We start from the raw sequence: 64,395 nt of genomic DNA, 5'->3' as shown, positions 1-64,395 counted from the left end.
GAAGAGAAGAAACCACAGGTCTAGAGAAGAGAGAAACCTACGTGTTTAAGTATCATCATTCAAGTGGCATAATGTGTAGGCAAAACAAAAGCACCGTCTGCTTTTATAAGTCTTTTAAGAAACAATGCTCTACAGAAGACTACTTTCCATTTTTTCGTTAATATTAGAAAGTTTCCAATTTTATTGAGGAAAACTACAAGGGGACTGTTCTCCCAGCCCATGTACATGTTAGAACTGCTACTTGTTTTGTCTTTTTCTGTACGTTTGCCGTTCTTACATTCTCTTAAAATTTGGTGGTACACTACTTTCTTGTATTCTTTGCAAATAAAACCAAATCATCAAGCATCTAGACTCATCTAATCGATTTTTTTTGCTGGCAGTAATTAGCGGATCATATTGTTGAGGTGAATGTGCACCAAGATATGCTTGATGGGATGTTCACTTTCTATGATTCTACAAAAGCCAAGCTTAACATATATCAGGTACTGATCTTATCTTATGGATACCACCATATCATGATGGTCTCCTTGTTATTTTTCTGTTTGAAGCTTTGACATTTTTATTTTCATTATGATTGTTAGCAAATTCATTAAGATGGGGCAGGTGTAAAATTAAATTTTCTTTTTTTAAAAATGTTCTTATAGCGACCCGTGACCGTAGGTAAAGACCTAATATTTTTTTTTCAAAAAAATACCATATAGCGACGGTCTCCGACCGTCGCTAACAGTTTTTATTTTTATTTATAATATACCTTATAGCGACGGCCAATAGAGGCTGTCGCTATAAGTCCCATATATAACGACGTTTTCTGAATAGTTGGCCGTCGGTAATACATATAGCGTCGGAGGTTTATGCGACGACCACCAACAACCTGGGTGGCTGTCGCTATATGTATTTGCGACAGGATTTTCCCTTATAGCGACGGTCGGCGACCGTCGCTATAACCCTATTTTGCTGTAGTGTCAATGAAACTTAAAGAGGGTTATGGTGTTGGATTTCTGATGTGGTAATCCAATTGAGCAAAATGACCCTTAGTAAGGCTCAAAATCTTACTATGTTACCAAGGAAATTAAGGGTTTCACATAACTTTATCAGCTGGTATAATTGCAAGGAATTCATTCTAAAGGAAATTTGAATTCCTTGAGAGAATGGGGAAGTTTTTTGAAGCGGGCAGCCCGCCTTCAAAGTTTTGAAGGAACCCTTTTCATTGGATTACACGTGATATTTCTATGGAGGTATTCCAAATTTTGAAAAAAATATACGAGTGTGATATAAATTCAAAACTTCACTTGTTTTGTAACAAGGAGGTTCCTTCAAAATTTGAAGCAGCCTGCCCACTTCAAAGTGGGGACTAGAGAGAGAGAGAGAGAGCATCATTTGCAAAATCATTTTTCCGAAGGATGGGGTTGGAAAGTTTCTATACACCCCTCCACATAAAGTAGTATATTTAATTGCTGTCACGTGCAGGGTACTTGTGGCTGGCCAACGAAAAAAGAAAAAAAAAAAAAAAAAAGGAGAAAAAACCATCACCCCACCCATTATTGTCATCAACATAATGTATGGGAGACAAACACAACTGAATGTGCCTTTTTAACTCGTGAACTAGTCTGTCCTAATTGATTTTTATGACTTTAATCAGGCATATAAATAATATGGTTGAAAAAATTGATCAAGACTTAATAATAATGATGATTGGTACAATTTAAAACTTGAATACATAAAATAACTTAGTCAAATGGATACAATCAATACTCAAAAAGGAATTTTCCAATGTTAAACCACATTTAATTTAGGGACAGTGTCAAATCGTAGGGCTGAGATGAGAGGAAAATACAACAGATCCCTAAATATAGGAGTCTTAGCGATCGGCTGTAAGTTTGATGCCGTGCGATGATTGAGACAAGAAGTTTCCTCAAGATTCAATAACTATAATGGGTGGCGTTCGATAGACAACGTTGGGGAGCCAACGTTGTCCTATATGACTTAAAATTTTTGGATTGAAATGATTTTTTGTGAAGGAAGATCTCTATGATGAGGAGATCATCCACCCAAAAAATCAGCCCAATTAATCTGAGACTTCTAAATCCATCGAAAGTGGTTTACAAATTTTCAATAAAAATTTTCATGGCTTACAATTTCTAAACTATTTTTGACAGGGTTAGAAGTATCAAATTGGGCTGATTTTTTGTGAGGATGGTCTTCTTAACATAGAGATCATCCTTACAAAAAATCAGCCCAATCCAAAACTTTTAAGCCATATATAACAAACGTGTTGGCTCCTTAATATTCACTGCCAAACTTGACTCAACTATAATATAACAAAAACCTTATGATCTTTTAACATTTTCTTCGTTCTTAAATCATTAAGTATGGGTTGGTTCAATGGCCCAGCCAAAGTGCACAACGTGAAAAAGGGGTGAATTCGATGTCAAGCTCTGTCACATTTGGCTAAATCCAAATGAATTTGATGGACCTTGACATCAAATTTTGTTGAATATTTATTTGGTCTTTCTTAATTTAGATTTTGAGGTTTTTGTGTATATAAGGTTTAGTCCAACATTGCTCACAAGTGAGATAGTAATATATCTTATAAGTAGTAGTCAACATAGTTAGTTATATTTGTGTCACACTTTTAAGGTTTTGATCATGTGCTTTGAGGTAGTGCGAAGCATCACCCGCGTATGTACACGTGCATGTGCGACGTGCGAATGGTCGATTGGACGTTTAGGACGCATTGGGCGCTTTGAGGCGCACTTTGCACTTTGAAAGTATGCATCGTAGGAGTTGGGGAGACTTAAAATTTTCGGGATACGAAACCATCCAACAATTGTAGTTGATCCGTCACGTATGATGGATCGGGTGCGATCTGCACTACATGATCACATTAGTATCCGATTGGGAATCGATCAAATACGATGGATGAAAATAATACTTAAACGAGAACGATCAAGTGTAATGGATCAAGTTAGTACCTGTTCAGAATTGATTAGGTGTGTTGATTCATGATTGGTATCCAATAGGGACGATAGGATTCGTTAGATCTAATGGCAATTGATCGGACGCAAACATAGCTACTAAATCATATAGATTCAACTAAAAGGTGTTGATTAAAAGATATGAGGTACATACCTTCGATATGGTGCAATTTGGATCGTTAGATTTGAGATCAGACACAATCCAATGACTATTAAACCAAGAGACATTAAATCATGACTCTTGGTCAACAAATATAAAGATGATTATAAAAAATCAATCAAAAATTAGATTTCTTTACTGAAAATTTCTATGTTGTCTTCTTTTTAAGCTTAAACACTAGGCATCATCAGTTTTTTTATTTTTCCGAGTGTTATAGACTAAAATCAAACCATACATAATCCAATTTAGTAACTTAAGTATAGACTTTTGTGTATCCTGAAGACACTTGTTCTTTGACCCCTTGTGTACTGTAGTTTAACCAATAATGGAGAATATTTGTCTAAAAGAGATCGAATCAGATTTGAGCCTATAAGTTATTATTCTCCCTTTATTGAATTACTCCCGATTTAAAAGTCAAAATTTCCAACAAATTTATCCTATTTTTATGTAGCTTAATTGATGATATATTAAGTAGGTATTGGACATGCTCACTTTTTTTAACAAGAACATGAAACATGGGAGAAAAAAATATAAGATCATCAATTCCTTTGTCAAAAATTCCCAAATCTAATTATTAGAGAAGTCACCTACGAGGCTGACTTACATGGAGCTAAACATTAATAGAATGTGGCACATGACATTTTTTGTGTGTACAGGCAATTATGAGAAATGCTAATGACCTTAAGCCTTCTTATCCTTTTTAAAACCTTTAATTTAAATTTAAAAAAGCTTTAGAATATTCAACGAGCCATCCTAATTTTATAAATCGGTTGAAGCCTAAGTCAGCTCGGTATTGCTCATGAACGAGACAAGAAGCCAAAATGGGAACCAAGCTATTTGTTTTTCTTCTTCTTTGTCCTTGTTTACAGATCTGAAATAGGCCTAAAATCAGGTCACGATGATTCATCCAAGTCATCTATGTATCACTAGTGAGCGAGATGAGATACAAAACCACACTACGTGAAAAAGAGTTAAATTCGACACCAAAGTCCATCGAATTTGCTTGGATTTAGTCAAATTCAATGGACCTTGACCTTGAATTTACCGCCTTTTTCACGTAGTGCCAATACTTAAAACTATACAAAATTATTGATAAAAAATTATCCCACAAGTACCATACATAAAAATCAAATACATACATTAATGGTCCTAGATTGACATACAAAGTCACTTATTTTCATTCCTTGCTCAAGAATTCTAATAATCCATCTAACACTTATGCTTGAATGTTAGCTATTTGAGATCAAATCTGATGCGCTTAACATCCCTTGCCGGTAATATACAAGAGACGTTCAAGGGAGGAGTAGTATAGAATCCACCTAATATGCCAGTGGCAATCTTTTTATATGCAGCTTCTGTTAGGTGAATACCATCCCAGTTGACATACAATGATGGGTCTTCACAGGTTTTTGAACCTTTCTCTCCACACTGGATCAAGGAGTCGTAATTATACGGCGGACCTCCAGATCCACAACAAGCTGTAAGTATCTCTTTCGAAAACCCTGAAACAATGCAAAAACAGTGATAATGCACATGTAAGTTTGATCGGGCAATCTAGAGTGGTGTTCACCTATTTGATTGGTGATTACTTCAAACGACAATGCTGTCATTACCATGGTTTTGCATCTATTCTCATTAACAAAAGATATTAAAATGTATTTACCAGGCATACTGGTATGTCAGACGATATAATTTGAAGGTTTTTAAAATTAATTATGGTCATAATCTTGGGTAACCAACGAAAAATGTGTGATGTATATATGTATAATACTAATAGTAATAATTTCTAGACCAATTACCATTAGTAGAATTACAGATCAAAAATCAGTTCCATTGATGACTTTTCAACAATTGTTTGATCATTTATCAGCGTTAACTAGTAGTACCATGGGCTGAGAAAATCAGAATTTCAAATTCTAGATGATTTTTTTTTCAAATATAATGACTAAAAATTAGCATTAGTTATGTTTATTAGATGTGTAGTTGAATGTTTAACTAGATTTTACCGTTTGTTTCTGGAAGTTCCTTTGTTGGTTAAGTGACATCTCAGCTCTCTATAATTAATGGTACAATTAATTAAATTCTACCATTTCCAGTTTAGATTAGGTTCATAAATAATAATAGAAATTGTCTAAACTTTAAAATTGAAATCTAAAGTTGAAAATAAGTGTTTCTTTTTAAATCCATAGAATTTTATACTCTATAATCATGGCATCCCATCATGTTTTATGGTCCATATGGATAGGTGGTCTTTCGGTTCATACATATATATATAACCTCACACATATGGAAAATTGTCATTGTATAATACCATTTCTATTATTTTTATTTTATTATATATAAAATCTCAAAAAGTTATTTGTAGAAAATTCAATGGATTACCACAAGAAAACCCTTAAAATTTTATCCTAATTAAACATAAAATAGTACTTTTTAAGACCCTTAATGAAAAATCAATGACTTAGAGGGTTGCTAACAGAATTATATGGCAAAATTTCTTAATAAAAAAGAAAAGGAAAGAATAATGTAAATGTGATAAGTCGGAAAGTGCACCAAATTGACTTGGATAGTCATACAACTGCATCGCAGCATTGTAGTAATTGACATAGATGATTGTAGTATGAGGATACAGCTTTCGCAATCTATGCAGCTTTTTCTGAAGAAGATCATTGTGGTACTCAGCAAACTCATTTAACCAGTTCAAACAACCAGTGTGCGGGTCATATAATTCCTTGTTTGGACTTCGAAACATGGTGAGAGACACTGGAGCGCAACCATTTGGAAGAACTCCAGGGACCATGAAGATTTGCGCTCCTTGTTTGATTAATACCTTTACCCAAGAAGAAGAACAAGTCATCAAGAACATAGCCAATACACATATCTTAATAGCACATATCTTGTGAAAAATGACTCAGAAAGGAAAACACATGATTCAAACTGTACAACCAAAATATGTGTATCTTAATGGCACATATCTTGGAGATACTTATCTTGAAGATAAATCTCAATCATTAGATTTTGTATTTAGATAGAGAATTGAATGGTTGTAATTTAATGCATATCTCAATAATACATATCGATCCCGATGACATTTATCTCAAGGATAATTTTCAACCGTTTGAATTTGTAGTGTTTATATATAAGAGTTGCTATTGCCACACCAATTGCTATGTAAATCACCAAAGAATTGCACACAGTCGAGATCTATTTTACGTTAAGTTAAAAATTATCACACTTTTTATAGCGCCATCTTTTAGTTTTGATATATTTAGTGCTACTTCCCTCATAACTTAAATCCCAAAAGAACAGAGAGTTCTGTTCTCTCTCTCTTTCTCTCTACACTCTACAGACACAGACAACTCTCTTTCTCACGTTCCAACTCTCTCTCTGCAAATCGAGAAAAAAATGCCCTAATCTCTTCCTAAACCCTTCTTCACTCCCTCCCTCTCCTCTCCTCCCAACCCAACCCCATCAACAATCTCCAAATCAAGAAAAAACCCATTTTTCTCCTCTGTTACCTTCGTCTCTTGCTCTTCTATCCTTCTTTTTAATTCTCGACTCTCTAAGCTCCTTAATCGACGCTCTTCACACCAAGGACCAAGTTGGACTTGCTTTCCAATTAGATATAATCTCAATTATTTTTCTCTTTCTTCTCTACTCCGTCGTGGGTTTCTTGATTAATTTCTCCAATTCGATTTCATTACCTTTTTCGATCCTCGATTTAATTGCCCTTTTCGCTTTTGGGCAAGAATTTATCATCTTTTACCTTCAAAGAAAAGACCCAACTGGACTTGAGAATCGATACTTCGATCTCTTACTCTTTCCTATTACAATTTGCATTTTTTCGATGATTCTCAAATTGGGTTGCCCCCAATCCAAATTCCCAAGTTTGGATCGTGGGGTTGGTTTGATTTTGCTTGGAACATGGTTGATTCAAATGGATTTCTCATTTTACACCAAGAGAGAGTTGCAGCAAGAGAGAGCGAGAGAGTTGCAACGAGAGAGAGAGGGAATTGCAACGAAAGAGAGAGAGAGATAGAGAGATTTGTTTGTAGAGAGATCAAAAGTTTTTTTTCGCAGGGATTCTTTCTCTATTTGTAAAGAAGATGAGTGAAACACGTTTTTATTTTTTTGAGTTCATCTCGTCCATCCGAACGTATCTTATCTAACGGCTCCAAGACATTTGCTAAAACGTCTGATATTTAGACTGACGTTGAACGACTCCCATATATATATATATATATATATATATATATAAGAACCAATGCAATTATCCATTATTACTTCATTCATGATACTATTTTTTTTTAAGGTAAATCCTAATTTTATGTTACGAATTTGAGTAATTATTTGTGAGAATGGGTGCACATGAAAACTCAAATTAGATGAGTTTTAAAATATAGAAATTAGATTATTAAATAAGCTAGTTGTGTAATTTATATTGCTTTCATAAAAGATGTAAGTATGGTTAGGCTTGTCAATGGATATTCGAAAATCCGAATTGGTATGGGATATTATCCAAAAATTTTAGATATTGGATATCAAATTCGAATTCAAATATATTTTAGGATTCAAATATATTTCGGATATGAATTGGGATGTTAGTACATGCAAATCTGTAAAAATCCAATTCAATTTAATATATTATATATTATTAATAATTCATTATTAATTTTTTATAAATATATTATTTTTTCTTCTATAATTTCTTTATCTTTATTCAATGTTTCACAAGGGAAGGAGAGGAGAAATGGAGTTTGGCTGTTAGCTAGGGTTTGTGAGGACGACCAACTCAACAAAACGATGATTTTGATCCTCTTCTCCAACAAGTTTTTCTGACGAGTACAGGTTCTCTCTCTCTCTCTCTCTCTCTCTCTCTCTCTCTCTCTCTCTCTCTCTCTCTCTCTCTCTCTCATACACACACACACGCATGCACACAAACACACACACACAACAACAACTTCAACCCGAGCAAAGAAACCCTCTCATCTTCAACCTCAGCTTTGCCCTTTGCAAGAAAACCCAAAAAACCCTATCATTTTCAATCTCACCTTGACCCTTTGCAAGAAATTGATTAATTATCTTTAAGGTTGATGATGATTGATTTTGAATGTAGAAATCAAGGGTTGAAGATGTGTGATACTGAGGAAAAAAAATTAGCATTTTTACGGACAGAATTGTGGAAGACAAAGACCTCATAATCAAATCAAATCAAATTTTATCCGATATCCGACAAGTCAATTGGATTCGAATTCGGATGTGTGCTCCCAACATTTTCCATATTTCAAATTCGAATTCGGATCTTGAAAAAATATTTCGGATTCGAATTCGAATATACCTATATTCGATTCAATAAACATCCATTTACAACCCTAATTATGGTTGTCAATTCATTGCGCTTTGGACTAGTCCAATCCGTCGTGGATCGAGTTTGGGTAGTGTTGCTTGAAGTCCGGAACCATTATCTAATCGGGGCCTGGTTAGGCCCATTTCAAGGTTAGGAATGGGCTCTAGCGTGGGAGCAAAAAGGGCGGTCAATGGATTGGGTACGGATCGGATTAGGGTCAATTTGGTACCAAGACGATAAGGATCAAATCAAATCTAGAACTATTCTGATAAGCATTTGATCATGCACTTATTCGATCGGGTTTTTATCTAATCTCAATATTAAGATCCAAATCCGATCCAATAACAACTGGATTAGGTCAAATCCAATTTGATGGGTAAAATCTCAATAACCTTCAAATATTTTAACAAATAATTTGTATAATATCTAACATTTTATCGGATTGGTTCCTTATCGGTTTGCGACATGGTCAATCCAGACTCGAAATTATCGAATTGAAAATAGATCAAATTTTGAGTCTGATTCAATCCATTGATAACCCTAGGAGCAAGGTTCTGGTAACCCGACTGGACACCTCATCTTATAATTTTTATTGTCATAAACATTATACACGCACATACTTGACCATTAGATGGGTTGGACTTGGTTTAGGATGAAACTAGAATGAGTGTTGATTTTCTAATTCAATCTGACAGAATAACTAAAAATCTCACTAATGTGATATTTTTTCCCTTGGGATACACAACTCCCCATCCTCATTGACATGTGCAGTTGGGTATTTCGAGGGAAAAAATCTATGATTCTTGCACATGCCATCTCCGTGAGTTATTTTGTTAGAATTGAGTTTGAAAATCATCACACAATTAGAATAGGATCGGGTCCAACCCATTATCAGCCCTAGATATGAATATTGAGAGAATTACTGAAATAGTAAATACTTTCCCTCTTTTAATTTTCGTAAAATAGTTGAAAAAAAAATTTTATTCTAAAAAATAGTAAATTACTGATTTCAAAATTAAAATGAACAGTGTACCATTTTGATAATTTTGCAATTTTCGGTGCATGTTTTGGTAAATCACCTTGTGATATTTATGTGTTTGTCATTTAAGCTTCATCCAAATGGGCACGATATTTATGGAATGAGATTAAGATAATTGTCCAAATGTGAGAGTACCTGGATTCCCTTGGATATGGCGTTGATGACTAAAGGAACAAAGCTTCGAATCTCTTCATAACTTCTTCCATTAAGAAATGGGTGGTAGTAATCGTCTCCCCCAAACTCTCCCATTAAAAATAGAGATTTACTCAGGAATTCACTGCAGTCTACTAATTACAGAAATTAAGAATAATAATAATAAAAGAGAGCTAAGAAGAAAGAAAATACTTCTGCGACTTTAAATATGTTTTTTTTTTTTTTTTTAAACATGAAATTGGCCAATTACTAATAAATATGCCTAACACAATTAGATTTCATTAAGGGACCTTTCACACATTGGAATGAACTGATGATTTAGCGTACCATAACTAAAAGGGTTCCAAGGATTACTTGTGATTGATTTGACAAGTCAATCAAAATTTTCTTTTCCCGATTCAATGAAGAATGATCATTCAAGCTCAATATATCTACACTAGTACTCTTGGAATGGGTAGACGATCTGGAAATGAGTTTCATAAAATGTGTTTCTCATGTTCTTTAGGAAATGAATCTTGATCATGTGACTTGCAAGGTGGCATACTCAAATGATTTCATGACATGGACAAGTTTGGAAACTGTAGATCTGTACGTATCTGGATACACAATTCCCTTGAGATACATTTTTTAAATGAAAAAGTACAATCATTTATCCCAAAACATTCAGATCACTACAACATTTTTGATCTACAGCGGCGGACTTTTCCGCCGCTACAAGGTAATTTTTCCGCCGGTAAAAGCTATTGCGGCGATGAGCAGCGGAACCAAAGATCCGTCGTTGTTTCCTCCGTCGCTAACTATAGCAGCGGATAATGTATTCCGCTGTTGCAGGTAGTACCTTTAGCGGCGGATATTAATATCCGCTGCAATAGGTCGAATTTTTAACAAATAAAATATAATACATATAGCGGCGGATATTAAAATCCGCTGCAATAGGTCAGTTTTTTTAAAAAAAATATAACACATATAGCGGCGGATATTAAGATCCGCTGCAATAGGTCAATTTTTATTAAAAAAAAATATAACACATATAGCGGCCGATATTAAAATCCGCTGCTATACGATTTTCTTTTTAAAAAAAATTATTATATATCCTTCAAAAACAATATATAAAGACGGAATTTGTATCCACTGCTGTAATTTTTTTTCATATATATATATATATATGGGTCCCGTTCAGCAACAAACATTTTGGCAAAACATTTTTCAAAACATGGGTTAGAGGTTTTGGAATGGGCTGATTTTTTGTGATGATGATCTCTACGGTGAGGAGATCATCCTTACCAAAAATCTGCCCATTCCAAAACTTCTAGCCCCATGTTTACAAGTTGAAAAATCGTGAATCGTCCATTTTTGTAAACCATTTTTGATGGGGTTAGAAGTTTTGGAATGAGCTGATTTTGGTGAGGATGATCTCCTCATCGTAGAGATCATCCTCACCAAAAATCAGCCCATTCCAAAACCTCTAACCCATGTTTTGAAAAATGTTTTGCCAAAATGTTTATTGCTGAACGGAACCCATATATATATATATATATATATATATATATATATATATATATACGTTTAACCTGTGTCCTCCAACTTGTACAGATTGAAGACTTTAAAATAAATAATATAAGAGAGCTGTTATTGCCACACTAAGAAGTTTTCATCATAAATTCCATGTGTCAGAAGAATAATGCACGTAAAAAATAGCTATTGGAAGCAAGTGTATTACTATAAGATTTCAAATGAAATCAGTACCCAAAAAGCCACTGTAGTTGCAACGACTTGTATTCTTCCTCATAAAAATAAAAAGCTGATCTATACTTACTATACAAATGAGAAACAAGACTGCCTTTTGCTCACGTACATGTATATAAGCATATGCTGGCCTCTTTCTACACAATATCCCACCAAATTCGCAAGGTTTCTATGATGTAATCTCCCAAGTAACATAACCTGGGAACAAAAGAGAAAATCAACTGTTAAAGCCATTAAAGTTATCGTTGGAAAGGATGAATTTAATTTGACAGACTTGATTATGAGAAATGGATATTTTCACAAAAGAAAGCAGGCCTTAAGAGAGTAATTGGAGCTTCTAAGCATTACCAAAGAGAATAATAGGTGCACAAATTTCAACAATAAAAGGTACAAAAATTGTAACATCAGACTCTTAGAAATGGAGAAATTAGAGTATGGCCACAGAAGAATACAAACTTAGATTGTAACTTTTCAAAGTAATATGAGGTGACGGATTATCTACATACTTACAAGGCCAACCCGCTCCCTTATCAATTGCCACATAATCCAAGCATTAGAATGTGTCTGATTCATACGTGTCAATTTTCAAGTTGACCACGTGGCGAGCTCACTACCACTCATCATTCTAAGGCTTATAACAAAACCTGTTTATTCTAGTGGATAAAACCAATTATCAAAGCCACACATTTCAATCCCTCCAACACATACTAATAAGCAAGTTCCTTTTAAGTTTGGGTCGAATAGAATAGAGTTGTTCTAGAATGGATTGTGCCTTATCTAAGCGAATTGAGGCAACTATGATCTCGGATGTGTATCACCCTGCTCCAATGAGTTTCGCTCTCTTCAACATCAGTACCATTGCTCCTCAAAAATTAAAATTAATCCTTATTTTTGGAAAAAAAGTAAGAAAACTGAAATCATTGATCAGACGGTTCATAATTAGGACTATCTATATGTGGATCCAACATAGTTCTGGATAAAAGAATACCTGCAAGAACCTTCTCTCATCAAGCCATTGCTGAACGGGCATGACTTTATCATTGTCATCCTTCCACTCATTAGCCACAACTGCTGCAATTAATAAATAGCTGACTGTATGATTCAACCCATTAACTTCTCATAAGAATTAGGTGCAAATATCCACTCACTCAAACTAAATCATCAATCTAACCACCAACTGTCATTACATTGGTTCACACACGTCTAGTTTATCTTTATACAAGACTCATTAACTATTGGAATATTCATTGGTAATAAAAACAGAGTAAATATTAAAAAATCAACCGAACTTCAGTATATTAAAAGTAGCCTTGCCTCCATGCATGATGATGCACTTACAGATCTGACTCCATAATTAAAATGCGAATATGCCTTCTTACAGTTAAACAAGTATGTTCAATGAAGATAATTTATATGCATTTCTAGCAAAGAAGTAAAACAACAGAAAGTACTTGCCTGTTCGATCTCAAAGAACTTCAATAACAACTCATCGGGAATGGACCAGCCAAAGACGCCAAAATTTTCCTTGAGTCTCATCTCATTCGTGCTCTTAGACAGTACACTAACACATTTGGATTCCCCATTGGAGAGTAACCTGTGCAGTTGACTTGCCCAATTTCTCTGCAACCATATTAAGAACTGGATGCTTAAGGACATCGCTCTTGAGCCATGTTGTTCCTGGAGAACCCAACAGTGAATACCCCTACAAAGACCATTGAAAGAAATTTCACAATTAAGGATAAAATAACAAACAAACTTAATAACTCAAAAGTCTTGTTAAAGCTTGTATACACACAGATAGGTGCACTCCCTTTGATTTACAGAATGCACGTAGCTGCATCTGGTGCCATGTAGGGTGGCATTCAACTTGATTGATGGCAAGAGGCACGCGTGCTACTTCTAACAAATCCCCCAACTTCTTTGATGAAAAATTGCTTACACCAATAGCAGGAACCTTGCCAGAATCATACAATTCCTCCCTCCCCATTTTTTTTACATGGCTGCTCATGGTAACATCGATTATGAGCTATACTAGAAGGCACACAGCTGCTGCCCTACATGCACAGCTGTTGTCCCCACTTCTATTGCCATTTTGCTTGCCACCTTGCAACCATCAACCTGCCATCAATGCATTAAGCCAAAGAAAAAGTAGTTGCTATCTCCATTCCATTGCCACCTCTAGCTATACTGTTAATTCTTCTTTGCCACTTGCCACTAGCCATATCACTGTCCCACTTATTTCCCATTCATTATGCCATTAAATGCCAACAACAACTTCATTTGCCCATTTACTACTTATAAAACCTCAACATCAAGAAGACATCGAGACGCCGCATAAGTTTCAAGTAAATAATTACTTCACATTTACTACTTATATCTAGGAATTGAAAATGTCAAGGACCTACCAAGCTGGCTACCATGATCCTTCAACACCCTTACTTGGATTTTGGAAAGCAAAGAAACCCTAGAAAGTTTTCAAGGCATAAGGTGGATAGATAGTCTCTCCTTCATTGATCTTTGCTATTGCAATTTTCAATCAGTCTGTTAGATTAACCAAGGTGACCTTTACAAGGATTCTACAAATCAAAATACCAAATTATGAGTGCTAATAAATTCTTAGATGACATGTAAAGTTACCATTTATCAGAGAGAGATTATTAGTCATCAAATGAATTAGTTTACTCATCATCATCAAAGCCACAACACGAGTTCATAGTCAAAATAGGGTCTCTGTTGACAGTTTGAAAAATGTATCATCATCATAGGCACTATCAATAACACGAGTTCATCTCCCCATTTGTTCATAAGTGGCATGTAATTCCAGGATTTAAGCAATTATTTCCAGAAATCTGGTATAGGGTGATTATATTTCCTTTATTTTCTAATTAAATTGAACTAAACTGTTCTAAAGAGTATCTCTCAAACATAAGGAATAGACTGTATAGAGATGTTGGCTTATCAGTTTTGTGCCTGCCCATGTGTCTGACACTTCATGTCAATATCAATGTCACAAACCATGACTAGAACCCACCACCTTGCATTGCAATATTTCAACCAAACTTATAGACATCCAAAACAATAAAGATAGATAGTATTTACATCTCAAAATATATACAGAACCAACATAATCTAGTATCCCTTCTGTAATGCAATGACCTTCTAGAAGTTGTATATGTAATAATTTCCAATGGCAAATGACTCTTTCCTATACAAATGCAAACTATTTCAGAAAAATGTATGAATCATCGAATGTCTGCTCATATCATACCCAAATTCCAACATGTACCTCAACGAGGTTAACCAGAGATACTCCCATCAACATTCAACTTAACCCATTGACTTGGAATAATGTGAGGTACAAATTTGTCAAACACTATACTTTGTTAACAATAATCATCAAATTATAAAAATCAATATTTACTTTGTAATAGAGTTTCCATATAATACCCTCAAAGTATTTAGGACATGATATACAAATGAAACATCATAATTCCGATCCATCAAAAATAAAATTCCGCATGGCATGTTTTGAATGGTGGCAGATCAAATAATACATCTTTGATTACATTCAACCAGATAAATCCAAGAGGAGAATATTGGAAATGGCTTTGACCAAGACAAGGTGAGAAGCCCAAAAGATGCAACCAAAAGAAGGGAAAAGATCAAATGGGGCCGAAACACAAAATGACCACAACACTTGTGAACCAGAATCGGCAAAACTTTACGAATACAGTGAGCTTCATGTGCCCAATAATCATTCAGTTTGTATGTGTGTGTGCGTGTGTGTGTGTGAGAGAGAGAGAAGAGATACTTTAAGTATGGAGTTATTAGCATAGTTGGCTTATTTTTCTCCTCCATTCATGTGAAGAACTTGTTCCACATGAATCTGCTCTTAATACTGTGTACGGGGTACATAGGATTGCAAAGTGATAACCATATGAAGAGAATTCCAAGCTAAATGAGGAGAGTAGCAAAAAAACCCAACAGAGTACCTAGTTGTGTTAGCACAGTGAAGAAAGTAAACTGACCCCAACAAGAGCTACAAATGAAGCATGCATCATGGCAAATGCTTCACCACCATCAAATGTAGGTGCTCCCCATTGAAATGGATATGGAACTCTTATCCTACACACGAAGATCATCGTAGAATAATAATAAATGCCAATGATAAGAATGATGTCCTGCCACGTAAGTCATGCTATAGTACAATCATTCAATGGCATAAAACTCATGGAGAAAAAACTTGTAATTCATTACTCTCTCTTGTAATATGAGTTACTAGTGTTTTCTTTGTAGGGATTTAACGTATTTCATCAGGAACTCTAAGAACCACTTGGCAGCTAATAACACTAGTTTCATTATAAATAAGTAACAAACAGAGAATTACAAATTACCTCCAATTTCATATAACTTTGGATGATATACATTTACTTCTATTAAAGGTTGGTGTTCTATTTTTGGTTCGAAATTAGAAGTTCTTGCTTTTGTGTTAAAAGTGAGGTTTTTATTGATTTAATTATTCTGTTTTTTGTTTTTTTGGAAATCAAAGTTCAAGCCTTAGAGGAAAGTTTAAAACTTTATAATAATTTTTATATTGGGACCGAATGATTGTTGTGTTCATTATTTCAATCCTTTGTAGTTGAACATTTAAATCCAACTAAAAAAGTTTATTAAGCTTAAACCCATTTGATACATTTTCTTCTAAGGTTTAAAGAATTCAAAAACCTTGATCCTAGCTCCAAATATGAACTTCACATAGAGTTGAAGATTACGGTTTTAGAGATTTCTAATGAATAGGCAAAAGAGTTTGAATATGTCACATAGAGTTGAAGATTACATGGAACAAATACAAGGTTGGATGAGTCATTAATCATCAATATGAACTTCTTATGGTTATGTAAGGCATTTTCCATACATATGTTTGTTGATAACCATTTATCCTAATGCCTTTGTGTACATAGGTTTCTTTATAATCATGAATCCTCATTTAGTTTGGGAAGATCTACTTTGGGTAAGATGCTTACTAATGAATTTACTTTGTTGCATTGGGTTTTGAGTTTAGTTGAGTAAGGAATATGAAAATGTTTTGGGCCAAACAACAGAAAAACGTGTTCACCCATATACTTTAACCATTTAGAAAAGTTTAACTCTTAATAGTCATAGTTTCACAAACGCTTGGGAAAAGCTCAAAGTCATATGTCATGGTTTTGACAAGTAATTTTTGTTTCAAGTTACAAAATTAATTTTGAGAATTGAAAAACTTATGATGCAATCAGGTAAACTATATTAGTTTCTAGAGTGCCATGTTGGATACATGTTAACTAGAACACACTAGGTCAAAATTAACTAAATCAATCTTATTTGATGATCCTATTAATCAGCCACTATGTATGTGATTTTTCTCTTAAATAAATGAGAATTTAGGTACTTAGTATAGTATCATTCCGTGGTGATTGTTCTAGTTTTCCTTGTGTTGGCCGTGGTGATTGTTCTAGTTTTCCTTGTGTTGGCCGTGGTGATTGTTCTAGTTTTCCTTGTGTTGGTATCTACCTGTTCAACTATTTGAAATGCCATTTCCTTTTATTTGTTTCAAGATATCTGCATGGTTGACCATGCTAAAGCTCATATTTCTAGAAACGCATACAAATACAAAGAAACATACGTAAACACACATGCACAACCACCCCGAACCCACACACAGATGTATATATATAAAAACACTTGCAAACCAGTAGAGGTTACAAACTTACCCATGAAGGATCTAAAATGTCAATTGCAAACAGCCCATGATCATCATCAGGGACAACAATATCAGAGTTTTTATCCATTGTTTCTGTGTAACCTGGAAAACCAAACTCTACAATCAGCTTTGGGAAAACTAAACCAAAAGGCGGTTTTTTTTATAGGTAAAAGATTTTATTATAAATGAAGAAAGCAAGAGCGGGCAAGGTGGCCATGCACCGAATTACACGAAGATCAGCTAACTAAAGAAACAACAAAAGCTACAAAACAGAAACTACATAGTCAATGATCACACAAAGAACACCCCCCTACCCCCAAAAAAAAAAAAATAATAATAATAATAAAAAATAAAATAAAATAACTCTTCTAAATTCTTTAAAGCTCTTGATGAGAACCTCTTGAAGAGAATTCTCTTTTCCTTTTGAGACCCTGTAGTTCCGCTCCAAATGGACTGTGATAAAGGCATGGGCACAAGAATGACGACTCAAGAAGGAGAAGAACTGAAGTTGCAAGTTCATCGAGAATAAGACAAAGGTAGAGCCAATATGAGTTAGGGGGGCTATCTTTAGAAGGAGAAGAAAGGTGAGAGGGGAGATAACATATTGGGCAAATACAAAGAGAATAGATAGGTACAATTCGGTGATCCAAAGGTTATGGAACTATTACAGCTGCGCAACAGCTGCCCCAACACACGGCAAAAGAAGTTAAAAACCATAGAATGCTTTTTTGAGAGAGGAATTCCTTTATAGGCCAACAATGACAAAGGTCTAAGAGTGACGAAGGAAAACACCAAGAAATTTTAAATCAAGAGATGTAAAGGACCAATGAATTAGAAGATAGTTAATCAATTCCCCATTCAATTTGCACAAAAAAAAAAAGTTAACTAATGGGATTCCCTAACCATGAGATTGTCCAATGTCAAATTTTCCATGAACAACGGACCAAATGAAGGAAATTTTTTATGGAATTGTTGTGCCCCAAATGACCACGTCAAGAAAGGGATAACTGAATGGACACTTCATCGACTTGCTAAACGATTTCATAGGAAATACTCTATCTTTGGAATTGTCAACTATCTCGTATCCAAAATCATCAATAGATGTTCTAAACCCCCTAATCCATAAATTTGTGATAATCACCAACAAATTGAATCCCTCAACAACTCCAAAATCACTGACGCATAACTAAAAAATCATCAGTATTAACAACTAGAGACTCAATAAAAGCACAAAACCCTCCAAAAGTTCAAAAATCTAAAAGAAAAATCCGAAACATGAGAGAGAGAGAAAGAGAGAGCTTACCAAATGCGAGAGAAAAAAATAAGGATTTATCTCCTATCCAAAAGGAAAGCTGAATGCAACAGGGAATCTATCATCTACCGCGTACCCGGACTTCGAACTTCCGACAGAAAGAATCTCCATGCATGCGTTCTTTCTCTCCTCCCTAATACCTAAAATCAATAAATAAAAGTAAAATCGCAGCCAAATTACATTATGAAAGATAATAACCAGATTTCTATTTTCCAAACAATCCTTTTAATACCTTAATTCATCAACAGATCGATCAGGCACCAAAACAACTGATGTCCAATAGAAATCTTAGAAACCCTAATGACAGTTTTGAAAGTGAATCTATCATAATTGTAACCAAGAACTCTAGTAGATCAACAAGATGAAGAACAGATTGAATTATCTTTGATTTCTAATCAAAGCATCACTTCCTAAACAAATCTTAAGAAACCTAAATTAATCAAACAACCAGAAAACAAACCTAAATCAAGATTTAGGGTGAAAGCTACCTCTTCCAAAAATCTCTTTGGGGTTTAGATGCGATGGATCTCCAAAGAAGATCCATCTCAGCACAGAGAGATTGGATCTGAGCGATGTCTCTCTTGATAGTGAAGGAGAGCTCAAGAGAATCGATTCCGATAGAATATGAGAATTCCAGTCGTTCACAAGCACCAATAGACGAGAACGAGCGAGAGTGACAGAGGGGAAGGAATGAGGGGGAAAATCAGAGAGAAGAAGGCAATGGGTTTTCGCGGGCTCTTTTTGGCGAATTAAATTTGGTGCGGGATTGTTTACCGACGGATTTTATTTTCCGCTGCCATCTCTAGACAAATCGAGTGAGATCCATTTGGGTTTTGTGTATGGTGCTTATCGCGGCGGATAAATATATCCGCTGCCAAAAATATGTCATACCGCCAGTCGTGATCCCTACATCAAGTTTTATATTGAAAAATATATATTCTATAGTGGCGGAATATATAATCTGCTGCTATATATATATATATATATATATATATATATATATATATATTAAATTAGATATTATATAACGGCGGATAATATATTCAGCTGCTATATTTAATTAAAAAAAATTATAGAATAGAAAAATTATACTTTATAACAGCGGAAATTATAATCCGCTGCTATAGTAAATTAAAAAAAATGATAAAGAGAATCGAGTATTTTATATAAATTTTTTTTTGATTTTTTTAGTGGCGGATATATTTTTCCGCTGCTATATGCATATGAATAACCAGCTTAGTGCGAGTATGCGCAGGTCCCTAAAGCGGCGGATACAATTATCCGCTGTAAAAAATGTATCTATAGAGGCGGACAAAACTATCCGCTGTTATAAATCGACGTCAGAAACCCCACTAGGTTTGCGCGAGTCCCTATAGCGGCGGATACAATTATCCGCTGCAAAAAAGTAAATATATAGCGTCGGATATAATAATCCGCTGCTATAAACTGCCGCTGTAGCTCAAAAATGTTGTAGTGGATCTATTATACCCGAGCTTATCACGTCATGTAGTTATTTGAGTATGCCACTTGCCGAGTCATATTATCACGACTCTTAGGAAATAAAGTCTCACGATCCATCGTCTTGAAAAAAAAAAAAGAAAAAAAAACATGAAAAAAAATGTAGAATTCCTAAATTAACGGAGTCCGAAAGGTTTCAAACAACTTTAGTGACCTTTAATCAAAGTAATGAGCTCCTCACACTTGGATGGCTCAGATAATTCGATGGGCTGTCCCTTCAATTTTGTTTTTCCAGATAATTAGGTGGGCTGTCCCTTCAATGTTGTTTTTCCAACTTTTGCCATCTTAAAATTCATTAGCACTTTTTCCCAATTATTTAGCAATTGATTACAACTTCCATTGGGAAAAAAGAGTTATCTAAGTGAATAGTGATAATCTGACTGTCGGGCACATTCAATCAATTCTCTTGACGTGATAAGTTTGGGACGTGTGGATCTGCGTCCCGTTGTACAAAACTGCACTAACCCATAAGGGTCTCGTTCAGCACCAAACATTTTGGCCAACATTTTAACCAACCATTTTTGTCCTACATGGGTTAGAAGTTTTGGAATTGGCTGATTTTTGGTACTGATGATCTCCTCACCGTAGAGATCATCTTCATAAAAAAATCAGATCATTCCAAAACTTCTAGTCCCATGTTTACAAGTTGAAAAATCGTGGACCGTCCATTTTTTGTAAATCATTTTTGATGGGGTTAGAAGTTTTGGAATGGGCTGATTTTTGGTAATGATGATCTCCTCACTGTAGAGATCATCTTCATAAAAAATCAGCCCATTCCAAAACTTCTAACCCATGTTTTGAAAAATGTTTTTCCAAAATATTTGTCAAAATGTTTGGTGTTGAACATTTCCCGTCCCATAAAATGTGTATTTCAAAAGAATTGTGTATCTCGAGGCATATAGATCCACAATTTGTGAACTTGTCATGTTAGAAGAGTCGATTGAGTGTGCCACTTAGGATAGTTAGATTCATGACCTTATTTTATTAGAAAAGATTTAAGAGAGAAGATTTGCTGGGTAAATCTCTCTTTATAATATGCACAATTTATTTATTTATATATAATAATATGATATTTTGGAAACTAACCATTAATATTCAAGTAGATCATTGATTTCCTAATATTACGCTATTTTGTAGATCTGAATCTACTCAATTGAAGCTCTCTAATTGATTACAGATTTTGGGACAAACCATTTTATGCACAATTAGTTAACACACAACAATAACAAGAGTTGATAAGTGTAGGATTCAAGAATCATATAGAATGCATTGTAATAATAAGGTCTACAGAGATATAATACCATATCATATTTTCTTGAAGAATATTAGAATATGATATAATATATCACTTTGTACACCTCACTATGGTACATAAAGGGAGATGGACACTTCCATGGATCATATCTTAAAATTTTTTGTAAAAGAAATACCTGAAAATGGGTCACAAAGAGAAGGCAGAAGTTCTCTGAACCATTCAAGTTGAGTTGTTAAAGAATACTTGGCATAGGGACTATAGATATTTCTGTTTTCATAGAAACTGTTGTCCAAGGATGTAGCTCCTGCGACTGCAAAATTCACTCCTTGACGTAAATCGTGGCTATTCTTGGGTACCAAATATGGATGTAACAATGGAAATCCGAGAGATTCAGCTGTATTCACATCACGATCATCTTCATTACATCTTCTATAACATCACAACATATTTCTTTTTTCTTTTTTTTTCCGTAAAAACAACTAAGCAGCAACATATATCTATCATTAATTATAGAGGAATGCTACCTAGGGGCGGAGCCAGGAAATCGAGAAAGAAAGAACTACACGTACATACCTATGAAATCGATAATCAAACGGCCATCGCTGCATCGACCAGTTGGTTGATGAAAATAGGTCATTCCATATGGGAATCTGCCTTTAACAGAAGGATGATCTCCTTCTAAGTAAAGTAAGTTCCCTGTATCTGAAAGTGAATCACCAAAGTTGAAGATGGAGGTGTAGCAACACAACACTGAACCAGCAGTGCTGGCTAATAATACAAAAAGAAGCGTAAGCAGGGAATACAACAAGGCCATGGGAAGAGAGACAGAAGATCTAGAAAGAATTTGCTTACTCTGGGTTGTCAGATTAAACTAAGTATATTGAGCTTGTTGGGAAGATTATAAAGCCTAAACAAGATATCTTAGCCATTAAAATCATTGAATTGTGAGAGATTAAGGTATCTTAATCAGGAAATGTGTAATTTTGGGTGATTTAGACATGCCTCGCTGGATTTTAATGAGTATTTGAGATACCTCCTTGTTTGCAAATTGATTACCTAGACCGAGGCCTCATAGCAAATGACCTAATATATAAATTTGAAATTTTCACATCTTCAACCTATAGCCAAAATATAAAAACTCCTTTTTTTTTTCTCCCCCAAAACCCGTTATATTTGTCTCATGGGATAAAATAAATTGCACTTATATTTAAAATCAAGATTTCCTCTCTTTTAATCAACAAATCTCAAGAATAATATAGGATTGTTGTTGAAAACAATAATTTTTTTATTAAAAAAACGAAGGATTTCTAACAAGAGGTTAAAGACAAGGTGGAATAGGTTAGAAAAGATTTCCGTACTCTAAGCATTGTCTCAAAATTCTTCCAATTTTTCAAAAATTTTGAAAAAATTCACAAAATAAGAGACAAACTAATTAAATCTTTAAATCAATGAATTATTTCACAATATACTTATTAAACACTGAAAATGATAATTTCCCTTTTGAACCCAATGTTTTATCTTATTCCACCTTCAAACCTTTAGAATAAGATAATTTTTTAGGGAGATTGAAGATAATGGATTTTTGGGATGAAACCCAAAAGAGTCGTGTTGGGATGACACAAAGGGGGACACATGGGTGACTCAATGATGTGGTGGCGTGCACATCACAGTAGATGCTTTTTCGCGAGATATATGTAAAAAGTATCTACGATCATGTGCTCGCCACCACATCATTTGTGTCATCCTTAAGTTTCCGTTTGTGTCACTCCAACATTAGTGAACCCAAAAATATCATTTGTATATTAATCCACAAAATAGTTTTGATTTTTTTTTTTTTTTTTTCTATCTAATTTTTTGAAATTAGTCAAACAAACGGAACCGATCTCTGCCCAATAATTTCCAAATCTTAGTTATTATGACCCTAACAGTCTGTTTGGATTGAAGGAAGAGAAGGGAAGGGAAGAGAAAATATCATATTTTCTCTTCCATTCTGCTGTTTGGATTGTTAAGTGGGGAGGGAAGAGATGAAAAATGGAGGGAAGGGAAGGGAAAAAACTCAAAATTTTGTTCTCTCCAAAAATGGAGAGACGAGGAGGGAAGAGAAGAGGGAAAATTTTTCATTCCAATTTTGCCCTTATCATTTTCAAAATTTCCAAAGAAACGTTTTATTGGCACACCAACCATTACTGCTTACATCCCAACTAAATAAAAATCAAATTTCTGAAACCTAGAGATGTAGAACGAAGGAAGCGAAGAAACCTAGAGAGGTGGAACGACGGCGACGACCTCGAGTAGGAGACGACCTCGACTAGGAGATGACCTGAGGTATTCTCTCTCTCTCTCATTCTTCTGATTTTTTTTCAAAAAACCAATAGTTTTGGAATTTAGTCATTTTAAGGTGATCTAGGTTTTCCCCAAATGGTAATCTTCTTCTTGATAAGGTGATCGGTGACAACAATTTTGCCCAAGACTACGACCCACATTAAGATAACAACTTTAGATGGAACCTCAATTTTCCAAATAAGTTTGGATTGAAAGGAGATATTGCCCCTAAATTGTATCTTTTGGTGGAATGATTTTACTAAGGAATTTAAGCGAGGATTCCATCTGTATGGTTGCCAGTCCCCTTCATCGATGGTCACCATCGTATCTTGGATAATCTCCAAAAGCCTCCACAAAATTTCCATTTCCCAATTGTTAAAATTCTATTTTGGTGTATATCACAAGAACCAAAGCTATTCTCTATGACATAACAATCCCTTGCACAATCACCATTTTCGTCTAAGATGGCACAATGGAAGGGAAGGAATTTTTCGAAATGGCACCATTCTTGAATTCTCCATAAATATTGGAGGTACCTCTTCAAAACACCCAAACTATAAGGACTAGGATGTCATGCTCCCATTCCCTCTTATAACCATTGTCCAAAGCACCTCACATTCTTCTCTAGACCCCCATAACCTTTTTCCTAAGAGAACAATGTTCATGTTATTGAACAATCTCAACCCCAAGACCCAATTGTTTTTAAGAATGGGCAAATATTTCCAACCCATAGGTGGATGTATGAACTATCCTCCTTGCCTTCCAAAAGAATTCCCTATCAACCTTTCAAATCTTTTGGAAAAACAGGCCAGCATGGAGAAAAGTGATACAAATTGGAAAGCTTAATAGGGGATCAGAGTTTACACCCACCTATGATGTGTGTAGTGCACAAACAAGAAGCACCCCAATATATTTGCTGGAAAAACCAGGCCTTTGTGCTACCAAAACTAGATGATTTTGATGAGTGTTTCTAGTTAGGCTCGAATTATTTCTGAATCAAAGTCGAGTTCTTCGATTATAGTGGAATTCTAGGCGTCATTCTATCTTGCTTTCATTTGGAACTTCTTCCTTATAATACAAAAATCGAAGGACTTTAAAGAACAAAGATCACGACAGTCTGTTTTATACACCAAAACACAAGCTAAGATTAACCCAAGGTATTGCATAGAAAACACAGTCTGTCTCAATATGGGTCCATATCTATAGTCTATATTTTACACATGGTGTGCATTCCTATCCTCCAGGTCCGTCCAAATGATAGGCTCTTAGTCACCGGTCCATCCAATTTATGTCAGATTTTATTTTCTGAATGAGAAGTTTTATCTAGTGAGTGCCTTGCCAAACTCAGACATTCTATCAATGTGTTCAATGCTCTCTTTTTTCGTAAAAACTTTATTAAATCTTGGTGCCTGATATTTGTTTATTTAATGTCCTTCAGGGAGATAATCAGTACAGAACAAGTGGTCAAGCCTTAGAGTTAAGCAGCTCAACACTCATTCTTGGGAAGCTTTTGAGAAAGGACAAGATATTCACATGCAGACAGCTCCCTCTCAAGCTGAATTGCTGTACAAGAATTATAAGGTTATCAAGGAGAATTTGAAGTCTAAAACAAAAGACACCATTATGGAGAAGTATGGCAATGCAGCAACAGAAGGAGAGATTCCAAGAGAGCTTCTTCTTGAGCAAAGTGAGAGAGAGGTTGAATATGACCATGCTGGTAGAATCATCAAGGGCCAGGTAAGATCTTATTTTTCCTCTCTTCCAATTGCACATACTTTTTATGTGTGTCATTATATCTCTGTCTCTTCCCTCATTTAATGTGGTAAGCATGGCTGTATAAAATAAACTCAATAGGTAGAACTAAGAAAGTTTGTGTGACTGCAACTTTAGTAGTGATACCCATTGAGGAAGCACTTGAGAAAAATAAATGGCTATGAAATACACTGAATTGGCCATTTTTGTTACCTTTTTCTTAGAATGGTTTTGTTACACATTAGGATGGAGAGATTGGGCCAGATTTTTTTTTTGTTGGCAAGTATATATTGAATTTAACATGTGCAGATGCTACAAGGAGACCTGCTCGAACCACAAAGGCCATTATTGGGTCTTGTAAAAACAATTTTCAAAAAAATATTGTCTTTTTCTATATATATATATATGTACATTTTAAACGTGTGTTTTACATTTAAAATAATAATAAAACCCTTTTTATGTAGGCCTATGGTTATTTTTTTAGCCTTTATGTTGTTTGTGATTTGGTTCAAAAATGCTGTTTAATGTGGGATTTTATGATAAATATCTTAGTGTTAAGATTTTCCTTAAATTTTTTCAATAGTATCTTATTTTGCTCTAAAGATATGTTGATGGTTAAACTTTTTTTAGTATCATAAATTGAGTACTTCACTATGACCATTACTAACTTTTTTAAGTATTATGAAATTCTTGTTGATGGATTCTGCCATTACTAACTTCACTATGACCAATTATTTGTTGTTTCCTTTCTATTGTTAGTCTCAAAGGGAGAAGGTTCGTCTGTGTCATCAAGAAGTCCAACGGGAATGCCATCATAAGGTAAGCAATAAATATAATTTATTTGCTTTTACCACTGACAGTTACCCTTACATATTTAAGTTTTCTTTCAAGGAGGAGAAGGTCATGTGTTAATAAATGATTTGTTGGCTTTAGTTGTTTATTTCCAGCAAGTAATCAGCTGTAAATTGAGTACATGTTTTTTCTGAAAACAGATCCTTTTTGTTTTGTTTAAATTGATGTATCTTTAACTCTCTTTGGGTTTTTTTTTTTTTTCTGAAATTGAAAAGAAAATGAACAGTGCAAATTAATTTTCAATAAAAGTGAGTATTTTTAATGGTATTACTGGAAATGGAACCATCCATTATGGAATTCCAAATGGTGTGGGAGCAGTTGCTGGGGAACATCCATATGGGGAGCATCCTTCTAGAACATTATTTGTGCGGAACATCAATGGTGATGTTGAGGACTCCAAACTGAGTGCCCTCTTTGAGGTAATTCACTTTAGAGGGATCTCATTTCAGTTGGGCTGACTTTTGGAATTTTTTGTTTATCATTCATTATCCTTGGTTGAAGTACTTTTAGTTCTACATGCATGTACAAGCATCATCATTACTGCCTTATCCATAGTATGTGGGAACAACAATTCAAATTTTGAGAACTATAGAATGGGAAGAATTTTGTTTTTGGTGTAACCAAAACATTAGGTATGAGGCTTTCTTGTGATTCTTCTCCGCTCTTTGTTTGTCAAATGACTCCATCACCATTGATGTTATTGCATACTTCTGGCCAGCTTTGTTACTGACTGAGGCATGAGTTCACTATTTTGCTAAAGTATGAAAGCTTAAACCCGACTCTATTAGAGATCATATACTTCCCAAATGTTTTTTTGTGGGAAATGGACTTGTGATTTTGTTTCTCTTTGCTTCCATTGGGGGTCAAGTTATTTATTTGTTACTCATTATATATTATATTTTTACTCGCAAATTCTTTTTCGGCTTGCAATTGAACGAAATTTGGATGCCAACATCTCACTATAGTAAAACCACCACCCAATTTTATTTAGAACATATTTTACTCAAATGCTTTTACAATGGATGCTGTATACATTTCAGATAATTCAATTTTAACCATAAACGTTATATTCCACCCCATAATGATCTTGTATAGTAAGATGATTTCATCTTGCTTGTGTGAACAGAGTGAATATCAATGAACACAACTTTTAGGTCCATGAAAAAAAGTTGGTCTTACTGCTATCTTATAATTTTTTCTTCTTTTAATTTGATTGATATGTGACTCATGATTATGGTTGTTTGCACATTATTTATGTAGGTGGAGAGGTTTGCATGCTTGTACACAGGCCAAGTTGCCAACTTAAGCTTATACTCGCCCAACAAATACTACAGACCAAGCGAAGACTTCATGCCCCATGAATTCGATATACTCGCCATCTAACTTAACGGAAATGGTGATTGATTGATTGATCTTTATAGTGAAAAATTTGGTGTCATGTAATAAATGTTTGTCAAATTGTTCTGGATCCATGTATCTTAACATGTCAATTGTGATTATAAATCAAGTTCTTCGCTTTGATTTCAGAATTTGAATTGATTTCGCTTGGAAAATTCGAATTAATAAATTTCACTTGATCTCATCATCTATCGAAATCACCCAAAATGATCATTGAACAGACATTGTTTTATGTTTCCCGGCAAAAATGTAAACCACGACACCAATTTGAGATCCAGGTGATAGAGGATCCGAGTGAATCTTCAGAACTTCAAGCATCTTCCTTGCCTTTTTAAAGTAAACAAAATCAAAACACCTCTTCAAATGAGCCATCAAGAACATGACATCATTGTCTCCATTTAAGAAAAATCGAAGTGTACTAAGAAGAGGTTCGAAGAGGTAACCTAAGATAACATCAAACACTTCTCCAATTGATCCCACATCCTCAACCTCTCCCCATCTAAGAGATTTAACATTGACAATCCCACCCCCCTTCAATCCAACTACATTGGCATTTACGGTTGCATTGAATTGGAGGTTGTAGAGGACGTGCGGGAGATCAGTGAGAGTGACATTGGCATTGAGGATTGCTGCAGCAGCAATGCCATAGTCGACTTTTTATTGCTTTCTTCTCCTTAAGAGATACATTAGGGCTGGTTTGGTTCTTTAGTCAAAAAAACTCGAAAATTGGAAATGGGTGGATTTTATCAATGTCGACTTCACAACTTTTTATTTGAAAAAATGATGAACTTGACAGTAATTAAAAAAGCGTCAAGTTCGTCAGTAAATAAAAAGTTAACTCGTCAATAAACAGTAGTGAGTTCAACATTAAAAAATCCTTCTGCAAGGGTCCCTTAAGTAGTTTTTCCTAAATAAATAAAGTTGCTATTAATTTAAGTGCAATGATTATTTGTAAACTATGAAGGGTATAATAGTCATTTGGACTAAAAATAATTTCTTAGTATGATATTTGGTTGGAAGATGAATATTTATCATATTCTTTATAAATAAGTTTAGGTGTTTATATTTTGTATCATTACATAAATACAATTTTGTTCTTTAGACTATGTGAAGGGTATAATAGTCATTTAACAAGAATAATTTCTCTTCTCTTCTCTTATGAATCATAACCAAACAGGAGAAACTTGATTATTTCTCTTCTCTTCTCTTTCAATCCAAACAGGGTGAAGAGAAACTAGTCTTCTCTTCCCTTCCCTTCTCTTCCCTTAATGAGTTTCTCTTCCCTCCCTTTCCCTCAATCCAAACACAGCCTAAGAGTTGGAAAGGAGGAAAGTCAGGTCATTTCCAAATCTTAAAAGTTGCGTGCTGCAGCTCTATCGTCTAATTAACACCACTTTGATGGTCCAAACTCCAAACCCTTTCAAGAGAGTACTCTAAGAAAGGATTTATTTAATAGAAGACGACCCCTGGTTTTGGGTCATGATAATGTCGGCTAGTCTTCCTAGGGTTGGCTTCCATCCTTGCAAACATTCTTTGGGCTGTCCAATTCATCTCAATCATTCTTAAACATTTGGAAAAAATAAAAAAATCACTAGTACCAAGCACACCAGCCCATGGTTTTAAAAAATCAAAACTATTTCGTGAAGGCGATTCATGGCCCATATGTAAAAACAATGGTTTTCAAAACATATGTTAGAGGTTTTGGATTGAGCTGAGTTTTTGCGAGGATGGTCGCTATGATGAGAAGATCACCCTCACACAAAATCAGCTTAATCTGAAAATTCTAAATCCATCAAAAGTGATTTACAAATTATTGGCAAAAAATCGATGGTCCACATTCTAAATCACTTTTAATAGGGTTAGAAGTTTTAGATTGGAATGATTTTTTTTTTCGCATGATCTTCCCATTATAGAGATCATCCTCACAAAAAATCAGCTCAATCCGAAATTTCTAACCTATATTTTGAAAATTTATTAATGTTACATTGTTTTTACATATGTTTTTTCATATGTCCCTTGATCCATTCCATATATATATAGGGAAATGTTCAGCACCAAACATTTTGCAAAACATTTTTCAAAACATGGGTTAGAAGTTTTGGAATGGGCTGATTTTTGGTGAGGATGATCTCTACGGTGAGGAGATCATCATCACCAAAAATCAGCCTATTCCAAAACTTCTAACCCCATCAAAAATGGTTTACAAAAAATGGACGGTCCAAGATTTTTCAACTTGTAAACATGGGGCTAGAAGTTTTGGAATGGGCTGATTTTTTGTGAGGATGATCTCCTCACCGTAGAGATCATCCTCACCAAAAATCAGCTCATTCCAAAACTTCTAATCCATGTAGGACAAAAATGATTGGCTAAAATGTTGACCAAAATGTTTGGTGCTGAACGGGACCCATATATATATACATATGAAAAATGTTTGGCACCCTACTATTTGTCCTACGTTTTACCCTACATGTTTTATCCTACATGAGTTAGAAGTTTTGGAATGGACTGATTTTTAATGAGGATGATCTTTATGGCAAGAAGATCATCCTCACCAAAAATCAGCTCATTTCGAAACTTCTAGCCCCATGTTTATAAGTTGAAGAGTCGTGAAACATCTATTTTTTGTAAACTATTTTTTATGGGGTTAGAAGTTTATGAATAGACTGATTTTTGGTGGGGATGATCGACTCACCATAAAGATCATTCGCACAAAAAAATCAGCCCATTCTAAAACTTCTAACCTATGTTTACAAGTTAAAGAATCGTGAACCGTCCTATTTTTGTAAATTACTTTTGATAGGGTTAGAAATTTCAAAACAAACTGATTTTTGGTAAGGATGATCTCCTCATTATAAAAATCATCCCCACAAAAAATCAGTCAATTTTGAAACTTTTAACTTATGTTTTGAAAAATATTTGACACAATATTTAATTCTCTTTAGGACCTCCAAACGCCATATATATATATATATATATATATATATAGAGGGTCCTATTCGGCACCCAACATGTTTTGTCCTACATGGGTTAGAAGTTTTGAAATAGATTGATTTTTGTATATATGGGAAACGTTCAACACCTATTTTACCCAACAATTTGCCCAACATGTTTTGTCCTACATGAGTTAGAAGTATTGGAATGGGCTGGTTTTTGGTGAGGATGATTTTTATGATGAGGAGATCATCCTCACCAAAAATCAGTCCATTCTAAAATTTTTAACCCATGTTTACAAGTTGAAAAATCGGGGACAGTTCATTTTTTGTAAATCATTTGTGATGGGGTTAGAAGTTTTGGAATGGGCTGATTTTTGGTGAGAATAATCTCCTCACCATAGAGATCATTCTCACAAAAAATCAGCCTATTCCAAAACTTCTAACTCAGGTAGGACAAAGCATTTATATATTTATATATCCATCTCTTGGCTAAGCATTTATATATTTTTGTCCTTATTTACAATAACTTCAAAAGTTTTTCCTTTTCATAAATTATTTTTTATTTTTATTTTGAAAATGCATCTAAGTATAAGTGGAGAGAATATAATATAATTTTAATTTTGAAAGGTGTACTTGTGTGCTACGTGGATTGTCTACTCTCCATACAATGCAGATTCCGTACTCCAAGAAGTTGGGAAGTTATCCAACTCTGAGCGGGAAAAAATGAGTTTAAAATTGGGTCGCAACTAGGGAGAGCATGAGCCTGAGTTATGTAGAATATGAGTTGAGCTGGGTTAGATTAACTCAACCCAACATTAATTTGGGCTGAGCTTGAGTTGAGGGATCTGCAACCAAGCTCAACTCGAAACCAATACTATAATATGATATACAAATAATTTTATATTCATAATATATTTTATAATGACATAAGAAATATTTTTAATTTTTGATGTCAATTGTCTTTCTTATTTAAGATATAAATTTCTTTACTAACCAAAATAAAGTTAGGCTTTTTCATTGAGTCCAACTCTCTCAAAACCACCTAACTTGAGGTAATCCGAATTTAAAAGCCTTTTTTAGAACTTGAGTTAATGAGCTTAGGCTTAATGCCCAAGTAGAGGGTTCTACTCATTTTAATTGAGCTTGGGTCTACCCTTCAATCTGCCCAATCCACCAGGTTGTAGCACTAGTTTAAAATAAGTTCATACAAATTGTGCTTTCGAGGGATTTGTGCAATTGCACATCGAATTTTTCATGTCATGTGGTACATTATTAGGGGTTTGACATACTGATCTAAAACCAACGTGAATAACCTTTGGGATTTCGCTCAACGCTAAAACTAACAATAAGGGTTTTGTCCCTCTGATTATGTGTTCGAAATTGAGTAGTCTTTTAACTTATCATGTTATATGTTGAAAAATTTTCATAGGGTTGGAACGTGTGATCATAGGGACCAATTCCATCCCTAAACGATGAAGGGAAAACCTTGTGATATTAAAAATAAAATAAAAAGATAAGTATGATTAGTCATTTCTGACCGTTGACTGTTACATTATTCGATCATTCCACCACCTTATTCGAGAAATACTTTATATCAAGAGAGTTGTAAACCACGGAAAAGTATGACCCATGGTTGGTAGGTTAAATAGAGTTGAATAGGTAGCCTACTACGTGGAGTAGATGATGCTAATAAATGGGACACCCATGTCTCGTTATCTCATTATCTCGTATCATTATGGCTTTTCTGTCAGTTTTAAGAATACTAGGGACATGTTGTTGGGGGTTATTTTGTTAGAATGTCTTGTCAAAAGAGTTGCAGTAGGAATAAAACAAGAAATTACGTTAAAAAACGGATCCCTCTTAACTTTCAAGTAAGGAAAATGCTGGAATGATACAAACGGATACACAAAGGTGATCAAAATGGTGTCATGCCGTGCACACGACCGTAGATGCTTTTTACTCGTATCTCGTGGAAAATTTTTTACGGTAATGTGCATGTCACCACGAGTTTTTGTCACCTTTGTGTCTTCATTTGTCAACAGCTCAACAAAATGAGAGGCAGTATACTCTAACAGCTTTAGTTTGGTGTGGTGGACAAAAATTAAAGGTGATTTAAACATGCCATATTTTAGTGGAGATACACCCTTGTTTTTCAAACTCATAACTTGTACCCTTACTTCTTCTTTTATGAATTAGGGAATTTTAGAAATACTCCTGTTAAATTGGTGATATTAAGTTTACCCTCTTACAAATTGCAAGATTAGGTTTACCCCTTTGATGGTAAGTTAATACTCATTTTGCTTGATGATTTAATTGTAAAATTTTGATTTTTCTTTCTTTCAAATTTTGATTTAATAATTTAAGTATTTACAGAGCATTTTGAAAATAAAATCAAAATTTCAGCATTAAATCATGAAAACATAACATTGACTTATGATTAAGGGGGGTAAACCTACTATTACATTTTGCAAGGAACTAAATCTAATATCACCAATTTAACAAGGGGGTATTTCGAAAATGCCCCATAAACTAACCAAAAAATGGCTTAAATAACACCCATCTCATTTTCAACCTTGTGAAGAAAAAAAAAAATATTATCCTTATTTTCTCTCAAAAAATTGTTAAAAACTGTCAATCTTCAATTTCATATCATCAAAGTAAATTATTTCTACCTACTTGACCTCATTTTTTCTCAAATGAATTCAACCTACTCTTAAACGAATTGTGGAATGGAAAGCCATTAATTTTTTTCCCAAAAATTTTTATTATCTTTTACTTCAATAATAATAATAATAATCTAATTTTTGAAATTTGAAGGTTGAAATAGATAGAATCTTAGGTCTCAAGCTTGACGACAAGGATAAAAAAGTTTATACCCAGAAGTTGAAAAAGTCTTAGGTCCAAAGAGAAAAACCTAGATATTTTTTTATACTAAACATTGAAAACAAAGGCATTTAGGTCAATTTTCAATTAGTCTCTCACAAAAGACATTATTCAAGGGGGCTTATTGTTAATTAGAAAACATAAGGGTGTCTAAAATATTGATCAAAATGTGGTAGGCATGTCTAAATAACCCAAAAATTAATCGATCTAGCCCAATAGTAGGGGGTGCAACTTGGTTCGGTTTGAGGTCAAATTGGAATCGAATTGACATAGGTCGATTTTACAAATTTGGAATCGAAACCGAATCGACTATCCTTAGAATCGAACCAACCCAAACCAACCTTAGTTTGGTTCGGTTCACGGTTCTCCTAAATCATAATGATCATTTTCGCTCTCTTAAACCAAGGAGGGTTAGGGTTCAGTTTGTACGAAGGAAGAGCTTCAATCGTCCCATCTATAACAACTTCAATGGGAGAAAAGCTTCAATCGAGGATATAGAGTTCAATGGAAATTATTTGATCGATTCAAAATCTAATCGATTTCTTCGACTTTGAGTTCTTCAAGTTTGTAATAGATCTTCAATGGAGGAGGAGTGAATGAAGGAGAAAGAGTATCACTCAATTGAATAAAATTATTTATTTTTAATTTGGTCTCGAAGAGTCTAACTAGCCTTACTAATAGAATACATCTCGATGCCATTTTGATCATGGATGAGGCTTGGTAAAGTATTGCTTTCTCATTAAATTAGTAAGGGTAGTGAGATTTTTTATCAATTTAACTTTTGATTTGACATAAAACTGTCTCATTTAATTTGAATATAGTTGTGTCATTGATTGAGTGAAGATTTTTTTTTAAAGGATTTATCGCATCAAAATGTTGATAAAACATTTTCCATTGGATTACACATGATATTTAAAGGAAGTATTACAATTTTAACGAAAATTTAGGAGGGTGGAATAAATTTAAAACATCATGTGTCATTTAATAAAGAGGTTCCTTCATAATTTTAAAGCCGCTTACTATTTTAAAGTGATACTTGTTAGAATCAAATAAATTTATTTATAATGTTTTGTACATCGTCACAACATGTATTTTGGTTTGGTTCTTGGTTTGATTTGGTTTTAGGACACCTCTAAATTGAGAACCGAATCAAATTAATCGATTTTTTAAAACTTTAACCTAGAACCGAACCAATTTTATATAAAATCGAATCAAACCATCCCTAATTGGTTCAGTTCTCAGTTTAGACCGATCCAACGTGCACTCCTAACCAACAGACAATATAACAGTCTAGATTCGAAACTATAAAATGACAAAAGTGCCCTTCTCAAAGCCTCACTTGGAGTTGTGGTCCTAACGAGGAGAAATCGACAAGAAATCAATATAATTACTGATTGTTGACCACAATCGTCTAACCTATATATACCCATATCAAGAGGGCCATACTCATTAAATAATGGGTACCATAGCTGATGGGTAGGGTTGTGAATGGGTGGGTTGGGTCAGGCTTGGATGAACCTGATCTTAAAGAGGTGATCTATATCATGTAGAAGTCACTGTATCTCTTTTGGTCCTTAAGTCAGAACTTTATTTTATCAAAAAAAAAAAAAAAACTCGTACCTTTTCGAAATGAGTAGGAATCATTTGATATTACATATTATATACTTGAAGACCCGGCTGGACATTGTTTTAGGTCTTAATCCAACCCGGATATAAGGGGTCGAAAGTTTTAAGCCTGACCCTACGTTTATGGACTCAAGTTCAAGGCACTAACCCTTGCTTTTTCAGTCGGATCAAACTGCATTAGCAGACCCAAATGACATCCGAATGAAATTTTTTGCAGGATTATGGAGTTTCAGTTTTGCTGTATCGTACACCGTATTTAGTTGATCTGGTTCCGAAAAAGTAGGCCTGGTTTTGAAACTTGACTCAATAGTTGGGGGTAATGCAAGGACATGGACTTGCTGATCTTCAACTCATGGCACTGGTGGACCCACAAAGGAAAATCAAAACCGTATGATCAACTTAAACTCTCAACACTTCCATTTTATCATCCAATATTGCTACCATTAGTGAGTATCAATTATGTCCATTGATTGAGTTGCAGAGGGGATTACACGCAATAAGGGTTGTTGCCCTCATCCTGTGGCATGATAAACATGATTTGATGCAATAGAGATGTAGAGGACTTTTAAAATTAATAAAGGTTATTTTCATTACTAAAATTTTATTTTAAATTCAAGAGTTCATTAGCCGTATATTTTCAAAACCTTGGATCAAGTCAAAAATTAAATAAAATTTCTTTTTAATATATCTTTTTATTTGAACTTCTCCCTGAAACATTGAGGGTTGTGGCGTTGGATTGCTAATAATATGGCAATCCATATAAGTTCAACAATCTTTAATAAGACTTGAAATCTTATTGCATTAGTAGGGAAAATTTTTTCCTATATAAAAATAAAGAGCTTCAATTTGCACACCAACTTTTACTAACAACATCCCAAGATGTGTGTTAATTTTTTGCTAATTTACATATGAATTAGGGTGTTATTAGCAAAAGTTGGACTGGCAATCGAAACTCTAAAAATATTTTGTGGAGGCCACGCAACCATCCACAGTAGCACAGTCTATGCAACTGTGAAATAATTTTTTATACCAAGATTTTAGTATTTAAAAAAAAAAAATTCCAAAATTTTTGTGGGGTCCTGGCCGAAGGAATCTTGTGAACTCCGAGGACAAACAATTGACTCGTATAACAATGAAAATGATATTTAATAGTCTTTCTTGTTTTTATTCCAAAACCTTTTGTCGATCAAATAACTTTAGAGTCCCTTTGCCTTACTAAGTAAGGGTCACGATACAATGCTTTAGGGTTGCAAAGGACGAAATTCTATCAATTTTGAAAAAAAGGAAATTAAAAAACAATTATCTTTCACCGTTAAATTTCATTTTTAAGTTTGAGATTTATGTGCAAGTTCAGTAGCCATTCATTTTCAAAACCTTAGATCAAGTTCAAATGAATTTTTTTTTTGAATCTAAGTTTTGCAATGAAACTTAAAGAGGGTTGTGGTATTGGATTTCTGATGTGATAATCCAATTGAGCAAAATGACTCTTAGTAAGGCCCAAAATCTTACTATGTTAGCAAGGAAAGGGTTTCATATAACTTTATCAGCTGGTATGATTGTAAGGAATTCATTCTAAAGGAAATTTGAATTCCTTGAGAGAATGGGGAAAAATTTTTGAAGCGGGCTGCCCGCTTTCAAAGTTATGAAGGAATCCTCTCCATTGGATTAAACGTGACATTTTCAAGGAGTTATTCCAAATTTTGACAAAAATATAGGGGTGTGAAATAAATTCAAAACTTCACTTGTCTTGTAACAAGGAGGGTTCCTTCAAAAGTTGAAGTGGCCTGCTGACTTCAAAGTCGGACAAGAGAGAGAGAGAGAGCATCATTTGCAAAATCATTTTTCCAAAGGATGGGGTAGGAACACATTTTACAGCTAGTCTAGCTGAAAAAAAAAACTTTGGAGTGAAAAATAAATTCTAGAGAAAATATTCAATCATATGTTTGAAAATTATATTTTTCAAGAAAAAATAATTTTCCATTCATTTTCCTTACGAAAAAATGTGAATTGCATATTTCTTCTTCTTGCACTTCGATTAGTGCTACAATCACCACACCTACCAGGGGTGGTTAGTTGAGATTGTAAGGATGACTAGATTTGCTCTCAAAGTCACACCTTCAACTCTCTATACACCCCTCCACATAAAATAGTATATTTAATTGCTGTCACGTGCAGGTGGATGGTACATGTGTCCAACAAAGCCAAATAAATAAATAAATAAATAACGATCACCACACCCATTATTGTCATCAACATAATAATAAAGTCTACCACTAAATGAATGGCCCTAGGGCAAGGAACCACCTCGTACCAACATACATAACTGGCAGGGTTGGACGTGTGAGAAACAAACACAACTGAACGTGCATCTTTAACTTATGAACCAGTCTGTCCTAATTAATTTTTAAAACTTTAATCAAGCATGTAAACCATATGGTTGATAAAATTGATTAAGACCTAATAATGAGGATGATTGGTACTATTTAAAACTTGGATACATAAAAATAACTTTATCACATGGATACAATCAATACTCAAAAAGGAATTTTCCAATGTCAAAACACAATTAATTTATGTACAGTGTCAAATCGTAGGGCTGAGATGAGAGGAAAATACAAGAGATCCCTAAATAAAGGAGTCCTAACAATCTGCTTTTGTTAGGAATCCTTTGAAATATCCTCCCATCTTAGCTGTAAGTTTGATGTTGTGCGTTGATTGAGACAAGAAGTTTCCTCAAGATCCGATAACTATAATGGGTGGCGTTAGGTAGATAACGTTGCGGAGCCAATGTTGTCCTATATGACTTAAATTTTTTGAATTGAGCTGATTTTTTGTGAAGGATGATCCTTATGGTGAGTAGATCATCCTCACAAAAAATCAGTCCAATTAATCTGAAACTTCTAAGTCCATCAAAAGTGATTTACAAATTTTCGATAAAAAACCAATGGTTCACAATTTCTAAAACATTTTTTATGGGGTTAGAAGCTTCAAATTGGGATGATTTTTTGTGAGGATGGACCTTACAACATAGAAAGCATCCTCACAAAACATCAGCCGAATCCAAAGCTTTTAAGTCATATATGTTAAATGTGTTGGCCCCTTAGTATCCACTGCCAAACTTGACCCAACTATAATATATCAAAAACTTTATGATCTTTTAACATTTACTTCGTGCTTAAAACATTAGGTGTAGACACGGGATTTCGCCATTATGATGACCACATCTACAATGGTTTGGAGTTGCCACCATTCATTTTTGTAAGTGGGTGTGAATGGTTACCCGATATGCATTTTTTTTAGAAAATGTGACATTTTTGGTATCTGGTGACTCTCGACAGATAAAGATAAATCAACCCTTGAGATTCGGGTAAGCGGCTCGGTTAGAGAAAATGGAAGGTGTTAGGCACCCTTTTCTCCCCATTAAATAGTGGTAACCTTAACTCAACTCGATCATTTTGATTTAAAAAAATATGAAAAACGATGTGCCACGTGTTGTGCATTTGTACTTTAGATAGGGGTTCATTTTCGGCTTGATCATAGGGTCATTTCATTGATGGAAATGACCCTTATAGACCTTTAGCCTTGGGGTCCATTCATCCTAAAAAATAAAATGAAGGGGAGAGGGTGATAGAAGAGGGAGGAGGAGAGGGTGTAGAAGAGAGAGGATGGGGATTGCCTTAAACCCACCTTGTATCTTCTTTCTTCGTTTATTCTTCTTGAATCCTTAGTATTTTATGAAAATACAATTCTTGTATGGTTAAAGGAGTAGAAAAGAGATGATTAGAGAGATGAGTGGAGTATAATAATTTTTTTTTGTATATGAGATTTGAGGAGGATTGGTGATGGTTGTTAGTAGTGAGAGTTGGAGAGAATTTTGTAGTGAAAGTTGGGGGCCATTCTTGGGAAGAGAAGGATGGTATTTATATAAGTTGAGGAGTTATTTTAGAGATATAATGGGGTGAAATGAAGAAAAAGGATAGAATGGTTATTAGTTTGAGAGAGAAGTGGGTGTAATTTAGAGAAGATTGGAGGGTATTTAGGGAAAGGGGGTTAAATGGGTGAGTTTTGACCCAAATGATTTGGATCCTACCCAACCCATTTGTGTGGAGTGTTTAGTGAGGTTAGTTTAAGATGGTGGTTGTGATTTAAATGGTATTTGATTTAAGAGAATGGATGATTTAAAGAGGTGGTTGATGATATTTTGGGAGGGTGAGGGAGATGATGTCATGTGTTAAAGTGGGTGGAAATGAAAGGTTGGGATAGGTTGATGGGAGAGGTTGAGTGTTTGACTTGAGAGGATGGTGTAGGTTTAGGTTGTAGATGTGCGTTTTGTAGGGAATGATGAGGGTAGATTAAGGGAGGTATAGGTTAGGGGTGTGGGTAGATGTGTCTGATTTGAGAGAAAAGGTGATGGGTTGATGTGTGGGTAGATGGGATTTAAAACAAATTAATGGGGTAGGTAGTTGGGTGAGGGAGGTGAGATGGGGTGATGACATGTGTCATATTTGATTATCAAGATGGTGATTGGTTGATGTGGGTAGTGGTTGATGGGTTAGGGTTGTGGGTTGGATATGAATTGGATATGGATTTGGGCTTAGGGGTTTTGGAGTATTTTGGGCTTAGGTTATGTAATGGTTTTGAATTTTAGGAATTGGTTGGGGGTTATTTTGGAATGGATTTTGAGGGTGTAGGTTGGTATTAGATTTTTAGGTGATGTGGGATTGAGTTTAGGTTAGGGGGGTGAGAAAAATGGATTTTGAAGAATTAAGGATTTATGGGTCTTAGGTGGGTTTAGATTTTTTTGGATTCGGAGATGGAGCGGTGGAAGGTACAGGAGGTGGTAGGCGTCCAAAGTCTCGTTTTTTAATTTTATTTAATTTTTTGAAAATTTTGAAATCATTAGTTTGATCGAGATGCCACGTGTTGGCAAATCGGGTTTTTTAGGCCCGTTGGAGAATTTCATCGAAAATTTGACGTTTTTAATTTTGGAAGCGGAGCGGTGAATATTGGGAAAGCGTAAGGTAGGCCGAGTCCTTTTGGTAGCCTCCTAAACCATTGAGAGGTCTTAGGGGCCTCGGTTTAGTCAAAATGTCACTTTTCAACGACTTTGGCCCTTAAGGCCCGTTGGCCCATTTATTTGGAAAATCTGTATTTTTGGGTCTTTTCGAGTAGTGGCCCATTCAAATTGGGGTGTCTACAACTACCTTCTTTGAAGGAATTACTTGCAAAGAACTGCAAAGAATAGACTAAACCCCTATTTGCACGGGAAAGAGAACTTTCTAAAACACGACTTCGAATTTCAGATTAAATTGATGAATTTTGTGAAAAATGACGCCTCAAGCACGGGGTCTATCAGAGTTTTGCCTAATTAATTCCTTGATCTCGATGGCGCGGAGCTCGTGTGAGATCTTGGATTTGATGAAAATTTGATGAGTTTTGAAATCCGACTAATTATTCGATCGTGTTTTGACAAATCAGAGTTGAGTGCAACTTGAAAGATTTTTGAAATTCTTTTAATTTTTTTGATTTTTTGATTTTTTTGATTTTCTTTTTATTGCCTTCTTTTGTTGATCTTGCTCTGTTTCTATCATAAGCTAACCCTCTCAATTCATGCATTGTCCTTTGATACCTTTGATCCTTTCACCGGTGCGAGCACTGAGGTTGTTAGCAGTCGCCACAAATCCAAGAGAGAGTTTTGCAGTTGGAGCACAAGCAATATGGTTGTTAACAGCTGTCACTAATCCAAGAGAGAGTTTTGCAGTTGGAACACAAGCAATATGATTGTTAACAACTGTCACTGATCCAAGAGAGAGTTTTGCAGTTGGAACACAAGCAATATGGTTGTTAATAGTTGTCACTGATCCAAGAGAAAGTTTTACAGTTGGAATCGAATCGACCAAGACCTGTTGCGTCGGTGCTACTCTCTTGCAGTATCAGCATACTCTTTCGTACTTCTTGATTAATTATCATACCAATATCTCTAGCTGGCATGTTACTAGTCATAACACTTACAAGGCATTTGCACTGTCAATCTAAGGTAGCAACCCATCACTTTGTCCCCAATCCAAGGTCAGAGTTAACCAGTGTTCTATATGTACTGTGAACTACTTTGTCATCGACTTCTCTATGTTCGACCCTTATGACCTCGAAGTGACCATTTGACATTTTTGCGGATTAGTCACCCTGATGGCCTTCTTCGACACCTTGATACCGGGCTAGGACACAAATGATCCAAGGAAACATTGACCATTATTCAAATCCCCTCGGCATGTTGTTTACAATACCTTACAAAGAAATTTTCTCAAATCAAAACCAGAGGTGAAGGACTTAAAATTCTGTTATCATCACTTGAAGGGCTCCATTGTAGTTTTCTGCTACGCCTGTTGATATGACCTCAAGAGTCATTGTCCTTGAAACAATGCTAGAAAGTACGGTGGACTACTGATTCACATTCATAAGGATCTCAACAAGGTTAATGTGATTCATGATAACAACGGCCATTTCTCGAGAAGCTTCTAACTTCAATCCAAATGGTTTTAGTCCAATTCCCCTCGGGAATGTTTGCATGTACTCATCTTCACTTAGAAGCTCATAAGCATGATCAAGACTATGCACTCACAATGGTTTCTTTAGTTGGACCATTCTTATAAACTCTTTCATTATTGCAACTACGAGTTCGATGATCAATGGTTTATTTGCCTTAGTCAGCCCAGAGAGTAATCTTAGAAGGGGCTCGCTCGGGGTCCCTGCTTCGATGCCCTTTGCGTCTTGTCTAGTGAGTCATGATGCTTCGGACGCTGAAAATTTGATGATGAGTCGGGTTGTCCGGATCCGTGCTTTGTAGGAACGCCTTGACTCTTTTTTCATGATGTTTGATTGATTGCGCTGTATTCACTCTTTTTGTATTTTTTTTTCATTACAAAATGTTGAAAGATTAATGCAAAAAAAATAGGTTTTGTACTTACTTGGCCTCAAGTGTATCTAATGCTTTGAAAACTTGAAGTTTGAATAAGTCGTAGAATCTTCATCATCGACCAAAATAGTAGTTTTTTTTTTTTTTTGAAATTTTATGAAATATCTTTATCAAATGAGTACGATAAATTCAAAGTTTGTAAAACCTTTGGTTACGACGAACTTGGTATTTTTGCCAATCACAGAGGATATAAACGTCAATTACTCTTTTGATTCCTTTAGAGTCATTCCCAGTGCCATGGTATTAGAAGACTATTTTGGGTTTCGGGATTTTGAAAAGATTTTGCCGTTCACAGTTTATACTCTTGCGGGCCAGGAGTTGTTTTTTTTTTAATTTTTTTGTTAACCTTTATTGCCCCTGATGCCAATTATGGTTTTCATCAGATCCGGTTTCCACATTTTTACGCATCGACGTCCTTTTTGGGATTTTCATCGTGCTAGTGACTTTGATCTTGCCATAGTCTGATTCTTTTACTCATAGCGCCCTTTCAGATTTTCACTATACCCTTTCAGACCATGCTTGTATTTTTTTAGATTTTTCATTACAATTCTACTCGAAGTCTCTGTGTCTTTGTGGCTTGGTGACTTAAGTTGAGCTGCAAAATCGACGACTCTACTCTTGTAGTGGTACTTTTTCTTGAGTAATAGATCTAGATTCCCCTCTCGAGCTTGCTGACGACTATTCGTGGTTCGAAAACTCAAGTTGAGCTGCGAGATCGACTACTCTACACTACGAGTACTCTTTTTTTTCGAATATCCGATCTGGATTCCCCCTCTTAAGTCTTCCAACGACTAACAAAACTTTGAGGTCCGGACCAAGTTGTAAGATCATTGGTGCTGCTACTGTCATTATGTTGCTTTAGAACATTTTCTGTTCAAAAAGGACTTTAAGTAGGACGAAACGTTGGCTTAGGCTTATGGTAGTGAAAGGTTACAAAAAGGTTAAGGTCTGGGTCTTAGTTTATCTAAAGTGGAATAAACATGGGGTTCGTCTATTTTTATTTCGGAAAAATGATCTATGTCTCCTCTCAGCGTCTCTCGAACTTGTTTAAGCTGGAGATTTGGGTCGAGCCAAGATCAAGTGTTCGAGTTTCTGACTTTCTTGATTTTTTTGTATTTTTAGTCGTTCACAGTTTATCCTCATGCGGGCTAGGAGTACTTTTGATGCTTTTGATTTTTCTATTTTTTTCTGATCTTTTTTTTTTTTCGTTTTGTAGTTGTTGACTTACCCCAGTCTTAGGTTAAGAAATGAACGTGATGGCTCAAAAGGGTTGACTAGGGTGTGATGGTTTTGTTTGGGATAACAAAAATGGCCTTTCGTCATTTCAGGATCAGGTTTTAAGCGTAATATTTCTTAACAGTATCAGCATTGATCGGTTGCGGGAAGACTTGTCCGTCCATTTCTGTGAGAATCAGAACTCCTCCCGTCATTACCTTCTGTACGATGAATGATCCCTCATAGTTCGATCTGAACTTTCCTCTAGCGTCTTCTTGGATTGGCAAAATCTTCTTTAAGACCAGGTCTCCTGGCGAGAAATCTCTAGGCTTAACTTTCTTGTTATAGGCACGAGTTATTCGTCGTTGATAGATCTGTCCATGACAAATGGCTGCGAGGCGTTTCTCTTCAATCAGATTCAGCTGATCAAACCGGGCTTGAATCCATTCAGTTTCATCTAACTCTGCTTCTTTTAAGATTCGGAGGGAAGGAATCTCAACCTCTACGGGAAAGACTGCTTCCATTCCGTAGACCAATGAATACGGAGTTGCCCCAGTCGAAGTTCTGAACGAGGTTCGGTAGGCGTGTCGTGCAAATGGCAACATGTCGTGCCAATCTTTGTATGTAACTGTCATCTTCTTGATTATTTTCTTGATGTTCTTGTTGGCTGCCTCGACTGCTCCATTCATCTTAGGTCTGTAGGGTACAGAGTTGTGATGAGTGATCTGGAAGTCTTCGCACATTTTGATCATATTTTTGTTCTTGAAGTTCTTGACATTGTCAGTTACCAATCCGCTTGGAAGTCCATACCGGCAAATGATGTTGTTCTTGACAAAGTTCATGACGTTGCTCTTAGTAACATTGGCGTATGATGCAGCTTCTACCCATTTGGTGAAGTAATCGATAGCAACAAGGATGAAACGATGCCCATTTGCAGCTTTTGGCGAGATCTGCCCAATGACGTCCATGCCCCAAAGTGAGAAAGGCCAAGGAGTAGTCATATTATGTAGTTCTGAAGATGGGGCATTAATCTTGTTGGCGTAGATCTGACATAGGTGACATTTGCGGACATGTTGATAGTAGTCACTCTCCATTGTCGACCAATAGTATCCTATCCTCATGATCTTTTTAGCAAGCATATGACCATTCATGTGAGGTCCGCAGACTCCTCCATGTACAGTCTCAATTAGTCGTTTCGCTTCTATTTCTGCCACACACCTAAGTAAGATCTAATGGTGCGATTTTTTGTACAGAATACCGTTGCTCAAGAAAAATTGTCCTGCTAACTTCTGAATGGTCCTTCTATCATTTGGCGTTGCGTCTGAGGGGAGTGTTCGATTTTCAAGATATGCCTTGATGTCAGAATACCATGACTTTTCTTCAGATTCTTTTACTTCAACGGGTAAGCAATAGGCTGGCTCATCTTGAATTCCAATCTCAATAGGGTCGAAGATTAGGTCTTTCGAGATGTTGATCATAGAGGCAAGTGTAGCTAATGTATCTGCAAACTAATTCTTAGCTCTCGGCATGTAACACCCAGAATTTTTAATTCGTATCTCGAGGAAAAAATAAATAGTGAAATTTTAAGAAAATCTTGAAAGTGGGATTTAGGAGTAAAACTTTAGGATGTTTTTAATCATTTTAATGGAATCTGACCTCACCATTAGATTCAAAATGATTGAAAAACATAGTTTAGCCTGTAAGCACGCTCAAATGCGAGTCCGAATATAAAAGTTGCAAAATCCTCGATTACCGGGTCGGACCAGGCTAAAATAGTGACTTTTTGTTAGAGGAATAATTTTTAAAATTCGATCATACCATTGGGTTCATAACGAAAAATTATTCAACATAGACTATTTATTTGTCATTTTTGGAGATCAAGAAGTCGAATTATCGCCAAAAATGAAAACGACATCAAGTTTAGGGGTCACGTCAGGCCAAAAATGTAAATTTTTGATGGAGACATAATTTGTAGAAATTGACTATACCATTAGATCCAGAACGAAAAATTAGGCGAAATAGTATATTCGTTTATCAGTTTTGGAGACCGAATGACCAAGTTATCGTCGATCAAAACAATAGGCGAAATACCGATTTCGTCCTAACTTTTATAAAAAAAAAAAAAAAATTTAATTTTTTTTTTATATAACTCATCTTCCCCAACGCGTCATATGGCCGAGACATATAAAACGAAAATTTGTTTTTTTCTCCGATTTTTCCACTTCAGATCTCTCGCAAACGGTTCATTTTCGACGATCGCCGCAGAAGAGAAAAAGGTCCGCAGCTACGTTCTCTACAAAACCCACCCAACCTTTCTTCGTTTCACTTTCTATTTCATCCAATATCGTCAAAAATCAGCCGTATTTGGATACGGAAATTTCGAAACTTTGACCTCGGATTTCGTCCGTTTCGGGGTCAAACCGTCTTTCGACGCAGAAGGGAGAAACGCCCGCAGCCTCATTCTCTACATAACCCAACCAAATTCCTTCCATTTTCTCGTATTTTTCACCCCGTATAGTCAAAAATCAGCCGTATTTTTATACGGAGATTTTCGTAACTTCGACCTCGATTTTCATCGGTTTCGGGGTCAAACCGCCTTTCGCCGTAGAAGGGAGAACAGACGAGCACATCGAGATCTTCAAAACCACCAGGTCGATTTCAAAAATCAGCCGCTTCGAAGTTTGGTCCATCTCGATTTTCGCGCTGATCGCCTCGATTTTCGCGCACACGCTTTGATCCTTTCGCCTAGAGATAGTAAGAAACTCTCAATTTCTATTAGTAATCGTAGATTGTGAAAATTGCATTTAGGATTTTATTGAAAGAAAAATTTGGATGTATTTCCGAAATATAGAATTCTTTGTTTATTTCAAAATTCACGCCAGAAATTGCATGTTTGATATGTTTAATTGTATTTTTAACAAATTATACGTGGGTAGAGTATTATAACGGGTTATTTCCATAAATTGGGTCTTGTGCACTGTTCGGACCCCGTTTTGATATAAAAATTGTATTCTTTTTCAATATTATTGATAGAAATAAATTCTATAGTTGAAAAATGTGATTTAATATTCAATGAACTCATATTGAGTTGATGAATATCAGAAAATGGATATTTTATGAAGAGATTGAAAACTGTAAAAGTCGAAAAAAGGGAAAAAGGGTATGAAACGGTAAAATGTTAGAGTCACACCTGAGGGGTGATGTCTGCATTTTACGTTGTTGTGTTGTATGCAAGTTGGTGAACGGATATCCAGGGATAATGTTTCTGGTTGCATGTTTATTTACTTTCTGTTAGCGCGAGGCGCTCTGTTATGTTATTTATTTTAGGCCGGGTGGCCACACTTGCATGGTAGGAAACTGGATATCTATTCTCAACCTTGTATTGTTAATTTCTATTTTGTTTTCAAATGAAAATAATATATATAAGTAGTTATTTTGTGAGCTGTTAAAGAGTTTGTGAATGCCTGAAGGGATAGTGCATCATATCATCCGGAGTGGTGTACTATCCTGGGATGTACGGTAGGGACCACCAAACTCATACGTGGTATGGGACGCGTATGAGAGTGGAGTCACAACTGGAATCCGGGTTTATTCCTCTCTATCTTTACCAGTGAACTTGTAATGTAAAGGTGGTCGTATACGAATGGTTTGTATCTTTGGGAATCACATGTACGCCTGATAGGCATAGACGAAGATGATTAGTCAGTGATCACTAACAATCTATAGTAGTCGAACGTTCTGACACATCGAAAAGAGACCCATTGCTTACGGTCACGTCAAACGGCCAGCCTGAGCCGGATAAATGGTCAACCAAACGTGGTAAGTGCAGCGACCGGCCACAAAATCAGGAACTAAAAGCCAAAGAGAAATTGTAACATCATGTCCCGACTGGGAACGATCCAGTCGTGAATCCCAACTCTCTAATTCCAATACTCCACCATTGTGTATTATGTATCTGTTGTTTATTTTGATATATAAAATGAAATCCATGTTTATTATTTCCCTTTGATCAGTTAGATTTGTATAAAAAGAGAATGTTATAGTGAGTACTGTTGATCGATGTAATGTGAGTTTTAAAATGTTTAGTTGCTCATCCCTGGCTATATATACCAGTTAATCGTAGGTTTCTTCTGTAAAACTTTATTTATTTTAAAATGATTCAGTATGTTTATTCGTTAATGTTAGGAGAGGTTATTGGCAGAAATTGTTGCTTCCTTACTGGGTAACCATTGTTACTCACCCTTTCCTTCTCCATTTTTTTTAGTTTCAGATTTGAAGCTTGGCGAAACAAGTATAGAACAAGAACGAGGATCATTTGGTTGGTCAGATAGACAACCAGAGTCCGTCACCTGGTAAGTATTAGGGCTATACCCCCTAGTGGTGTCAGTTTCTCCAGGTAGTCTTATTGATTCTGTCTTGAGTGTTAGGAATTATGTTAGAGTGAGGAATTTTGTATAATCCTGTATATAATTTTTCTTCTTCCGCACTCTGATCTATCAGACATTATTAGACGTATATAGGCTTCCGCTAGTATTATATTTTGTATATGTATGCAGGATTGTATGTCGTTTGTCAGGTGCAGGTTGAACGCCTTGGAATGCTAACATAAACAGAGGAGACCATGCCGAAATTTCGAGGTGCTACATAATACCTCGAGATCTGACATGGGGATTTGTGTTAGCGTCCGGCGGGGCGCCACACGGCATGTACGTGAATGAAATCCTATCGTAGCGTGAGCTTAATTCTTTCAGATACTCGTGGTAAGGGACCAGTCTTTTCTCTCGGGTCTTCCATTCTCCAGTCGTCTGATAAACTACTAAGCTTGAATCTCCGAAAACATCGATTTCATTTACCTCGAGATCCAGTGCTGCCTTCAACCCTGCTATGCATGCTTCGTATTCAGCCTCATTGTTGGAACATTGAAATTTTAGTCTGATTGTGATTGGCACGTGGGATCCATCTGGCTTGATCGGAATTGCCCCTATTCCATTTCCTTTCTGATTGGCTGCTCCGTCGAAATACATTTTCTAGCCTGGTTCATCATTATCGTCTTCAACCTCTGTGATCAGTATGGCTTCGTCAGGAAAGTTCGTTTTGTATGGCTCGTAGTCAGGCAACGGGTGCTCGGCTAGGTGGTCCGCGATTGCTTGCCCCTTGATGGCCTTTTGAGTGATATAGGTGATGTCAAACTCAGATAACAATAGTTGCCATTTTACCGTGCGACCTGTTAATGCTGGTTTTTCGAATAGGTATTTCAGTAACTCAGCAAATAGTGACGTAGTCGTTGAGATGCCCAGACTAATACGCAGCAAGTCTTCTCAAGCGTTGAATATTTTACTTCGTATTCGGTAAATTTCTTGCTGAGATAATAGATGGCCTATTCTTTCCGTCCCGATTCATCGTGTTGCCCTAGCACACACCCCATTGACGTTTCTTGCACCGAGATGTACATCAGCAAAGGTCACCTTAGAGTATGAGGGACTAGGACTGGTGGATTGAGCAGATATTACTTAATCTTGTTGAACGCTTCCTGACAGTCCTTGTTCCACTTCTTCGGTTTATCTTTCTTGAGTAGTTTGAAGATTAGCTCACAGATAGGCGTGAGCTGAGCAATGAAACGGCTAATATACTGTATTCTTCCCAAGAATTTCCAAACATCTCTCTCTGAAACGGGTGCTTTCATCTCGAGGATATACTTGATTTTTACTGGATCTATCTCGATGCCTCTTCTACTGACGATGAAACCCAGTAGTTTGCCCGATGTTGCCCCGAATACACATTTTGCAGGATTTAACCTTAAACTGTATTTCCTCAGCCTGTCGAACAACTTCTTTAGATTTACCAGATGATCTTCTTCAATGCCGGATTTAGCAATCATGTCGTCTACGTAGACCTCTATTTCCTTGTGGATCATATCGTGGAATAGTGCGGTCATTGCCCATTGGTAAGTCGCCCCTGCGTTCTTCAGCCCGAATGACATGACTTTGTAGTGGAAAGTACCCCATGGTGTGATAAATGTAGTTTTTTCCTGGTCTTCTTCCACCATTTTTATCTGGTTATAGCCTAAAAAATCGTCCATGAACGAGAACATGTCATGCCCTGCTGTACTATCGACTAGAGTGTCGATGTGTGGAAGTGAGAAATCATCCTTAGGACTGGCCTTGTTTAGGTCCCGATAATCAACACACATGCGTACCTTCCCATCTTTCTTGGGTGCTGGGACGACATTAGCCAACCACTCAGGGTACGTAGAGACTGCAAGAAATCCGACTTCGAACTGTTTCATGACTTCGTCCTTGACCTTGAGGGTCTATTCTGGCTTTAATCTTCTCAATTTCTGCTTGATCGGCTTGCTTCCGGAGGCAATTGGTAGCTTGTGCACGACAAGATCTGTGTCCAATCCCGGCATATCCCTGTACGACCATGCGAAGACATCTTGATAATCTTGTAAGAGTTTGATCATTTCTTCCTTTTGTTGTGACGTTAATAAGGCTCCAATCTTTACAATTCATAGATCCTCTTCGGTACCAAGATTAATTGAATCTCTTTCCTCAATGTTTGGCTGAACACCTCTCTCGTGACGTTCTACTAAGTCTTTGATTTCTTTAGGCGGGTACTCCATTTCGTCCTCAGACTTTTCTTCGATCCCCATGAGGTCAAAGTCGAGTTCAAGATCGAAATCATACTCGTCCCTTTCAAACTCTGTTTTATCTGGGTACTCATTTGATTTAGACATATCCCCTTAAAACTCTTTTTTTGACTTTTGAAAAATATATATTTTTTTGCAATTTTGAAAGTTTTTTGATTTTTTTTTTACTTTTGAGAAATTTTGGATTTTTTTACTTTTCGAGGAATATTTATTTTTTTTGTTGCTTTTCGAATACCTGATATAAGAAGAACAATCATGCGAATTCATTAATAAAGATAGGGAAACTTCAAAACAGTCTTTACCCGAGGACGAGGGCTAGTTATGATCCTCGGGCAAATTAGATTCGTTTAACGGCATTTTTTTTAGGCCTCAACAGCCTCAATGGTCAATGGGAATTCCTCCCAATTGTTCAGAACTTCTCCTTTTCTGAGGGGGCGGATGAGATGTGAAAGTGATGTGTTGCGTGATTTGGTTGGTGGTTCGGAGATAACCATGATCTCCGATTGATTTTTATTAGATGGGGGCATAGTCCCTCCCAAACTCGGTGGGGCGACGACTGATGCCCAGTCGATGCCAGATGAAAATGGTGAGTTGTTCTCTTGGTTGGTAGTGACCTTCACTTTAGTGGGTTTTGGAATAGTCTCTGATGGATTTTCAGCGGAATCCCCATTGAATAGAACATCAATGCCTTCTTCAAAGGATGATTGGGACTCTACGATTGGGTGCGCTGGTTTAGGATTTACCATTTTTGGCTTCTTTGCTGATGGCAGTTCTGATAGGTCGTCAGGTCTGATATGGGATTTTGGGAAGCTAACATTGATGTGAGGGACTCGATCCAGATTCCAGATGTTCGGATCACGGTTTTGCTTTCTTACTAGCTGGAGCTCCTTTTTCTTGTCATTCATTTCTGCAATATCCCTCTTTGTGGGCCTAAACCCCAGACCAAAATAAGGAGTATGCTTTTTGACTTCGACCGGCTTAGTTCTCCCTCTTCCTCCTGGTCTCAACCTTTGCTTGGGTCGATAACCTACCCTTTTCATAACCCGACCAACCATCAAATTTGGTCTTGATAGTTTTACTTTTACCTTCTCCTGCCCCTTTTCAATATGATTGACAGCGGCGAATTGATAAGAGTGATATAGTGCTTTGTCCTTCGTCATCTCAATGTCGATAAATGGCACATCCGAAGCTCTTCCAACCGGGATAAGATTTTCTGCCAGTACTGATATCATTCTCTGCCCCATGATGAACTTGACTATTTGGTGTAGAGAGGACGGTACTGTCCCGGCAATATGGATCCATGGCCTGCCCAGCAGTAAGTTGAAGGTTGTTGGTATTTCCATGACTTCAAACGTTACTTCGAATGTACATGGGCCTATTGTGACAGGTAGATCCACTTCTCCTAGAGAATCCCTTCTCGAACTGTCAAAGCCTCGGACAACTCTGTTGTTAGGCTTGACATGTGACCAATCAGCGTTGAGTTTCCGGAAGGTCTCAAGCGGACAAACATTAATCGCTGACCCGTTATCAATCAGCACCCTAGCAACCATCATGCCCTTGCATATGACCATGATGTTTAGTGGCTCGACGTGCCCCGTTCTTCCAGGCATAAATTCATCTTCAATGAAAATAATGGGATTGGGGGCCATTATCTGGCCAATCGTTTGTTCTAGTTGCGCGGGTGAGGTAGTTGCAGGTACATGCGATTTTTCCAAAACTCTCAGTAATGCCTCTTGGTATTCTCCTGACTTTTGCATCAGACCCAGGATACTGATTTGAGCCGGTTGTTTGTTCAATCTGTTTACAATATTATGCTCACTCTTGAGAATGAGTTTAATAAAGTCTGCAGCTTCCTCATCCGTCACTTTCGCCTTCTCTTCTTTATATTCACTCTCACTCATTTTGTCATTTCCTTTTATTTTTCTTTTCTTTTCATCCGTCAAGCCTTTTGGTTCTTCTTCAGTTTCTTCCCTGATGCTTACCCCCTTTTTTGATATTTTTTTGTATCGCCCTGCCCTTGTCATATGCCTAATGTCGGCCACCATTACTTTCTTCATGGTTTCAACCCCGGAGGTTGTGGTGATGGTTGTCTCGTAACTCCAGCGAACTGCCTAGATAGAGTTATAGGGAAATGATTTGGGTGAGTGTATGGTCATGGGAGGCGGCTCAGGTTTTACATTGAGAATGAGGGGTGGTGGCGATGATTTGGATGAAATGGTAGCAGGAGTAGTTGATGGAGTATATGGGATGATGAGTGGTAGACGTGAAGATGTGGTGTATGGTATGTGGAGATGGGGTCGGGCTGATCCTTGAGCATTTGGCAGTATGTAGGGGATAACAAGAGGAGGTCGGGCAGAGTTTTGGTGGTTTGGTGATCCATAAGGTATAACTAAAGGCGGTCGGATAGTAGTATTTTGATGAGTGGGATGGATGGTGAGGTCGACCAACCTGAGTGGTGGTAGTGAATTTTGGGGTGAGTTTGTTGTATGATGATTGATTGTGCTGATTGTTGGTACTTCTGATCCCTGAGTTAGGTAAACCCTGATTTTGGACCCGATAAGCGCTATTAAATCTGAGGGATTGAAGTCGAGTTCTCCATAGACAACATTTACCCTGTGCCCACTCCCCTCTCCATTGTGAGTAGGTAGGGGGTTTTGGTTGATGTTCTGTTGTTGGGGTAGGTTGGCAGACCCATCTAGGATGAGAGCCTTTTTATCGATTAGGTTCTGTACTTGATGCTTGAGCTGCCAGCATTGATCTGTAGAGTGCCCTGGTGCACCCATGTGGAATTCACAAAGCAGGTTAGGGTTGTACCCTGGCCCTTTTGCAGCCTCAGGATTTGGTGGACGTTTTACCAGATATTCGCCTCTGAGTAAGAGTGGCAGTAGTTCTGATAGTGTCATGAGCAATCTGGTAAACACTCTGTTTACCCTGTTAGGTCGTGCCTGCTGGTTTTACCCATACTGTGGTGCTGGTTGTGCTTGCAGAGGAATTGTCTGAAAGGGATTCTGCGGTGCTGGAGCCCAAGCATCTCGAGGTACTGGCGCCCATGGGACTTGTGGTGCCTGCGGCCTCTGAACTGGTGACTGAATGAAAAAAGGTTGGCTGGGTTGTACATTGTTGACTTGATTTTCCTCTTTCTTTTTGACAAAATGCACGAACTTCTTCTGTGCCGATGTCCCTGCCGCTGCACTGAGGGTTGTGAAGTCAAATATTAAACCAGTCCGGATCCCGTCCTCGACCCGGTCTACTACTTGAACTAAATTTAAGAAGGTGCCTGTGGTGTGTCCAACCAGATGAGTATAAAAGGCATGCCCTAGTGTTGAGATGAACGTGGTGTTCATCTCTTGTTCAGTCATTGCAGGCCTCACTTGTGAAGCAGACTCCCGCCATCTTTGGGCGTACTCTTTTACTGTTTCCCTTTGCTTTCTAGTCATCTTGGCCATATCATTTCGATCCAGACCTACATCTGTGTTGAATCGATAATTATGCCAGAACATTTCAGCCAAGTCTTGCCAACTTTTGATAAGCGTATGATCCAATCTGGAAAACCATTTGAGTGCTGGCCCTGTCAAGCTTCTTTGAAACAACTGCACCAGTAGCCTGTCATCTTCGCCGTATTGGCACATGGATCCGCAGTATAGTTTTAGATGTGACAGAGGACACCCCACCCCACTGTATTTCTCAAACTCCGGACATTTGAACTTGGCTGGCAACTGAACATTAGGATAAAAGCAAAGGTCCCTAAATCTTGTCCCTCCTAAAGTATTTGTGCCCTTCATTTGTCTCATTTCTTCTTGAAGAGACTCTATCTGCTGGGCCATTTTGTTATCAGTGGCATTTTTGGCCTCAGGCACCCTGAAGTCACACTCATCATCTGGGATTACCACCGGAGGTGGTTGATTATGTGGGATGTAAAGTGGAGGGCCCTGATACATTGGCACCGTAGGAGGTGGGGTAGTCTGTTGATCTAGTTGTGTTTGTTCAAGGGTTTCCGGATTTGATCCAGATGCTTGGTGCTGAGCGGCTTGCGCTTGTAGGAAGTTAGTATTACTAAAAACAGCCATCAACATTTGTTTTTGTCTTTTCGTTGTTTCTATTAGCTTCGCTATCATTGCATTAGCTTCGGCAAGTTTACTTGTCGCAGGTTGTGGGTCCTCTGAGTTACTCATAGTTGATGTAGATAGAAGGAAATACGGAGGCTTCTCAGGGTGTTTGTACTTCTTTCGTTTGGCCACCTTTGGGTACAGAAGACCAAGCATTTCTATCTTGTTTACAAAAAGAAAAATGCTTGACATTTTATTAGGTCGGGTAAAGTTATTTATTTTAAAGCAAACGAGTTTTAAAGAAAGAGTTCTTTGGCTCGGAGCCGACATTAACGCGAAGTTGGCATCAACATGGGACTGGCAAAATATTTTGAAAAAGAATTACATCAGCCGGAGCTGGCATCGACACGGAGTTGGTAAATTTTTTATAAAAAAAATGATTTCATCAACACAGAGCTGGCATCGACACGAAGTCTAAAAGAGATTTTGAAAAAGAATTATATCAGCCGGAGCTGGCATCGACTCGGAGTCGGTAAAATTTAAAAAGGATTACATCAGTACGAAGCTAGCATCGACACGGAGTCGGTAAAAAAAGATTTTGAAAAAGAATTACATCAGCCGGAGCTGGCATCGACACGGAGTCGGTAAAATTAAAAGTGATTACATCAGCACGGAGCTGGCATCGACACGGAGTCGGTAAAAATTAAAAAATGATTTCATCAGCACGTAGCTGGCATAGACACGGAGTCGGTAAAATTAAGAGTGATTACATCAGCACGGGGCTGGCATCGACACAGAGTCGGTAGAATTTTAAAAATAATTTCATCAGCACGGGGCTGGCATCGACACGGAGTTGGTAGAATTTTAAAAATGATTACATCAGCACGTAGCTGGCATTGACACAGAGTCGGTAAAAAAAGATTATATCAGCCAGAGCTGGCATCGACACGGAGTCGGCAAAAAAAATTTTGAAAAAGAATTACATCAGCCGGAGCTAGCATCGACACGGAGTCGATAAGATTAAAAGTGATTACATCAGCACGGAGCTGGCATCGACACGAAGTCGGTAAAAGAGATTTTGAAAAAGAAGTTTCTTCAACACGGGACTGGCATCGACACGGAGTCGGTAAAACATTTTGAAAGAAAAGATTACATTTTGAATTTTGTATACCAACCCATTAAACAATTTATTTATGCCATGATTATCCCCAAATAAACTGAAAGAAATTTCATTGAACTATTGAAAACTTGTTTGACAAATAAGATTTTCATTTCAATAACTCTGACTTAGACTTTTTTACATAGACGCTTGGATTTGTTTTGATCGTCATTAAGATTGCTGGGACAATTAGGCTTGCTTCTTTTGGTTCTAACGACTGACTCTTTGAACTCTGCTGGTCCATCTAGATATCCTAAGATGCGCTTGTTCCAAGCCTTCTCAATGAGATGCACTAACTTTTCAGTCAATGGTTCGGGAGAAAAGAATTGTTTGTGTTGAGGTAGCGAAAATTCTATAGGTACTCCGTACTGTTCTGAAATCAAAGCAGGTTGGTAAAAAGATGTCTCCTCTAGTCCAATCAAACGGACATAATAGGATCCTTTGGTACCTAAAACAGGGTAGTCCGTCATCCACCAAGGGCATCTCAAACCAATATGACGTGCAAGACGAGAATCCAACCATTTGCCCCAAGCCTTGACTGAGTTGTGACGCACTAACATGTTTCTCCTGAAAAAATGCTCTGGCCTATACTCGAGGGTTGAAGGAATGTCCACAATTTTAAGACGATCGCAAAGCCACATATAAAGTAGGTGAGGGCTTCCTTTGAAATCCCTTCCCTCACAATTTTTTATGGCATCCAAACCTGAGAAGGTTTCAGCTAGAATAAGAGGTACGTGATTGGCTTTTCTAGAGAGCTGGGAAGCTATGTTTATGAAAGACTCAGGAACAGTTTGGCCTTCACTTTTGGAGGTCAGCATGTATTGGGCTAGGATCCCTAAACATAACCGATAGTCTCTAGTGGCTCTCCAAGCTTCTAGTTTTACATTGATGGGATGACTACGAGAGTGGTATGGACTCAATAAGGATACTAAATCCAATATCCCGTTACGGACTAAGGCCTTGGCTTCTTCTTTTGAAATGTTTAGGCTTGTGACGAGGTCACTAGAATATCCTGTCTTCAATGAAGGCCTGACTAGAGGACCTGAAGTAGATATCCTCATGATGCCACAATAGTCTTCATGGGTAGGACACAAATGCATATGCCCAATGTGGAAGATGTGAAGATAAGGGTTCCAACGTTTAGCCATAGTGCGCAAAAGATTCCAATCTATCTCAAACTCGTGAAAGTACAAGGCGCATCTCAACATGACTTTTGCAAAGTTGAATTTCTCTACGGTGTGCATCCCCGTGATGGTTGTTTTGACCAATTGGTCGATTGGGTTATGGCCTGCAGCTAGTATCCTGAGTTGACACAAGAGAATAGTTCAGTACATTTCCAAGGTCAATGTAAAATTACTTTTCTTTTGAAAATCTGTGTTCTTATGGAAAACACTTTCTTGAAAACACTTTTCTTTTTTTGAAAATTTGATTTTCATTTTGATTTAAATGGCCCGACCTATCATGATCATTGGATCGAGATGGACTGGGTCATTATTGAATTTTTGCAAGAAATTGATTCTTTATTGGGTCGGTGTACCAATTTTAATTTCTGAAAATAAAATTTTGATCCTTGAGGACAATCATACACTTTGATCTCATTATTTACATCATTCACATACATCAATCATCAGGTTTCATTCAACAATCCGGGAACACCCGCGATAAGTTCGAGTCGTGACTTACAGGGAAGGTTTCTAGACTCTAAGCTTACTACTACAATGCATTTTTATCTGGCCACTCTTGCCCAAGCACACCTATATACCTCTTAAGCGTACTCAATCAGACGGTACGTGGTGACTTGGTTTGATATACCGTATAGGTGATAATCTAAAACTTCAATTAACTTCTCTGAAGTCAAAAGCAGTCAGTTTGATCCCCAGTTGAGAGGTGGCGCACGATGCTGAGCAAGGGCCCACTTAAGTACCTCTCGTCTAGAATAGATGTAGTCTATCCCCCTCGTACAGTAGGGTACAGCGGGACAGGATGTTGCTTAGGCACTGGTTTTGACCAAGAAGTGCAATTGATGTACTTGGATTATCTTTCATATACCTATGGGTACGAGTCAAGAGTTGTAGCTTTCATAAATGGTTTTCGCATCCCGCGAGGGGACCGACCACGTACTAGTACTACGTTGGCAATCGGGACATGTGACCGTGCGGCTTACAATAGGACAAAGGCTCAGGTTGCTCCAACATGGGTGTATCAATATACCTTTCAGAATCACCTGATCAAACGATATTGATGCCCCAGTTTTATATACCTTATGGTACGTGATTGGAGTTGTGATTTTCATGAATGACGTCGCATCTCCGAGGAGACCGGGCCACGCACTAGTGCCACGTTGGCTATTAGGGACATGCAAGCGTGCAATACAGTAAAGTAAACGTGCTAGTGGTGTGTGCAAATATGATAGGGTGTGCCCGGGGCATTTTCTAGATGAGTGGGCCCGTTGGCCAGATCATAGCTTCTTAGATAATTAGTCCATAAGGATTGCACATTCATAGTTAAGCATCAACCAATCGATTTTTTTTTCATCATTTTTTTTTCAATTTTACGAATGAACTAATCATAAAAGGACTTCTCTTTTTATTTTTTTATAGTCCAACCGATGATCACTTTGGATTTTCATTTTGATCAATCAAAAAGTGGCGAGCGGTACGCCCTGAGTTTAAAAAAATGATCCGTTTGATCTTTTGAAGCTTTAAAACTTAAAATAAAAATAAATTCCAAGAGGAAACTTTCCAAGACTGATGTAACGAACAAGTTGACCAAATTTTTTTTATTTTTTTTAATTTAATTAATTTTTTATTTAATTAATTTTTTTAAATTATTTTTTTTGTGCTCATTTTGAGGCACATTGCCTCTGGTTTTTGGCTTGAGCCAAATTTTTTCCTTTTTTATGCTCTTTTTTCCTACTCATTTTGTATCACGACGAGACGTCAAACGTAAATGATAGCGTAAACGATAGTAAATGAGCTCAAAAATTGATTCTGACTTGTCAAAATGTTGCTGACTTTGTCACATTTGGTAGAAAATTTTGTTCTACCTCAAATCAATTGCACTAATAGCTAATCGGAGATCGGGTGAGAAAGTTATGATCATTTTAAGTTCGACTGTCCATTCGACCAAAAAAGAAGAAAAAATGACTTTTTTTTATTATTTTTATTATTTTTATTTTTTATACCCATTTTGAGGCACATTGCCTCTGGTTTTTGGCTTGGGCCAAAAAAGAAATTTTGTTTTTCATTTGTTTGATGATATGCATGCTTAAAAGGACATAATCGGAGAAATAAAGTGAAAATCGGATTTTTTTATTTTTTGTTTTTTTCAAGTGAGTAGATAAATAAAGGAAACCTACCTAAAAAATAAATACAACAAACACAACAAGTATTGTTAGTTTGCAAAATAAAAAAATTTGAAGTCTTTTTTTTTTTTCAAAATAACCGAGTTGACACGAGGGTAGAGCCTTTACTCCCCAGTGGAAACGCCAAGCTATAGACACGGGATTTCGCCATTACGATGACCACATCTACAATGGTTTGGAGTCGCCACCATTCATTTTTGTAAGTGAGTGTGAATGGTCACCCGATGTGCACTTTTTTTAGAAAATGTGACATTTTTGGTATTTGGTGACTCTCGACGGATAAAAATAAATCAACCTTTGAGATTCGGGTAAGCGGCTCGGTTGGAGAAAAGGGAAGGTGTTAGGCACTCTTTTCTCCCCACTAAATAGTGGTAACCTCAACTCAACTCAGTCATTTTGATTTAAAAAAATATGAAAAATAATGTGCCACGTGTTGTGCATTTGTACCTTAGATAGGGGTTCATTTTCGGCTTGATCATAGGGTCATTCCATTGATGGAAATGACCCTTATAGACCTTTAACCTTGGGGTCCATTCATCCTAAAAAATAAAATGAAGGGGAGAAGGTGATAGAAGAGGGAGGAGGGTGATAGAAGAGGGAGGAGGAGAGGGTGTAGAAGAGAGAGGAGGGGGATTGCCTTAAACCCACCTTATATATTCTTTCTTCGTTTATTCTTCTTTAGTCCTTAGTATTTTATGAAAATACAATTCTTGTATGGTTGAAGGAGTAGAGAAGAGATGATGAGAGAGATGAGTGGAGTATAATAATTTTTTTTTGTATATAAGACTTGAGGAGGATTGGTGATGGTTGTTAGTAGTGAGAGTTGGAGAGAATTTTGTAGTGAAAGTTGAGGGCCATTTTTGGGAAGAGGAGGAGGGTATTTATATAAGTTGAGGAGTTATTTTAGGGATATAATGGGGTGAAGTGAAGAAAAAGGATATAATGGTTATGAGTTTGAGAGAGAAGTGAGTGTAATTTAGAGAAGATTGGAGGGTATTTAGGGAAGGGGGGTTAAATGGGTCAGTTTTGACCCAAATGGTTTGGATCCTACCCAACCCATTTGGGTGGAGTGTTTGGTGAGGTGAGTTTAAGATGGTGGTTGTGATTTAAATGGTATTTGATTTAAGAGAATGGAAGATTTAAAGAGGTGGTTGATGATATTTTGGGAGGGTGAGGGAGATGATGCCATGTGTTAAAGTGGGTGGAAATGAAAGGTTGGGATAGGTTGATGGGAGAGGTTGAGTGTTTGACTTGAGAGGATGGTGTAGGTTTAGGTTGTAGATGTGCGTTTTGTAGGGAATGATGATGGTAGATTAGGGGAGGTATAGGTTAGGGGTGTGGGTAGATGTGTTTGATTTGAGAGAAAAGGTGATGGGTTGATGTGTGGGTAGATGGGATTTAAAACAAATTAATGGGGTAGGTAGTTGGGTGAGGGAGGTGAGATGGGGTGATGACATGTGTCATATTTGACTATCAAGATGGTGATTGGTTGATGTGGGTAGTGGTTGATGGGTTAGGATTGTGGGTTGGATATGAATTGGATATGGATTTGGGCTTGGGGTTTTGGAGTATTTTGGGCTTGGGTTATGAAATGGTTTTGGATTTTAGGAATTGGTTGGAGGTTATTTTGGAATGGATTTTGAAGGTGTAGGTTGGTATTAGATTTTTAGGTGATGTGGGATTGAGTTTATGTTAGGGGGGTGAGAAAAATGGATTTTGAAGAATTAAGGATTTATGGGCCTTAGGTGGGTTTAGATATTTTTAGATTCGGAGATGGAGCGGTGGAAGGTACAGGAGGTGGTAGGCATCCCAAGTCTCGTTTTTTAATTTTATTTAATTTTTTGAAAATTTTGAAATCATTGGTTTGATCGAGATGCCACGTGTTGGCAAATTGGGCTTTTTAGGCCCGTTGGAGAATTCATCGAAAATTTGACGTTTTTGATTTTGGAAGCGGAGCGGTGAATATTGGGAAAGCGTAAGGTAGGCCGAGTCCTTTTGGTGGCCTCCTAAACCATTGAGAGGTCTTAGGGGCCTCGGTTGGGTCAAAATGTCACTTTTCAACGACTTGGGCCCTTAAGACCCGTTGGCCCATTTATTTGGAAAATCTATATTTTTGGGCCTTTTCGAGTAGTGGCCCGTTCAAATTGGGGTGTCTACATTAGGTATGGGTTGGTTCAATGGCCTAGCCAAAGTGAACTACATGAAAAAGGGGTGAATTTGAGGCCAAGCTTTGTCAAATTTGATTAGAGCCAAATGAATTTGATGGACCTTGACATCAAATTTACCCCTTTTTTTTTCACATAGCCTATTTGATGATATATTAAGTAGGTATTGGACATGCATATTTTTTTTAACAAGAATACGAGACACGGGAGAAAAAAATATAAGATCTCCAATTCCTTTGTCAAAAATTCCCAAATCTAATTATCAAAGAAGTCACCTATGAGGCTGACTTACATGGAGCTAAACATTAATAGAATGTGGCACATGACATTTTTTTGTGTACAACAATTATGAGAAATGTTAATGACCTTAAGCCTTCTTATCCTTTTGAAAAACTTTAATTTAAATTTAACAAAGATTTAGATTATTCCACGAGGCATCCTCATTTAAAAAATTGGTCGAAGCCTGAGTCAACTCGATATTGTTCGTGAACGAGAGAAGAAGCCAAAATGGTTGTCCTTGTTTTCAGATCTGAAATAGGCCTAAAATCCGGCCACGGTGATTCATCCAAGTCATCTTTGTATCACTAATGAGCAAGATGAGATATGAAACCACACTACATGAAAAAAGAGTTAAATTTGTCACCAGGGTCCGTTGAACTTGCTTGGATTTAGCCAAATTCAGTAGACCTTGGCACCAAATTTACCGCCTTTTTCACCTAGTGCCAATATTGAAAACTAAGCAAAATTATTGATAAAAAATTGGCCCTCAAGTACTATACATAAAAATCAAATACATAAATTTTCTTTCTTTTTCTTCTTCATTAATGGCACTAGACTGACGTACAAAGTCTCTTATTTTCATTCCTTGCTAAAGAATTCTAATAATCCATCTAACACTCATGTTTGAATGTTAGCTATTTGAGATCAAATCCAATATGCTCAACATCCCTTGCCAGTAATAAACAAGAGACGTTCAAGGGAGGAGTAGTATAGGATCCACCTATTATGCCAGTGGCAATTTTTTTATATGCAGCTTCTGTTAGGTGAATACCATCCCAGTTGACATACAATGATGGGTCTTCACAGGCTTTTGAACCTCTCTCTCCACACTGGATCGAGGAGTCATAATTATACGGCAGACCTCCAGCTCCACAACAAGCTGTAAGTATCTCTTCCGAAAACCCTGAAACAATGCAAAAAAACAGTGATAATGCACCCGTAAGTTTGATTGGGCAATGTAGAGTGCTGTTCACCTATTTGAATGGTGATTACGTCAAACAACAATGCTGTCATAACCACGGTTTTAAATCTTGGTTTCGCATCTATTCTCGTTAACAAAAGATATTAAAATGAATTTACGAGTCATACTGGTATGTCAGATGATATAATTTGAAGGGTTTTTAAAATTAATCATGGTCATAATCTTGGGTAACCGGGGAAAAATGTGTGATGTATATATGTATAATACTAATAGAAATAATTTCTAGTACAATTACTCATTAGTAGAATTACAGATCAAAAATCAGTTCCATTGACGACTTTTCAACAATTGTTTGTTCATTTATCATCGTTAACTAGTAGTACCATGGACTGAGAAAATCAGAATTTCAAATTCTAGATAATTTTTTTTTTTTTTATTATAAATATAATGACTAGAAATTAGCATAAGTTATGTTTATTAGATGTCTAGTTGAATGTTTAGCTAGATTTTACTGTTTGTTTCTGGAACTTCCTTTGTTGGTTCAAGTGACATCTGAGCTCTCTATAGTTAATGGTACAATTAATTAAATTCTACCATTTCCGGTTTAGATTGGGTTCATAAAATAAAAAAAAAATTGTCTAAACTTTAAAATTGAAATCTAAAGTTGAAAATAAGGGTTTCTTTTTAAATCCATAGAATTTTATACTCCATAATCATGGCATTGCATCATGTTTTATGGTCCATATGGATAGGTGGTCCTTCGGTTCATGTATATATATAACCCCATACATATTGAAAATTGTCATTGTATAATACCATTTCTATTTTTTTTATTTTTTAATGTATAAAATTTCAAAAAGTTATTTGTAGAAAATTCAATGGATTACCACAATAAAACCCTTAAAAGTTTTACCCCAATTAAACATAAAATAGTACTTTTTAAGACCCTTCAAGAAAAATCAATGACTTATAGGGTTGCTAACAGAATTATATGGAAAAATTTCTTAATAAAAAAGAAAAGGAAAGAAAAATGTAAATGTAATAAGTTGGAAAGTGCACCAAATTGACTTGGATAGTCATACAACTGCATCGCAGCATTGTAGTAATCGACATAGATGATAGTAGTATGAGGATACAACTTTCGCAATCTATCCAGCTTTTTCTGAAGAAGATCATTGTGGTACTCAGCAAACTCATTTAACCAGTTCAAACAACCAGTGTGCGGGTCATATAATTCCTTGTTTGGACTTTGAAACATGGTAAGAGACACCGGAGCGCAACCATTTGGAAGAACTCCAGGGACCATGAAGATTTGAGCCCCTTGTTTGATTAATGCCTTTACCCAAAAAGAAGAACAAGTCATCAAGAACATAGCCAATAACATAGTCAACATACGTATCTTAATAACACATATCTTGTGATAAGTGACTCATCAGAAAACACATGATTCAAACCGTACACACAAAATATGTGTATCTTAATAGCACATATCTTGGAGATACTTACCTTGAGGATAAATCTCAATCATTAAATTTTGTATTTAGATAAAAAATTGAATGGTTGTGATTTAATGCATATCTCAATAATACATATCGATCCCGATGACATCTATCTCAAGGATAATTTTCAGCTGTTTGATTTTGTAGTGTTTATATATGAGAGTTGCTATTGCTACACCAATTCCTAGGTAAATCATCGAAGAATTGCACACAATTTGTGTGGTGTTAGCAAAAGTTGGTGTGGCAATAATAGCACTCTCTTTTATATATATAAAAGAACCAATGCAATTATCCATTATTACTTCATTCATGATACTTAAAAAAGGTAAATCCTAATTTTATGTTATGAGTTTGAGTAATAAATAAGCTAGTTGTGTAATTTATATTGCTTTCATAAAAGATGTAATTATGGTTTGGCCTGTCAATGGATATTCGAAAATCCGAATTCCTTTTTGACATTTTGGATATTATCCAAAAATTTCAGATATCGGATATCGAATTCGAATTCAAATATATTTCAGATACGAATTGGGATGTTAGTACATTCGAATCTGAAAAAATCCGATTCGATATAATATATTATATATTATTAATAATTCATTATTAATTTTCTATATATATATATATGTTTGTTTTATAATTTCTTTATCTGTATTCAATGTTTCACAACTTGGGAAGGAGAGGATACATGGAGTTTGGCTGTTAGCTAGGGTTTGAAAGGACGACCAACTCAACAAAACGATGATTTCGATCATCTATCTCTCTCATCTTCAACCTCAGCTTTCCCCTTTGACTGTAGAAATCAAGGGTTGAAGATGTGTGATGTTGAGGAAAAAAAATTAGGATCTTTTTTACAGACAGATGTGTGGAAGATGAAGATCTCATAACCGAATCGAATCAAAATTTATCTGATATCCGATAAGTCAATTGGATTCGAATTCGGATGTGTGTTCCCAACATTTGTCGGATTTCGAATTCAAATTCGGATCTTGAAAAAATATTTTGGATTCGAATTTGAATATACCTGTATTCGATTCAATAAACATCCGTTTACAAGCCTAATTATGGTTGTCCATTCATTGCGCTTTGGATTACTCCAATCCGCTGTGGATT

General features: G+C 36.3%; 4 protein-coding genes across 8 annotated transcripts in view; 1 reads left to right on the top strand and 3 right to left on the bottom strand.

Moving 5' to 3' along the window:
- Nucleotides 1-4,190: 4,190 nt before the first annotated feature.
- LOC147387721 (GDSL esterase/lipase At5g45910-like) lies at nucleotides 4,191-22,372 on the bottom strand. Of its 2 annotated transcripts, none has more exons than XM_086421095.1 (5): nucleotides 21,819-22,372; nucleotides 21,421-21,549; nucleotides 9,657-9,805; nucleotides 5,689-5,965; nucleotides 4,191-4,637 (listed from the first exon to the last, which is right to left on the bottom strand). In XM_086421095.1, the coding sequence occupies exons 1-5, from the start codon at nucleotides 22,057-22,059 to the stop codon at nucleotides 4,369-4,371; spliced, it is 1,065 nt and encodes a 354-aa protein (XP_086277221.1). In that variant the 5' UTR covers nucleotides 22,060-22,372; the 3' UTR covers nucleotides 4,191-4,368. The 2 variants fall into 2 exon arrangements, with proteins under 2 accessions (XP_086277221.1, XP_086277220.1); XM_086421094.1 differs by having other exon boundaries at nucleotides 21,421-21,639; nucleotides 21,819-22,370.
- LOC147387722 (uncharacterized) lies at nucleotides 11,322-19,312 on the bottom strand. Of its 2 annotated transcripts, none has more exons than XM_086421096.1 (7): nucleotides 18,961-19,312; nucleotides 18,464-18,612; nucleotides 17,171-17,262; nucleotides 13,216-15,545; nucleotides 12,876-13,122; nucleotides 12,409-12,491; nucleotides 11,322-11,618 (listed from the first exon to the last, which is right to left on the bottom strand). In XM_086421096.1, the coding sequence occupies exons 5-7, from the start codon at nucleotides 13,074-13,076 to the stop codon at nucleotides 11,558-11,560; spliced, it is 345 nt and encodes a 114-aa protein (XP_086277222.1). In that variant the 5' UTR covers nucleotides 13,077-13,122; nucleotides 13,216-15,545; nucleotides 17,171-17,262; nucleotides 18,464-18,612; nucleotides 18,961-19,312; the 3' UTR covers nucleotides 11,322-11,557. The 2 variants fall into 2 exon arrangements, 1 of the variants encoding a protein (XP_086277222.1); XR_015171333.1 differs by having other exon boundaries at nucleotides 11,327-11,618; nucleotides 12,876-13,996; nucleotides 15,449-15,545.
- A 2,265-nt stretch (nucleotides 22,373-24,637) lies between the features above and the next one.
- Nucleotides 24,638-27,700, top strand: LOC147387720 (pre-mRNA-splicing factor SLU7-B-like). Of its 2 annotated transcripts, XM_086421705.1 has the most exons (5): nucleotides 24,649-24,893; nucleotides 25,006-25,304; nucleotides 26,079-26,138; nucleotides 26,490-26,590; nucleotides 27,432-27,700. In XM_086421705.1, the coding sequence occupies exons 2-4, from the start codon at nucleotides 25,101-25,103 to the stop codon at nucleotides 26,574-26,576; spliced, it is 351 nt and encodes a 116-aa protein (XP_086277831.1). In that variant the 5' UTR covers nucleotides 24,649-24,893; nucleotides 25,006-25,100; the 3' UTR covers nucleotides 26,577-26,590; nucleotides 27,432-27,700. The 2 variants fall into 2 exon arrangements, with proteins under 2 accessions (XP_086277830.1, XP_086277831.1); XM_086421704.1 differs by lacking the exon at nucleotides 26,490-26,590 and having other exon boundaries at nucleotides 24,638-24,893.
- A 33,481-nt stretch (nucleotides 27,701-61,181) lies between these two features.
- LOC147387719 (GDSL esterase/lipase At1g28600-like) overlaps nucleotides 61,182-64,395 on the bottom strand; it is a 9,425-nt gene continuing 6,211 nt past the window's right edge. For both annotated transcript variants that reach the window (XM_086421349.1, XM_086421350.1), the window contains exons 4-5: nucleotides 62,843-63,119; nucleotides 61,182-61,765 (exon numbers count right to left, since the gene is read on the bottom strand). In XM_086421349.1, coding sequence (XP_086277475.1) covers nucleotides 61,497-61,765; nucleotides 62,843-63,119 — 546 coding nt within the window. In that variant the 3' untranslated portion in view covers nucleotides 61,182-61,496. The remainder of the gene's footprint in view (nucleotides 61,766-62,842; nucleotides 63,120-64,395) is intronic.

This window comes from Akebia trifoliata, chromosome 13 (genome assembly GCF_017979445.1).
Source record: "Akebia trifoliata isolate Shusen 1 chromosome 13, ASM1797944v1, whole genome shotgun sequence".
In the NCBI taxonomy this organism is placed as follows: Eukaryota; Viridiplantae; Streptophyta; class Magnoliopsida; order Ranunculales; family Lardizabalaceae; genus Akebia; species Akebia trifoliata.
The sequence above is the reverse complement of the archived record's forward strand: the minus strand, read 5'-3'. Positions and strand labels throughout refer to the sequence as shown.

What these genes read in the sequence shown, in the direction of transcription:
- LOC147387722 (XM_086421096.1), bottom strand. Translation starts at nt 13,076, where the DNA reads ATGTCCTTAAGCATCCAGTTCTTAATATGGTTGCAGAGAAATTGGGCA. An exon ending in AGTTCTTTGAGATCGAACAG is followed by an intron (nt 12,492 to 12,875) that starts GCAAGTACTTTC and finishes TATTAATTGCAG; the next exon opens with CAGTTGTGGCTAATGAGTGG. An exon ending in ATGAGAGAAGGTTCTTGCAG is followed by an intron (nt 11,619 to 12,408) that starts GTATTCTTTTAT and finishes TTTTGTTCCCAG; the next exon opens with GTTATGTTACTTGGGAGATT.
- LOC147387721 (XM_086421094.1), bottom strand. Translation starts at nt 22,059, where the DNA reads ATGGCCTTGTTGTATTCCCTGCTTACGCTTCTTTTTGTATTATTAGCC. An exon ending in TTTGATTATCGATTTCATAG is followed by an intron (nt 21,640 to 21,818) that starts GTATGTACGTGT and finishes ATGTGAATACAG; the next exon opens with CTGAATCTCTCGGATTTCCA. An exon ending in TGACTATCCAAGTCAATTTG is followed by an intron (nt 4,638 to 5,688) that starts GTGCACTTTCCG and finishes GCATTGTTTCAG; the next exon opens with GGTTTTCGAAAGAGATACTT.
- LOC147387720 (XM_086421704.1), top strand. Translation starts at nt 25,101, where the DNA reads ATGCAGACAGCTCCCTCTCAAGCTGAATTGCTGTACAAGAATTATAAG. An exon ending in GTAGAATCATCAAGGGCCAG is followed by an intron (nt 25,305 to 26,078) that starts GTAAGATCTTAT and finishes TTCTATTGTTAG; the next exon opens with TCTCAAAGGGAGAAGGTTCG. An exon ending in AACGGGAATGCCATCATAAG is followed by an intron (nt 26,139 to 27,431) that starts GTAAGCAATAAA and finishes TTATTTATGTAG; the next exon opens with GTGGAGAGGTTTGCATGCTT.